Source organism: Rosa rugosa, chromosome 5 (assembly GCF_958449725.1).
Source record: "Rosa rugosa chromosome 5, drRosRugo1.1, whole genome shotgun sequence".
NCBI classification, from domain to species: Eukaryota; Viridiplantae; Streptophyta; class Magnoliopsida; order Rosales; family Rosaceae; genus Rosa; species Rosa rugosa.
In genome coordinates this window covers 52,073,176-52,145,264 of record NC_084824.1, presented here as the reverse complement: position 1 = coordinate 52,145,264, position 72,089 = coordinate 52,073,176, and the positions used below count along the sequence as shown (strand labels likewise).

Below are 72,089 nucleotides of genomic sequence, written 5' to 3'. Positions count from 1 at the left end.
TTTCAATTTTGAAATTGAAATACATAAAAATTAGAGTCACATAGAGTTCTTGAGCTAACATATCAACGCTGCTGCGTACGATTTATTAATTACCGATAAAAGGTAGAGAGATCCATCATTTATGAGGATAATAGTACTGCTTAATGGTAAATGTGGTTTGCAGTATGGTGGGAATTACCTGCAGAAGGATAATGGCTACAAACACATAAAGTAGTTTAGGAAAGTAAAAATTGCAGGCCATTATCCACGTGTACCGCCTCAGTTTGTAACGATCATTCACTTGCTTGCACATTCTAACATAGTAGAATTTGTTGTGCGGGATGTCCTTGTAAAGGTTGCTGAAGAACTTACAACCATCTTCATCACTCAGCCAGTTATCTACACTTTTTTCTTGCAAAGTAATCCATATCTTCCTTTGAAGAGATGAGGTTATCCATAAAGATGACATAGGATGTAATTTTGTCATTTGAATAACCATGGTAAACATTGCTCCATTGCAATGAGGTACGGTTCCTGAATAATGTTTATGACGACATTCCAACATGGTGGGTTTCGATGCCTCTCACATGGTTGAATCGAAGATGAAAGTCGAGCTAAAGGATTGGGTTTTGGGGTTACTTGAGCAGGGGTCCCTGATGGAGGTGGCACCGTTGGCGGCGGTGGGGTGGTCTACGGCGACGGCTGGTGAACGGAAAATGATGCTAGGGTTTCCTTGTGTTAGGCTTATGGGCTTAGGCTATACTGAGTCGTGCTTTGCTGGAGTTGGGCTGCCCATCTTTTGTGGGTTTGTCATATTTGGGTCTCTATGGCCCATATTAGTGTTTAAATATTATAGGTCACAAAATCTAGTGCTAACTTCTATTTAAACAACTTCTGAGTATTTATGTTTTGTTAGAATAAGGGTGTGTGAATTTCCTAAAAGGTTAGTGTAGTTTGGAATGTGAAGTTTCTATTGTCTAGAATAGGTTCTTTGTAAGTCCAAACGTAAGGCTCTTTACTGTCGACCCCATAGGCAGGGGCGGAGCCACATATTTACGTGGAATATATATATATATATATATATATATATATATATATATATATATATATATATATATATATATATATATATGGATGGTGTGACATTGTGATGTGCGTATGAACTATGAATTATTCAGAATGTGGTTTTGTGCGTTTACTCTTTGTGGAAAATTCGTTATATAAGGGGCTTGTTGATTTGTTGTGTTGAAAGAGTAATTGAGTTGGGGTAACATTTTGAGTCATGTGGGATTCTTTGTAAATGTTTGCTGATTTTCGGATCTGGAGTCACTGTGGGTGACCGTTTGCTGATCTTCGGATCTGGAGTCACTGTGGGTGACCGTTTTCTGATCTTCGGATCTGGTGTTTATTTGGAGTTGATGGGTGATCATCTACTTAATCCAAGTCGATGGGTGAACATCGACTATCGACTTTAGTTTGGAGTTTATGGGTGATTATTGACTTTAGTGTGAGTTGTTTGACTTCTTCATTTATTTTCCTTTTCCTTTTGAATTGTTTGTTTTATTGTAATCTCCTGAACTAAGTTATATGCAAGGATTACTACCTTTTGTATTGTTTGCTTTATTGTAATCTCCTGAACTAAGTTATATGCAGGGATTACTGTTTTATGTATTGTTTGTTTTAATGTAAATTCCTGAACTAAACTCTATGCAGGGATTTATATGATTTCTTTTGTTTGTTTTCTTGTGATCTCCTGAACTAAGTTTCTATGCAAGGATTATTGATTTTGCTTAATTCTTATTGTGGGTACAGCTGTGGGTTGTGATCTGTAGTGATTAATAAATGAGTTGGGGTGGCATGATTTTGGCAACCGCGTTATGTTGGGGGAAATGAGTATGATTTCTTGATTGTGCCGTTGAGGCAAAGGAATAGTGATCTAATAGATTGTGGGGACGTAAAATGAATTGAGAGACAGAGCATGTGGGTTTTTAGTTGGGTTGAAATTGTTGAGCATGTTATTGATTAATTTGAACTTGACGTTTTGTTGTGATAATTGCATATTGTTTTGTTAAGCTAAGATGGTGAAAGCATGTATTTTGTGGAATTAAATATTGTTGCTTTAATTATCTCATGAGCTGAGAAATTATAAGCATGAGTGACGTGAGTCACTTTATTTGAGTTTACTCATACGGGCTGAAAAGCTTACCGGGTTTGTTGTTTACATTCCCGGTGCACTATTCTATGGTGTAGGGGTTATTGTGCAGGTTAGAATATCGGGTGATCGTTATCGAAGCTGAGGTGGACTTTCCGTCACGTGGGTGTAGAAGGGCGCTCATACTTGTAGTCTTTCGCTGTGTAGTGAGTTGGTGAGAGTGGTTACAGGTTGAATTGATATTCAGTTTAATTTGTAAACTATCTGTAATGTAATATGTGACTCTAAAGAACGAGTCGATATTGACATTGTGAGCTCAGTTTGTTTTGTTGCTTAATTTAAATGAAAATTTTTCTTTGTGTTTTTCTTGTGCTTGTTAAGTTATCGGTTTTCGGATTTGAATTTAATTATTCAAAATTCGGGGCGTGACAAGTATGCCGAGCGCTTTCATGATGAGAATAGGAAGGGAAGCTTTATCAGGGTATATATCATGGGTAAGGTCGGAAAATTCTATAGTACATACCAGTATCTCATACACACATTTACAAATGTGACAACAAATTTGTTGTCAGAGTGGTAATGTTGAGTCATATTTTGTGTAATCTTAGTTCTAATAATGGTAATTACACCTCTTACGACATTGTTACAAGCTTTTGAACAAATTCATTGTCAATGTTGTAATTTTTGTTTAACTATATGTAAATAGTGTAAATGAATATGGTAACTTTTGTTCTCAATGTTGTAATTTTGATTCAAATAATTGTAATTTTTTGTTCAAATAGATGTAAAATGAGTGTATGAGATACTGGTATGTACCATAGCTTGTCTCGGTTAAGGTCATACAAAATGTGGATAACAAACCAAGGTAGTTGATTCTCTAGGAGCAAAATGTCATGGCATAGGAAATGAAACATGCAATCCATGTCGAATATTAGGCCATCAAAGGCCCTGAGTTTCAGATCATTATACTTCCGAGTTCCGAAACAGTTGAATTAGGAAGCAACCGTCAACTATCATCATCTCAATGAAGTCTTCAACGGAAATATGATCAAGTGGTTATGCATAAAAATAGCGCGCACGTTGCTGAAAACCCCGCGCGCGTGCCTCAAGGCCACCTTCATTTTTCTGATCTGAGAGCTCAGTAACTTTTGCGGTCAACTCTTCCAAAGTTATGTCCTTCATACGTGCGAGAATTTCATTCAAATAGTTATTTTTCACTCGTTCCATGAGTTGGAAATATTTTTCGCCATTGACTTTCTTGCCTCCTTGACCTTCCTTCTTCCCTCGCTTTTCTAGATAATGATGAAAAGGTTTGATTGAAACAACATCAGGTGTATATGCTTTTGGATTTTGTCTCCAGAGCACGTCAGGAACTCTGAAGATGCATTTCTTCCTTTTCTCGTGGTCATCGGGAATATCGATAACTGTATGATCTCTACCACTTCTATGATTTGCGGACATGATTGCTATATATGATCAATCCCCAACTAATCAGTTCAATCTCCTGAAATGGTTGAACAAGTTGCAATTAATGGAGCATGTAATCAAAATACCTAGAAATGAAAACGAAATGAATAAAATACAAACTGCATGTAATGAGTATATATACAGCCCATACTTAGAGCAAGTTCACCCGTTGGGTCATCAGGTTACCAGGGCAGGAAACTATTCATTGCCACTGGGCCTTTGTTCTTCCACCCGTTGGGGTCAGGGTCACCAGTCAATTACTGTTCATCAAATATTTTAATAATTTTTTTAGTGTAAATGAGAAATGTATGATGTAAATAAATACTATTGATGAACATTTTATAAATGCAACCAAAGACTTTTGTTTTTTGGGTAGACAAATTTTGTATGTGTGAGAGTTAAAAAAGAGAATAGGTATTTATAGGAAATTTTTACAATTTTTTAAGAATTTTTTGTTACCGTTTCTATACCATTATACCATATACATTAATTTAGTACCATTGGATCTAATCCTTAATTGAAGCAACGGTCCAGATTTCATGGCCATTGGTTTCAAAACTCAAAAAGGCCCAACAGCTAGCTCTTACGTGGAACAAGTGGAATTCTGCAACTGTACCACAGTCCGACACCACATATGATGGCGCTACAAGACAAAAAAATGGGGTATACGCGCCATGCAAAACTCTTCTGTTCCTCTCCCTTGTTTGGGCCACTGTGGAGGCCTAGGTCACGAGCTCGGGCAACATGGTGACCGAACTGCTGTCCTGGGTCTTCCACTGTTCTCTTGCCCCAAGCCCGGTGGAAGGAACAATTTCACAATTTTGGTGACTTGGGTCACCGTTTGACGTGGTGCCCGGGCATAAGGGCCCCCGGTGAACTTGGCCTTAGCTAGCAATGAAAAAGGAAAACATTACTGTATAGCTGAGGGAGGTTGAGAGAGAACTTTGCAGTAGTAGATCAATGGTGAGAAGGGGAATCGATAGAAATTGATTGAGTTTGGTTTGGGTTAGTGTAGTTTTTGCAGCAAACCATTTCCTTTTATAACAGGATGGATGGATCTAGAAATTAATTCTAGACTGATGACTGAAAGTTGTTGGAAGTATTTGTCGTTTAGGAAGGCACTGAATAATTGAATTAAAGCTGATCGATACCTGCAATTGTGAAGACCTCTAAAATCGTGACGAAGCGTCCCTTTAGTAGCCGAATTAATTACTCTTCCATGACTGGTATCTAGCACGCTGCCAAACTATAAAAGGGCTCAGAGCTGGAATAGAACACTTCTACTTTTAGCTTTCTCAGTTTTTTTTCAGGATAATTCAGGTGTTGGTTTCTTTCGTAATTTTAGATTGTAATTTTCTTTTTCTTTTTTTAAAACACGTGTATGACAGGATGAATGTGATCACCGTCGTCAAATTAATGTTACGCTCTATAATATTGTTCAAACTAGTGTGACTTATTAGGTTTAATCAAATTAATTCTAATAAAATTTTGTAAGAAATTAAGTTTTCTTTCTTTAGTGGTCTTGTAGTGTTAGGCATTTCACCTTTATTTGTATCACAGTCGGTCTTCTTGTAATCAATATGAACAATAATAAACTGTTTAATTAGTTTTATATATAAACTGTTTTACGAACAATAATAAAAAACAGTTCTGATGGAGAAATTCAAAATTGATTGTGAGTCTCCCACAATTCCTAATAATTATGTTCCAAGGTAACGTGTGGAGTTAGATATAGTGATTCGAGTATAATTTGGATTTTAAATTGGGTCTCCAAATTTAAAAACTCAACATGGATTACAAAACTACAAAAAAATAGTCCGCAAGATAAAAACCACAATAAGGAGAACAACATTATAACCTAAGGATTTTACAGTTACAAGGAGCCTAAATTATTCTATTTAACATTTTACCTCACAAGAAGGTAAAAATTATATTCTAAGCATATTGTTTGTGTTAAAAATTTTACTGATTTGATCGTGCAAAAATCATTTACCAGTCCGGACACAGCCACCAGCCCACCATCACCATAGAGGTGCAATGCAGTTTCACCCCAAAAAAAAAAAAAAAAAAAAAAAAGCCTTTTTTTTTTTTGAGAAGTTGGTAGGGCCGTAAATAATTAATCGTAGCATGAAAAAGTGATTGCTTCCAAGTGACGTTGGGTTGTGAACTTGTGATGCAATGATCACAAAGGCAAATGCCAACTATTTTCAGATCAAATATTATGTTGGTGGTTCATGACGTGTTGCAATCAGTAAGGACGCCTGGAGTAAATTCGTGGGACAATTGTTTCGTAATGGCCTACTAGGTTACTATGACAGACAAGAGGTCCAAATCGATTACTATGTAGAGTGGTTTCTTCAGCAAGCCAGTTTCTTTTAAAAACTGAAAATTCTGGGATCCACCACAGTAAACCTTTACCCGGGTTTCATTCGGCGCCTGAGTTACATGTGCCTAATTTATCTCCATCTAGAGATGTCCGTGTAATCTAGTTTAAATATAGCCTTAGTTAGCTTTCTTTAACGGTTCGAAACGGAGGAACAGTGTTGTTCTACTCTACACGCTGATTTTAAATGCACAGTTTTGTATGTGCTGAAGTCAGTCATCTCCTTTCATTCTATTAAACCATCAACCAACAAATTCCGAAACAAATTGTGAGAGAGTCAAAGAGAAGGGCATTCTCTTCAACAAGCTTAATAGATGAAGAAGAGTGGATATCGATCAATTGGGAATCAACTCCTCCACACACTTGAAGTCACGTACACTCAATATTACAGGAAGCATCATTTTGAATAAATTGGAATATAAGTTCATTCGCCAAGCATCATGTTTTATACAATTCCGACACAAAATGGACCCAAGAAGCAGCAAAATCGCCGCTACAAACAGTGGCCTCGACGGTGGCCGTGTGAGGGCAGCCATACTTGCGTTAATTAAAAAAAGGGCAGCCATACTTGCGTTAATTAAAAAAAAAAAGATATATATATATATATCTCATTTGAACTCTGATAAAAAAAATCTTTGTCAATTTTTTTATGATCTTTAGGCAAATATCAATTCTTATGTGAAGATTATGAGTCTGTAAAACCTTACTGAAAGCAGCCAAACCCAGATATTTGGATATATAGTATCTGCCTGCAATCATGGTCTTTAGCACAATAGGTAGATCACTTGTTTGCCTTAAATTCAACCCAGCAAATGGCACAATACACGATTACAGTTGATAAATACATAAACTCAAACCCCTATATAAATATTCAAACACATATATAAAAAGACCCTCTCAAGCTAAGTGTTTTTCCTAGTGTATGACTCTTAAGTCGTAAACTTCATAGTCACTTTCATTAGTATTATACCTAAAAACACTCTCATCATCAATAGCAACCTCAATTCCATTCGGCCTAATATCTTTCTCTGCAACCTTACCATGTAAATCAGAAGAACCTTTTACATTTTCCAACTAGCTGTTTGCGGAACTCTCTTTAGGAGAGTTGTTGAAACTCTTTCTTATTCTATGAGGAAGAAAAACCCCTTAAAATATTCAAACGACATTTATCCAAATCAGTTTCTTTCTATAATGCATGGAAACGTCAAATTGCCTCCGTATCCCGTACCGATCCGGGATACGGGTACGAACCGTGTCGGAAACGCTCGGATACGCGTATCCTGATTTGGATACTGTTTGGATACGTCCGTATCCTATTCGGATACGTAAGAATGTAAATAAATCGGATACGTGGGGGTAATCCCGACTGCTTTTTACCCTGAAAAAATAGAAAAAAAAAAAAACAAAAAAAAAAACAAAAGAGTCCTAATCTCAAATCAAGAGAGAGAGACCTAATCACAGATCGAGAGAGAGAGAGTCCTAATCTCAGACCCAGATCGAGAGAGAGACCTAATCTCAGTTGCTTCGGAGTTCCTCTGCTGCTCGTCTGGTCTTCTTCGCAAGTCGGACCTCTTCCGCTTTGGACCTAATCTCAGCCGCTTCAGAGTTCCTCTGCTGCTCGTCTGGTCTTCTAGCTTCGTCGGACCTTTTCTGCTCTTCTGCTCTTCTTCGCAAGTCGGAATCTTTTCTGCTCAAGACTTCTCCTCATCTTCGATTCGCTTAGACGTTGAAGCTTGGAGCTTGGAGCTTCAATTTCTAGCCGCTTCGTTTATGTTTCAACTTTGTTTATGTTTCATTTTTTTTCCGATATATATATATATATATATATATATATATATATATATATATATATATATATATACGGAGCCGTTCGAGAGCGGACATCCGCAACTTAGAAAAAGTGCTGACGTCGCTCCTCCGGCCTCGATCGAGCGGCGACGGGGCGGCTTGGCTTGCCGGAGGGACGCTGGGGGTCGTGCGGAGGGGTCTGCGGTCCGGTGGAGTCGCCGGCGACGGTTTTGAGGTGCTGCACAAAAACCGGCAAGCCCGACCTCGAACGCCGCCCAGAAGAGGTCTGGGATGCCTCCGGCCTCCCTCCGGCCAGCCCCGCCCCGCGCCGCCGTCGCCTGCTGCATCGACGTCTGCACTTTAGCGAAAGTGCCGACATCCGCTCCTGATCGGGCCTATATATATATATATATATATATATATATATATATTTGGCGTATCCTTCACGTACCGTATCCAATTACATTTAAAGTTTGTCGTTTCCACGTATCCGATCGTATCGTATCCGGGTACTCGTACCCGTATCGGTGCTTCTTAGGTTTCTTTCAACTTTTCACCAGTAGGCTCCTTCTCAGAGCCTCCTTCAAGCTGATATTTCGTTTCAAAATGATAGTAATCTGTCACATAAACACCTTTGTCATCCATGGAGGAACTATTAGTAAGACATTTCTTGTCCAAGTAATCAAGGCTTATTTTTGATTGAAATGCTTCACATTTATAATGAACACCCAGTAGGTCCTCGCTTTGCTTATCAGTGTCTGAAGTCATGAAACTTATCCAAACTGAGACAGAGGTCTGCCCCATCAAAGCGCAGAGTCATGAAGTCCGCATCATCTTTCTCATCGTGCCAGAACATGTCATTTTGCATATCGAGATCATGGTAATTGCGTGCTGTGCCAAATTAAGAGAATCTATTATATGAACCTTCGGAACTGCCTATAGATGTAGATCGAATTCCATATGGATTTGTAAATTCTGCAAAAGAGAAAAGCCGAGACTTCACTACCAACCAATAGAAAGAAAGCAATGGCAAGATCATCACCAGAATTCTTTGGACAACTGAAGGTCTAATTAGCCTGAAGTTAATGAACATTACATGTGCTCTATGCTTGGTTTTATAGGGATTGACATGTAAGTGCATATCATCTAAAGATCACCGACAAAAGGAGCAAAAAATAGTCTGCATTCCTATTGCGGGCTAGGGGTTTCAACATAGAATAAGAAGGATGTAAAAACAAACCAATAATAAGAAACAATAGGATGATAGGCACATCATATTATCCATTACAAATCCAAATCAGAACAGATCAAGCTGCTTGGTGAGAGCTAGATACTACTTTAGTTAACCCAAAGTTTGGGATTACGAAGTTGTACAATCTTCTTTATGTCCATACTAGCCCCTTAACATGTGCTTCGCACATGTCAATTGACTTTTTTTTATTTTTATTTTTTAATTAAAAAAATTACAGTAATTTATCTCCTGATTTGAGGAAGCTTCTTCTTTTTTCATGGGAGGTATTGCAATTTTTTCAAATATGACATAGTCTATTGACTATCTTATCATTTTATAGAAATAATTTATTTATTAATATCTATATTATGTGAGGGCATATATGGTAGTTCAAAAATTTAACCATTCTCCCAACAATTGGCTTAATTATATAAGATGAGGGCATATATGGTAGTTCAAAAATTTAACCATTCTCCCAACAATTGGCTTAATTATATAAGATATGGAGCCCGGCACATAACCCACAGTCATGCCCAAGGCCCAGACACCCAGACCCACTTTTCATTCTTCTCTCAGGCATAGGGAGAAGCCCCCGCCCTTTTTAACGATTCCAACTCCGGCAGCTAACGGAACAGTTACTCCCACCCCTCTAATGTGCACCGCCGCCGCCGCCGTCTCCATTAAACCCAACCGCCGTTAGGGCTCTTCTCCACTATCCCCAATTTCCCCAATCAGCAATCCCTTCATTTCGTCTTCGATCCAAACCCCAATCCCAAATCCGCAACCTCCTTCAAATTAGTGGGCTGCTTCTTCTTCTCAGAATAGTTCAACTTTTCGGTTAAAGTTTGAGTCTTTACAAAATTCTGCGTCTTTCAAACTTGGGTTCGGTAATTTCTGCTCTAATTTTTTCAAGGATTTATTTGTGAGCTTAGAGAAGTTTAGAAAGAAGAGACTATGAAATTCTAGGTCTTTTGTTTTAGGAGCCTGCAAATATTGAACACTCAAAGATTTGATTCTCATGTTCAGTACTTATGATGTTTGTTTAGATTTTACAAGTCTTTATGATGTTTTTTGTAGCTAGGTTATTTTTTTTTTCTTCTTCTTTAAAAGCAATGGATGTATGGATCCAACTATAATGCTATATCAATGACAAAAAAGTGTATATTGTTTTAGGGAATCAGAAACTGAGAGAAAATCGTTGTGTATTCTCATTGATAATAGGGGCCTCTTTATATAGAGGATTACAATACATAGAGTCTATCTGAATCATACAAGGAAAGCTAATCTCTAGATTCTTCTAATTAAACCCTATTACCACTAGGTCAAGTAACCTAGAGTTTGGGCCAAACACAAATTAGGGTTTTACTTGAACACTCCCCCTTGTGTTGCCCAAACGCGGTGCTTCTCTCGTTGCCTCGTTAAAAACCTTGCCGAGTAACAAAAATCCAGTGGGACAAAAATAACCTCGGTCGAAGGGGAAAAAGAGCACAACACACCATTCACATTTCGAGGTGAACATGTAGACATCTCCCCCTGATGTCTGCGCCTCCCCCTGATGACTACGATCATGGGAGTTCAGATAATTTCCGCAGGCCAATTCTTGCCACATGTTTCTCGAAAGTGGATTTGGGCAATGACTTAGTAAACAAGTCTGCTACATTGTCCTCAGATCGAACCTGGTTCACTTTGATCTTGAGGAGCTTCTGTTGTTGCTGATTGTAGAAGAATTTGGGCGATATATGCTTGGTGTTGTCGCCTTTGATGTAGCCTTGCTTCATTTGTTCAATGCAAGCAGCATTATCCTCATAAATGCTCGTTGGCTCATATGTGGTAGACTTCAGACCACAGTTGCTTCGAACATGCGTAACTATGGATCGAAGCCATATACATTCACAAATTGCTTCGTGAAGAGCAATAATCTCTGCATGATTCGAAGAGGTAGCGACTAAGGTCTGCTTTGTAGACCTCCAAGATATCGTGGTCTTTCCCATGGTGAAAACATAACGAGTTTGGGAGCGACCTTTGTGGATCAGAGAGGTACCCAGCATCAGCAAAACCTTCCAAAACACTTATATCGTTTTGGGATGGGGAGAGGGAACGCAGTCCACCATATGTGGCCTCCCTGACACTAGATGGGTCCGAATCCATCTTCTCTCTGTAGGGATAGAACAAGCCCATATCAATTGTACCACTTAGGTATCGAAAGATATCTTTAACACCAGTCCAATGGCGTCGTGTTGGCGCAAAGCTATATCTAGCTAGCAAGTTCACAGCGAATGAGATATTCGGTCTTGTGCATTGTGCTAAGTACAATAATGCGCCTATTGCACTTAGGTAGGGCACTTCTGTCTCTAGCACTTCTTCATCGTCATCTTTTGGATGAAATAGATCCTTTTTTGGATCAAGACTACGGACGACCATTAGGGTGCTTGAAGGCTTAATCTTGTCAGTGTTGAAACGCCTAAGCATCTTTTGGGTATAAGCTGATTTAGAGGTCATCATGGGTCGGGCTAGGGCCGGCCCTACCATAAATTTTAGGGCTTAGGGTCGGGCCGGGCCGGGCCTAGTCAAAGTCAACAAAATTTAGGGCCGGGTAGGGTCGGGCCAGGGCTTAAATATGCTAACCCTTACCCGCCCGAAAAGCCCGATCCGTTAGGGCCGAAAGGGTCGGGTCGGGCCGGCCCTCAAATAGGGCCAAATAGGGCCGAAATGGGCCTTATTTTGTTTAACAAAAAAAAAAAACATTATTTTTTTCTTCTCAAAATACTCATTGTTTTTTATTGAACATATTTTATATTCATATAATACCCCCTGTAAATTATAACATTTATTAATATTACTTAAGGTGGTTATATTCAATTAACTATCTATATAAATCTCCCAATATTAATTGTTGTGTAACAAAGAAAATAGAAATTAAAGAAAACAAAACTTATGAAATCAATTACAAAGAAAGAGATAAATTGCATATTATAGAAAAAAGAGAAACGTAATTAAAAAATAGAAAAAATAAAAAAAAATTATGGCTTATTCGGGCGGGCCAAAAATTTCGAAATGGAAATTGATCAATCTAACAATGCTCATGGAGGGTAACAAGCCTAATAAACTAGTTATACTACATTACAAGGCATATAAGGATTATGTGCGATCCAAAAATTTTGAAATGAAAATCGACCAATCTGAAAATTCTCATACGTTTATACAACATTGATAGGTATTGTGTAAAGAAATTAGACCGATCTGCCGTGAATAAGGCGTCCAACGTAGCGGTCAACGCTTTGCACAAGCAAACTTCCCTTAGGGGAGCGGCACCATGCGCGGACAAACGTTGCGGAATTTTGACATCCGTAAGTAGACCCCCTACCCATGAGAGTGTGGGAGCTGAAAGATCGAAAAAAGTGAATTGCCAAGGACCGGTTAAGAGAATATTTGTTTTATGTTCTATTTAGGGTATTGAGTTGACCGGGTAGATCGAGGTCCAACCGAAGGCGGAAATTGCTGAAATTTCTACCACTAACATATATTCATATGAAAACAACATCCAGCGGTTCATTTTAAAAAATTCCATTTCGTCCCCCATTTTGCTCATGGAGGGTAACCTCAATCATTTAAATGCAATGTATAAGTTATACGACTTTAGGAGGCAAATTGGTATAGACCAACATATTTGTAATTAAATTTGAAAATTTTATCTTATATCTACGCACATCCATTGATGAAATATTTAAAAATGTGATGTAAAAAAATTAGCACGTTTTGCGGTTGTCACGCCATCGGTCAACCAAGAAAACATACAAGTGAATATGGTTGACCAATCCGATCGGGTTCGAAACTATGGTGAAATTGACTAAATTTTTAACCACACGCATAATTTATTGTAATAATCACATCCAACGGTTGATTTTCTCATTTTCTTTGAATTGATAGAGGTTGCTATTTGGAGTGTATGATATATAAATATAGATTTATAAAAAAATTAGTGTCCATTCTCTTTGGAGTGTATGATATAAAAATTAGATTTACATAAATTAATTGGGTTCAAATGTTCAATACTTCAATCTAATACCCATTCTCTAAAATAACATATTTCTTATTTCTTTTTATGTAAATATGTAATATAGAAAAATAATAAAAATAAAATATAAATTTTAGGGCCGGGCCGGGCCGGGCTTGGCCCTTTCGGGCTCAATCGGGCCAGGCCGTAGGGTAGGGCCGGGTTTCATTTGCATGACCCTTACCCTACCCTATTTGAGAAAGGGTCGGGTCGGCCCGCCCTAATGGAAGGGCCGGGCCGGGCGGGCTTAGGGCCCAAGGGCCATATGATGAGGCCTAAGCTGATTGATGAATCAGGATACCATCTCTACGGTGCTCAAGTTCCAAACCGAGGCAAAACCGTGTTTTCCCAAGATATTTCATCTCAAACTCGGATTTCAAGTGTTCAGCGGTTTCCCTTACCTCTTTAGGGGTGCCAATTATGTTCATGTCATCGACATAAACCGCTACTATTGCAAATCTGGAACTTGTCCTTTTTATGAACACACATGGACATAGTTCATTGTTGACATATCCCTTTCCAATCAAGTAGTCACTTAGACGGTTATACCACATCCGTCCGGATTGTTTCAATCCATATAGTGAGCATTTCAATCTAATCGCAAACGCGCTCCGTGGTTTAGAGCCACTTGATTTGGGTAACTGAATTCCGTCTGGAATCTTCATGTATATCTCTATATCTAGATCCCCATATAGATACGCAGTAACCACATCCATAAGCTGCATGTTCAGTTTTTCGGAAACTACCAAACTGACAAGGTAGCGGAACGTAATGACGTCCATTACGGGAGAATAGGTCTCCTCGTAGTCGATTCCTGAGCGTTGTAAGAAGCCTTGCGCCACAAGACGAGTTTTGTACCTTACAATCTCGTTTCTCTCATTACGCTTTCTAACGAATACCCATTTGTGACCAACTGGTTTGGTGTTGGGCGGTATTGGTACAACTTTGCCAAATACCTTTCTTTTCGCTAGAGAATCAAGTTCTGCTTGGATCGCATCTTCCATTTTGGCCAATCAGCTCTACGTTGGCATTCATCAATGGATCGTGGTTTGATATCATCGGTCTCAATAATCTCATGCGCCACTGAATACGCGAATACATCATCAATGATGATGGAGTTTCTTTCCCACGTCCCATGTACACTAGTGTAATTTACAGAGATTTCTACGTTCTCAAGGATAGGTTCTGACATTGAGGCGTCCCCCAATGATGTCTCTTGGACATAACCATAATCCAAAACATTCTCATGGGACGGATTTTGAGTATGGATGATCAAAAGATTTGTTTGTGCCTCATTCGCTCTCTTTCTAGGGCGAGTATCCTTCGAACCAATTGGTCTACCGCACTTCCTTGCGGGACCTGCGGCCATAGACGCCACGTCATTGCCATGCTAGGCAATGGTGCCATCTCCTGGTGTCACAGGAGTGGCGTGATGTCCAGTATTCGGGACATCGATCCTTGCAGGCACGTTTGCAGCAGGTATGTGTGATCTCGTCACTTTGGCAACATAAAAAAACGCATCAGGCAGAGTGTCTGCTACGTTCTGGAGCTCGATTATTCGTCGCACTTTAAGTTCTGACTGTACGGTACGGGGATCGAGATGAGACATAGTGGGGACAGACCACTACAATTCCTGTCGTTCCTGTTGAACATCGGTGTTCTTATCTCCCCCTAACGATGGGAAGACTGTCTCATCAAAGTGACAATCTGCAAATCTAGCGGTAAAGAGATCGCCTGTCAAGGGTTTAAGATAGCGGACGATGGCTAGAGATTCATATCCAACATAGATGCTCATTCGTAGTTGCGGACCCATCTTAGTACGCTGTAGCGGCGTAATAGGCACATAGATGGTACACCCAAAAATGCGTAAGTGCGAGATATCAGGCTCGTACCCAGTCACTAGCTGTAACGCAGAGTAAGATTGGGTTGCAGTGGGTCGTAGACGAATTAGCGTCGCTGCATGCAATATTGCATATCCCCAAGCAGAAACAGGGAGACTGGTGCGCATAACCAATGTCCGCGCTATCATCTGTAGTCGTTTGATAGCGGCTTCTGCGAGACCATTTTGGGTATGAACATGAGGAACTGGATGCTCTACATCAATCCCCAGTGACATGCAATTGTCATCGAAAGTTTTCGATGTAAACTCCCCAACATTATCAAGTCGAATTGACTTAATTGGATGGTCAGGGTAGTGAGCCCGTAGATGGATAATCTGGGCAAGGAGTTTAGCATGAGCAGCATTTCGAGTGGACAACAGCGCGACATGTGACAAGCGTGTCGATGCATCAACCAATACCATAAAGTATTTAAAAGGTCCTCATGGTGGTTGAATTGGTCCACAGATATCCCCTTGGATTCTCTGTAAGAACGGGATGAGTATTTTAGGATCTTTTGCATAGGACGGTCTCGGTCCTAATTTTCCGAAGGAACAGGCTTTGTAAAATGAGCGAGGGGCCTTAGAAGCAACCAATGAGGATTTTGGTTGGGCCTGAGCGTCTGTAGCGCTATTAGAAGCAAAGTGTGTGACTACATCTCCCATCATGGCGTTGGAGCCATGGGAATTGGTAATTATTGTGTCATGGCCATTGGGAGGAACAACCATGGCATCATGCTCATGGTTGGCGCCATTAGTGGCGTCATCACATGGGACTTGAGCGGCTCTATGGCGCCTCAAGACGGCTGCAATGTCAGATGCTGCAATTGTTGCGGTCTTGCTCAGTCCAGGAATCAATTTTCGATTCATGCTTCTTCTCACTCTGAAGAATGGATGTCCGTGTGAAGTCTTTAGTATACGGAGCATCATATCAAGACTAGGATGTCCTAGTCGGTCATGCCAAAGCCAATATGTGTCAGAATCTAAGAGATCTTCTCTTATCATATTGTTGGATTCAATTAGTCGAATTGTAGTGACATAAAGTCCACTAAACTGACACATAAGCTTCTCTAAGATGCACTTTCGTCCTCAATCATTAGAGGTAATGCAAAGGAACTCTTTTCTGTTCTCATTATGCGTTTCCGCATGGAATCTGTTGGCTCTTATATCTTTGAAGCTCAATAAGGTTCGATTTGCCTTAGGAGCGTAGAGAGCTTCAGTGACTTTAATCAAGGTGCCATTTGGCAATAGGAATTGGGTCATTCCATGTCCTTGAACTAAACCTGATGGCCCAGCCATCGTAGTCACAGAGGAATATGTAGGCAACATCTCTAAGAATAATTGCCTATGTCGTAGAATAGTGTGCGTAGTCGCACTATCCGCATGACATTGAAGTTCATCCATTCCTAAAAGAAAAGCTCATAATTAAAAATGAGTCATAAAGAAAAGAACTCAACTTTTATTAATAAGCCAAACAGAATTACATCATCCTTTCTTTAACCAAAGAAAATCTAATCCAATAAACTAGCTAATGCAAAACAATGGTAGTCGTCTAACTCCTTTCGGTAATTCCAATGCAAATGTGACCAGGTGAGTAGAGAGATGTCGGTGGAGCAAGACTCACTTAAGTACCACTTATCTCAAAACCTTCCTAGACATCACACTTACATTGAGTACGCCTACTTTGAAGAAAGACTAATACCATTGGCATCTACTACAAAAATAATATGGCAATTGCCTACATCTCTTGGAAAATAAAAAGACTTAATCAAAATCGCCAGCTTCTGGGTCTTGATCCTTGTAGTTTTCCACCCTTAGATCGAGATCGCCATCTTGATCTTCTTGTTCCATGTAGTTTGCCTCCCTTGCTTCACGATACGTCTTGTACGCGTTTGCAACTTGCTGGGATGCTTTACATGCTTTGGCCCAATGTCCAGTTGATCCACATCGAAGACAAACATCATTATTGTCAGGCTCCCTTGATCGAGGCGCCTTTGGGGCGGGATTTGAACGACCAAAGCTCTTGATGGCGTTACCACCAAGGTCGGAGGCTCCGCCTCTCTCTCTCTTCACATGTTGACCTCCACGGTTCCGTGCACGACTCTCTTGGTGATTTCCTTCCTCTTTAGGGCGAACATATGGACCAGAACGTCCAGAATTGTCCCTACTCTTAGGGTTTCGCTCCTTGCGTCCTCCCTTGGGGGCGCGACTATAGTTAGACTCCGGAATAGACTTAGTTCCCACGGGTCTAGCATTATAGTTCTTCACAAGAATATTGTCGTGCTTTTCAGCTACGTTCATGGCGCCAATGAGCTCATGAAACCTTGTGATACGTCTTGAATTTACATCAATCCGATAATTCTTTGAAATCATCAGTGCAGAGACGGGGAAGGTAGAGAGAGTCTTCTCGATCAACATCGTATCAGTTATGGCTTGGCCACAAAACTCCATCAGGGACTTGATACGAAGGGCTTCCGAGTTATAATCAAGCACAGACTTGAAATCACAAAAGCGGAGGCTATGCCATCCCACTTCTAAATCAGGAAGCAGGGAGTCACGAACGTTGCCAAATCGCTGCTCAAGTTCTACCCATAGCTTTCTTGGGTCTTCCTCATTGAAGTATTCACTTTGGAGCGCGTCATTCATGTGCCTTGTCATGAGAATGATGGCTTTAGCTTGATTTGCTTCAAAAGCAGTAGCTTGCTCAATGGAGAGCACGTTCTGACTAGGCTCTTGGATGGCTCCCAGAAGTCAATCAGCCTTAAGATGTTGGTGCACATCTCGGACCCACCTATGGTATCCTGCGCCAGTTGTCTCCAGTGGAACAAAGTTCAACTTGTTCAGGTTACTCATCCTGAAAAACAACACAAGATTGGGGTTAGTTTCGGAGCGAAAAAGGCTACCACGAAAAACTATTAAATTTCTGAGCGTAGTCACTTCCAAGAAATTAGGGATTTTCTGAGCGTAGTCGCTTCCAAGAAAATCCAATTCCAAGAGGGGTTTTGGATTAGATCGAAACAACGATGTATGTGCTCAATCGTTTTCTTCTCAACAAACTCTAAGTTTGGAGGACTCTACAAGCTCCAAGCTTAGAGTGAGCACGAACCCCCACAGTTCAGCTTTTGGTCTCCCCTATGAAGAAGAAAGGGGGGTAGAAGAAGGGATGTTAGAAGTCCCCGAGAAAAGAAGAAGAAATTGAAAAACTTCAAAAACGGGAACTTTTAGAAAAGTTTACCTTGAAAAGATGCCGGAATTCTTGACCGGAAAAGATGACGGAGGTGGCTGGAAAAAGGTTGCCGAAGGTCGCTGGAAAAGTGGCCGGAAACTGGTGGCCGTTAGTTGGTGGCCGGAGCTAGGCAGGGTTGCTGCAGGGGCTGTGCAGGGATGTGCGGAGGCTGTGCAGGGCTGGCAGGCAGATGCTCGGCAAGTGCTAGGCAGCTGTCGGCAGATGAAGGCACGGGGGTGCGCAGGTCTCGACAGGTGTCGTCAGGGGCTATGCAAAGCTTTCGGCAGATGTCGATAGGGGTAGGCACAGGGGTGTGCAGGGCTCGGCAGGTGTCTAGGCAGGTCTCGACAGGAGGCTTGCAGGGGCTGTCGGCAGGTCTCGACAGATGCATGCACATGGCTTGGCAGCTGCTCGGCAAGGCTTGCAGGGGCAGGCACAATGCAGGGGCCGGTCCGATTTTTCTGACAGCCGGTTCCGGTGGTTCCGCCGCCGGTTCTGGGCTCCTTGGGACTAGGGCTTCGATATGTGAGGCGGTGGTTGCAGGATTTTGAAGGTTACGAAATTAGGGTTTTCAGGGTTAGGGCTTCGTGCTGATAACGTGTTTTAGGGAATCATAAACTGAGAGAAAATCGCTGTGTATTCTCATTGATAATAGGGGCCTCTTTATATAGAGGATTACAATACATAGAGTCTGAATCATACAAGGAAAGCTAATCTTTAGATTCTTCTAATTAAACCATATTATCACTAGGTCAAGTAACCTAGAGTTTGGGCCAAACACAAATTAGGGTTTTACTTGAATATATATATATATATATATATATATATATATATATATATATATAAGTTTGCTCAGGTGCGGATATCCGCACCGAAGAAAAAGGTGCGGATTTCCAGTTTTGACCCACTTTCCGATCACATTTTTACATCTTAGCCGTTCAGTTTTTAGATCCTAATGTATAGATCATCTCTGCAAAATTTCAGCCAATTTGATGATCGTTAAGGCATCCAAAATTGCAATTTACACGAACGGACAGAATCTGTCGAACCGGAACCGTTCGTATTTATAATGGTAAATTGTAGTTTTTGATGCCTTAACGATCACCAAATTGGCTGAAATTTTGTAGAGGTGATCTATACATTATGACCTAAAAACTGAACGGCTAAGATGTGAAAATGTGATCGGAAAGTGGGTCAAAACCGGAAATCCGCACCTAAGCAAAAAGTGCGGACGTCCGCACCGGAGAAGCGCTATATATATATATATATATATATATATATATATATATATATATATATATATATGGCAATCTACCATTCTTTATGTTGTGTATAATGATATATGAATAATAAGTTAAAACTAATCGGCCAAAATGTTACACAAAAAATAAAGTAGTAAACTAATGATATAATTTATTTCATATCTAATTTGCAAAAGAAACATGTGTGTATGTACAGTTCTAGCTAGGGGTCGTCAATGGGCAGGGCAGGGCCGGCCCTGCCCAAAATTAATGGGCTCGGGCCGGGCCGGGCAGGGCCAAAACATATTTTTTTTATTTTTCGGGCCGGGCAGGGCCGGGCTTCTCTTAAAAATCAAGGCCCAGGGCCGCCCATGGGCCCAGGGCCTTACGGGCTTTTTAGGGCCGGGCCGGGCCGGGCCGAGCCCATTATATTTATATGTCATAATATTTTGTTAAAAAAAATACAAAAAGCTATGAAAAAATTATGATATGTTAATGATTGAGCAAAATAAAATACAAAATTAAAAAAACATATGACCTAATGCAATAATTAGTTCAATATAACTACATAAAAAGATATTAATACAAGAATTGAATGGGCTTTCGGGTGGGCTTGTAAGGCCGGGCCGGGCGGGCTTTAATGGGCATATAACGGGCCGGGCCGCGGGCCGGGCCTGGGCTTTGAACCCTCCGCCCTAGCCCTGCCTCGTGCCCAATGGGCAGGGCCGAGATGGGCTTTGCTGCGGGCCGGGCCGGGCTTTTGCCCACTGGGCCGGGCGGGCGCCCATGGGCTTTTAGGCCCGCGGGCCAAATGATGACCCCTAGTTCTAGCTTTAGATGAATATATGATATATATCGGCACCCGGCTTCGGGTTTGATTCAAAAAAAAGAAACATGTGTGTATGTATCATCTTAACAATACCATTGAAAGTGAGCTTAATTAGCTAGAAGGATTAAGGCTTCTAGAGCTATAGTGATGAAAATAAAAATAAAATTATTAGATGAGAGCAGAGGTAGAGGCAGAGGAGGATAGTGGGAAGATAGGTCTAAGACAAAATGGATGAGTGTCACCTATTGAGAGCTGCTTCTTTTTTTCTTTTCTTTTTTTGGTGAAGAGCTTTTTCATTTTTTGAGTGAGAAAGAATCCATCAAAATCTCTTGGGAAGTGGTTGGATTGTTTTTGAGTTTTGATATGTATAAAAAGCACTATAAAATCCTCCAAAATCCAGCATTTAATGAAATCCTTAAAAATCTGTATACTTTTAAATATCTGCATATTTGAATAGATAATTTTAAATCTTAATTGAATACATCAAGATTTTAAGGATTGTTTAAAATCTCAATTGAATACCCTTAGATTTTCAAAATACAAAAAAATCTTGTAGACTCTTAAATGAATACACCCCCCTTAGTTTAATCAATGAACAGTTATTGATATCAATTTGGAAGAAAAATGGAGTATATATGAAGATTTGTTGCCTCAGTAGCTGAAACTATAGCCATTTTTTTTTTATTGCTTAGTGTAGTGCAGAGGAGTCTGCTTTAATTGGGTTATCTGTCACTCTGTTATTGTTTTCACTTTGCTGTGAATTTTATGTATGTGTTTTGTTTTTGTTGTCCCATAAAAAGTAGTTTTGTTAAATTTTGTTGTGAGATGACCCCAGAAACAAGTCAGGTATCCTCCTTTCAACAATGATGCAGTTACGCATCCTTTTAGGCATGAAATAGTAGTAGTCTTGTTGATGATTTCTTTGTTATGATTGTAGGTTAATTTGTGCAGGAAAATGATTGATGTGATTGATTGTAGGTTTTAAAGGTTAATACAGATGGTGCTGCTCGTGGGACGCCAGGACTCGCGGGCTATGGAGGTATTTTTCGTGATCACTTGGGTAATTGTATGGGTTATTTTGCTGGTTCCTTGGGTATTGCTACTGCCCTAGAAGCAGAGCTTCAAGCCATTATTCATGCAGTTTCAATAGCATCAGGAAAAGGATGGACTTCTCTCTGGATTGAGTGTGATTCAGCGGTAGCAATTCACTTTCTTGCCAATAAAAATTACTCAGTCCCTTGGCGTCTAAGTGTTGATTGGGTCAATTGTTGTACCATTCTCTCCTCTATGCAGATTCAGTTTTCACATATTTATCGAGAAGGGAATCAAGTGGCTGATTGCTTAGCTAACTATGGGGTGGATCATGAGGGGCATTATTGGTGGGACTCTTGCCCTCCTTGTGCATCAGCTGCCTTTGTTCACAATCTGCAAGGGTTACCGAATTTCCGTATTAGCTAATTCTGAAGTGCTTGATTGATTTCATGCAACGGTGGTTTCTGCTGCGTGATTGCTCTATTCATTAGTTCGTAACTATTTTAGCTCAGTGCTCACTTTGAGTACTTTATTTCATTTTGTTTTCCGAGAGGTTTTGGTTCTTGTCCCCCTCTCTCTTCTTGTGTTTTCTTTTCCTTTTTTAATAAAATGAAATAGAGGGATGGGCGGTGGGTTCCCGGTTGCGATGGCCCCCTTTCTTTCGAGATTGTAGGTGGGTGCCAGTCACCCCAAATCGGCTGTCGCAGAGGAACTAATATCGCCTAATCCTCTATTTAATTGATAAAAAAAAAAAAAAAAAAAAAAGTCTTCATTATCCGGTGGTTGATATGGTTACAAATCTTGAAAATAAGTGTTCATTACTAACAGAATGTAATCTAAGATGGAAAACTGAATCAGAGTCTGGGTTTGAGTTTTATTCTGAAGTAAAATTTTTAGAATGACATTATTGATTCTGATCTTACTAATGAAAATACTAGTACACTTTTGAGCAAATACTGATGCTTTTTGGAGTTGTCTGCAGGTCATTTGACTGTACCTACCTTCTCCCAATTGTAGCCTATTCTTACGAATATGCTCTCTGGAGTGAAGTTCATAGCTTCTTTTCTTTTGTTTCTTAATTGTTTTTGGTTTTAAATTTTGTAATAATTAAGAGTAGGTTTATATTTTCCCATTACTGGTAACACAGGATGAGAATTTGAATGCTTCTGCCAAACAGAAACAAAAGACGAGTTCAGGTAATAAGGAGGGCAAAAAGGAGTTCAGGATATAGTAATTTGGATGGCGAAGAGCTTGAAAGAATGAAAAAAGGGATCTAAAAAAAGGTGGTATTCATCAGATAGTACTCATCATCATCATCATCATCATCATTCTTCTAGAAATGAGAGTGAGGAAAGTTCTGACGGAGATAGAAATAAAGAAGTGTCGGAATAAGAAAAAGAAGAGATCGAGCAATAGAAATGATTAAATTTCAGAACATCTGTCACTACTAGAATTATGTTAATAGACATCGCATGTTTTAAATCGATCAGACTTGCCCACGATGTAAAAAAGTAATCTAACATCGTTTTACTAAAATACCGATTTAAATGTATATCATTAACATCGGTTCTTAAAATGACCGGTGTTAAAAGTTTTGTTTGAAAATTTGCGGGAACCTATTTTTGCAAAACGCGCTAAGTCTTTTAAGTGAAATGAAGAAGTAGGTACTAAAACTCAAAACTTTTATACTTAAAAAAAAATTGCGCCCGACCCCAAATCTGAAACAGATCGAAACCCTCGAGCTCAGTAGCTCCTCCCAAACTCGAGCTCTTCCTCCTCCTCCTCACCATCACAATCCTTCCTCCTCCATTTCCGTTGGAGTTGTCTGCAGGTCATTTGACTGTACCTACCTTCTCCCAATTGTAGCCTATTATTACGAATATGCTCTCTGGAGTGAAGTTCATAACTTCTTTTCTTTTGTTTCTTAATTGTTTAAGATTAGGTTTATATTTTCCCATTACTGGTAACAAAGGATGAGAATTTGAATGCTTCTGCCAAACAGAAACAAAAGACGAGTTCAGGTAGTAAGGAGGGCAAAAGGGAGTTCAGGATATAGTTATTTGGTGGCGAAGAACTTGAAAGAATGAAGAAAGGGATCTGATTAAAAAAAAGGTGGTATTCATCAGATGTACTAGTACTCATCATCGTCATCATCATCACATTCTTCTGGAAATGAGAGTGGGGAAAGTTCTGACAGATAGAAAGAAAGAAGTATCAGAATAAGAAAAAGAAGAGATCAAGCAGTAGAAATGGTTATATTTCAGAAGATCTTTCATCCGCTTCCGATAGTTATTCTGATAGGAAAGACAAGCACAAGAAGAGAAACAGAAAAGATGGAAAGACGGAGTAGAGAAAGTAGTTGTATTCTTGGTTATTCTTTTTTCTTTTGATGCAATGGTGTCAGCCCTTTATTAAAAGAAAAGTGATTACAAGGAGGAGAGTTCAGCTGCTACTGCAGCCATAGGAAAACTAGGAGCTGCTTCATTCACACCGGACGAGTCAATGACCAGTGTTCGCTCTGTCTCAGGCAGACTTATCGTGCTTCCATTCTCCTCAAGGCTGTAGCTTCTTAAAGGTACCCATGATCTTCATATTTGCACTCGTCTCTTACTTGATTGTTTGATTTGGTCATTTGGGTACATATAACTTCAGCAATTAGATTTGGGTTTCTGAAATTTCGTCTCTTTTTTACTTGAGTTAGCGCAATGTGCCTCACATTCAACTTTTAGTGCTGCTTCAGTTATGGGGTTTTTGTGGTTCGGTAAAATGGGCCTGTGTAAGTAACCAAAGATTGATTTTGTTTCTGGAAATGGAAGGTTTTGAATAAACTCCATGCCTTCGACATAAAGATGGTAACTTTGCAAGACTATGTAGGAATGGGAAACTGGGAATTAAACAAGTAAAAACAGCAATTAAGGGGATTGTTTTGAATAAATAGTTGGTGATAGATTTTGTGAGGTCTTGCTTTACTGTGTTTAATGATCACTTTTAGTTCTTGCTGGCCAACGTGTAGTAGTGCATTTGTTTTATTGCTCTTTATGTGTTTTCTTATGCTTTTTTTTTGGACACCGAATCGTTCTGATACTTTTGGTAATGTATGCCCTTGAGCCTTGTTTTAGAGCCTTGTCTTAAACAGAAGTAGAAAGATTTGTATGCCAGATCCATGTATGCCAACTAAAAATTCAAGAGAAAATTTTGGGAACATTGTAAAGTGAGCTGGTCTCCTGCCTAACTTTTGCTTGTAGAACGGGATGAGTAGATTAGGCAGTGGGTTAGCTCATGACATTGTCACCATTTAGCTGGATGTTGCTTGAAGTTTTATCCTTTTAGCACAACATTGTTTCGGGTCATGATCAAGCATGCTGAGAACACAGACTTCCATATAAAAGATTTGTAACACTAGACTTAGAAACTACTGTTTGAAAAGAATCAGGGGGTCAAAAGTAATGTACATTTAGTTTCTGTTTTATTCTTTGGTTTATGACAGGTTGAACTTGAACCACACCACAAGAAAATGTATTCTTTAGTTTCAGTGGTTCATATTCTTGAAATTTTGCTTCTGTAGTGTTTAAAATAGGTCCTATCAAGTATGGTTAAACTCATATGTAGGGGTTTTGCGTAAAATGACTCTAATTCTTGAATAATGGTTTATTTTGACATATTTGTCAATGGAGTCATAGCAAGTTGTGACTGATGCAGTTTTATGTATTACTGATTAGTGTATTTTCATTGCTCCATGCTACATTGACACATGTTATATATAAGAAATGATGATTTCCAGGAGATATTGGGGCTTAAAAATTGATATTATAAAGATCACATAAGTTAAATGGTTTTCTGGATGTTAAGGATTAATTGGACCAAAGGATTTTGATTTCCATATCCTACTTATGATTTATGAATAATAGAAATTGAAGACTTTTACCATCCTTTCCAGTACCTACTATAATTATAACTGCTATTATTTAACAACTATGTATCTAACGGAAGGAGGTTGAAGTACTGATAGCAAACAAACTGAGTCATTTCTTGTTTGACTATAGGCTAGCAGTGCCAAAGAGGAAGAGATGCATCTCTTCAGGGTCAGATTAGAGCGCGCGCACACACACACACACAGAGGGCTTTTGCTTCCTTGTGAATTGATATGTTGCAAGCAAGGAAGTAGCATTCAAATATATGGTAATGCAGTATGATAAGAGACTGGATGAATTAGAGCCAAAATTGAGGAAGAATCAGTATATGGATCTAGAAGGCCTGATGGAGTTGTGGGGTATTGTCATTGCTCCGTACTACATACTACATAGACACATTTTAGATATAACAAATGATGATTTCCAGGAGATATGGAGACTTAGAAATTGGTGATAATATAAAGATCACATAAGTTAAATGGTTGTCTAGATGTTAAGAATTAATTGGACGAGAGGAATTTGCATTCCATGTCCTACTTATGAAGAATAGAAATTCAAGAATTTTACTATTCTTTCAAGTTTCCAGTACCTAATATAATTATAACTGCTATTATTTAACTACTACTTATCTAATAGAAGGAGATTGAAGTACTGACAGCAAACAAACTGAATCATTTCTTGTTCGACTAGCAGTACCAAAGAGGAAGAGATTAGAGCATACAAAGGCCTTGTGCTTCGTTGTGAACTGATATGTTGCAAGCAAAGGAGCAGCATTCATCAAATGATATTACAGTATGATCACTGGATGAATTAGACCAAAATTGGGGAAGAATCAGTATATGGATCTAGAAGCACAACACATTCTAGTGTATAATATGTATCATGTTTTGTGAGTTGACTTTTGAGCATTGAGCTCAATTTTGCTTGGAGTATTTTATTTGTAAGACTTATTTCAGTTGATTTGAGAATTTTTAGTTCTAAATGAATTTTGCGTTGTTTGCTATTTGATTCTAGTGGTGGCACCTTCATGGTTGGTTTTAGAGAGAGGGGGAGGGAAGCTCTGTTGTTGCTTATATAAATTGAAAAGTCTTCTACTTTGTGCTTGTCTATACTTTCATCTACCAAGTTAAGCGTACACTTGGTGTTAGTGAGAGTGTTTATTATATTTTCTATTAGTTAAAAACACACATGAGGGATTTTTATTTATTTATTTATTTGGTTTATTGAATAGTTAGTATTAGACTTTGTGAGGTGTTGCTTTTTTACACGTACTGATGGCTGTTAGTTCTTGCTGATGTTCAGCAAGTGTGTACCAGTGCATTTGTTTATTTGCTGTTTATGTGTTTTCTTATGCTTTAATGATTTTGTGCACCCAATCGTTTGGATACTTGTGCTTATATATGTCCTTGAGCCGTTGCTTAATTCAAAGCAGAAGATTCATATCCCAGACTAATTTGTCTAGAGAGTCACCTTTTAGCTGTATTTTGCTTGCAGTTTTGTCCTTTTTGAACAATCTTATTTTGGTTCATGATCAAGCACGCAGAGAACATTGATTTCCTTATGAAAAATATATAAAACTAGACTGGGAAGAGCACTGTTTGAGAAGTATCTGGGGATCAAAACTAATGTACAGTTGGTTTCTGTTTCATTCTTTGCTTCACGACAGGTAGTAAAATAGAAAGATGTATCTCATACAAGAGTTAAACTGGAATGTTGTGATTCCTGCTGAAAGCCTGGGCACGAAAGGATTGATGCTCCAAAAGGAAATCATTGTCCGCCTGCTGGATGATTTTGCTGCAAAACAAAGGCAACCAAAGATCTCACCTACCTTCTTGCTCTCACAACTCTGGAGAATATAGGAGAGGGAAAAGTCACATACTGGGGATGTGCTGTTTAAAGTTGCTTCAAGCTTTTCACTTGGAGAGATCTTAGAGGAAGTTGTGCACATGATGCTGAAGCAGGGAGTTATCTTGAGATGTGGCCCAATCAACAATGTTTATCTCTCTACTTTGAAAATGCCAGATTACAGTTATGTGCCAGGGGAGAATCTTGTGTTTTCGAATGACAAGATGTCTAAGATTGAGAAAGGTGTCACAGTTCGCTTCATTATCATCGGGTCCAAGTGGCTTGAAGCAGAAATGGATTTTCAGGCTTTGGTTGGTTTACATGCTGATTATCTTGGACCAGTTTCAAGATCAAGTATCTAACTTCATAGTCCTTGTTTTTGCCAGCATTTGGTGTGGTAACTACTAGTTTAAGTGTTAATGTTGACCCTATAGTCTGTATTTATCAGGTCAAACAGATTCCAGTAACTACAACTGTTAAGACTCGTAGAGATGTTGAATACCACTCTCTAAAGAAAACATACTAGCTGTTCATTTCAGTGATTTATCAAGCTTTGCTGGGTGGCTCATTGATACCTTTGTGGAGGAAAGCCCAAACTCTGGTGCCGTGTATATATAATTCTGTAAAGGTAATAGGTTGTTGCACTTGCAACCATCAGATACGTAGCTAGAACCAAAACATCAAAAAACATAGGACCATCACACAAATGCAAACGAACTCTTATTAATTTCTGTAATTCTAGGGATGTTTAAGATACCTAGAACCAGCACATCAAAATACATTGTAATTGAAGCACATCCCACTCAAACAACAAATCACATTATGAAAAATCCACAACTTCATTGCTAAGGACTAGGATTATATTGTTGCTTAATGGTAAATGCGGTCTGCAGTATGGTGGGAACTATCTGCAGAAGTAAAAAGCCAACAATCACATAAAACACTTTCCAGGGATCATAAAGATATTTCAACTTGTGTCTTGTATCCTCTCCTATCAGCCTGACTTTCCCCCGGTAAAATTTATTGACTTGTTTGCACAGCTCAACATAGTAGAACTTGTTGTGCGGGATGTCCTTGTAGAGGTTGTTGAAGAACTTACATCCATCTTCGTCACTCATCAAGTTACCAATTATTTTTTGCTTGCAAAGTAATTCCATATCTTCCTTTGAGCAGATGAGGTTATCCATAAAGATGGCATAAGATGTTATCTCGTTTGAATAACCATGGTAGCATTGCTCAATTGCGATGAGGTTTCTGAATAATGTTTCCGATGACATTCCAACGTTTAGCGGTGGAATCTCAAGAATCCCTTTCCTTAAAGGATTGAATCTGATGTCCATTATGCTCTCCTTTTTGACGCTTTTGAATTTAATGCCTACGTTTGAGAGAGCTGTTGCAGTCCTAATTTGATATAGATCTGGGTCAAGCACAGCTTCTTCTTTTTCAGAGTTTTCAGTTGCTTTATGCGGTCTCTCTTCTATGGTCCTTAATGGAATGACTATGGAACTTCTTATCAGATCAAGTATGTGCAGATAATCAGCATCAAAATAACAATTGTTTCGGCGGAGATGCTTACTATAAGATGAGCAACTTTGCTTCAGTGATGGTAGTATGCTGAGCGCTTTCATGATGAGAATAGAGAGGGAAGCTTCATCACGGTATATATCATGGGTAAGGTCACACAAAATGTGGATAACAAACCAAGGTAGTTGATTTTCTAGGAGCAAAATGTCATGGCATAGGAAATGAAACATACAGTCCATGTTGAACACCGGGTCATATAAGGCCCTGAGTTTCGGATCGTCACACTTCCGAAACAGTTGAATTAGGAAGCAACCGTCAACTATCATCATCTTGATGAACTCTTCAGAGGAAATATGATCAAGTGGTTCTGCATAAAAATCGCGCGCGCGTTGCTCAAATTCGCCTTCATTCTTTTGATCTGAGAGCTTAATGACTTCTGCAGTCAACTCTTCCAAATTTTTAATCTTCGTACCTGCGAGAATTTCATTCAAATAGCGAGTTTTCACTCGTTCCATGAGTTGGAAATATTTTTCGCCATTGCCTTTCTTGCCTCCTTGACCTTCCTTCTTCCATCGCTTTTCTACATAATGATGAAAAGGTCCGATTGAAACAACATCAGGTGTATATGCTTTTGGATTTTGTCTCCAGAGCACGTTAGGAACTCTGAAGATGCAATTCGTGCTTTTCTCGCTGCCATCGAGAATATCGATAACTGTATGATCTCTACCACTTCTATGATTTGCGGACATGAGTGCTATATATGATCAATCCCCAACTGATCAGTTCGATCTCCTGAAAAGGCTGAAACAAGTTGCAATTAATGGAGCATATAATCAAATCACCTAGAAATGAAAACGAAATGAACAACTACAAACTGCATCTAATGAGTGTATATATACACCCCATACTTAGCTATATATACACCCCATACTTAGCTAGCTAGCAATGAAAAAGGAAAACATTACTATATATTGTACCTAGCTGAGCTGCTGAGGGAGGGTTGAGAGAGAACTTTGCAGTAGATCAATGGTGAGAAGGGGAATCGATAGAAATTGATTGAGTTTGGTTTGGGTTAATTAGTGTGGTTTTTGCAGCGAACCAACAGGATGGATGGATCTAGAAATTATAGTCTAGACTGATGAGGGAAAGTTATTGCAAGTATCTGTCACTCTGTCTTTGTGTGGTATGTTTTAACTTTTTGGTAGGCATTGAATAATTGAAGTAAAGTTGATCAATAATGTTTGCTGGGCCTTGGTTCTTTTGGGTCTACTCTGTTTCTTTGTCCTCTGGGCCTTAGTGAAAGTCTTTTTCGCGTCCCAAGAAAAAAAAAAAAAAAGTTGATCAATAATTGCACTTGCGAAGACCCCGAAAATCGTGTCCGCTCTTACGTAACCCTTTAATAGTCGAGTCATAATTGACTGGCAGCTACCCCAACTGGCTAATGTGATCACCGTCGTCAAATTAATGTCATGCAATATAATCCAGTTGTTAGGTTTAGTCAAATTAATAAGAATTTAAGTTTTCTTATTTTAGTGGTATTGTAGTTTACTTTTACGCTTTTCACATTTATTTGTACCAAAATTAGTCTTCCTTCAATCAATATGATTGTTATGCCGGTATAGTTTAATTAGTCTTGTAAGCCTTTTTACGAACAGTAATAAAAATAGTTCTGATCTAGAAACTCGAAATTGATAATGAGTCTCCTACAATGTCTGAGAATTATGTTCTAAGCTCAAAGTGTGGAGTTAGATATAGCGATTCCAACACAATTTGAATTTTAAATTGAGTTTCAAGAAGTTAAGAGAAGATAAAAATTCAACATGAATTACGAAACTATATATGAATGGTCCGAAGGACAAAAACCAATAGGGAAAAATAATAACCTAAGGATTTTAAAGTTAAAAAGGAGCCTAAATTATTCTATACAATATTTTATCTCTACGGCATAAGAAGGTAGAAACTACAAACTATATTCTAAGCCTATTGTTTGTGTTAAAAGATTTTGATTGGGAAAAAATTATTGACCAGCACGGACACTGGGCACTGGCAGTTTGGCACTGTCACCGTGCCCGTGGAGGTGTCATAAATAATTTAGAGATTGTTTTTATTATTGCAACTCATCTTTGTGTAAAAACTAAAAAATATGCAGTTTCACAAAAAAAAAAATTAATTGGTAGGGCAATCAAATTTTTTTTTTTTTTTGAAAAGTTGGTATGGCCATCAATAATTAATCATAGCATGGGAAAATGATTGCTTCCAAGTGACGTTGGGTTGTGATGCACGAGAGAACAAAAATGATAACAAAGGCAGTTGCTTTTGAAAATAGATAGAATTCTAGGGTCTAATTCTCTAGACTGATAGAGAATTGATAAGATTACATAAAGTTGTTGTAAGGACATGTCGTTTAGGTTTAGGTAGGTTCTTTAATAATTGAAGTATAGTTTTCCGATTGAAATAATTGAAGTATAAGTTAATCGAAGTTGATCGATTAACTTTTACTTGGAATTGCGAAGACAGAAGATCTCAAAATCCGCTTAAATAGGTCACCCTTAATAGTCGAGTTAATCATCAAATAGCAAGAATTCTACTATTGACCGCGGTCCATATGGACAAGAATCAGATTAGGCGTGTGAGCATCACGCGCGAGCGAGTGAGATGGGTTAATTTGATGAAATATGAGTTGGTAGGTCTCATTGCCTCCGTTAACTTGTCGAAACCCATAAACAGTGGTCTACGACTATACGCACTCATTTGGGCAATTTTTGTACTCTCCAATTTCATCTCATTCCTTCCATCCTCGAGGGTTCCTTCCATCCTCTCGTTGCCTCTCCTTCAGACATCGGTGAAAAGGAAGAAGCAAACAAGAAGTCAATGGAAATTGAAAACGAAATTGACTAATGAAAATCCACAGCCAAATTGAAGCAACCCATTAAAATCGAGAAGAAGCAGGGGAGGGGATGGACTTTGTTTCATGCTAGAGAGAGAAATCCATGTGAGATTCAATTACAAACACACAAATAATTGAATTTGTAGATCAAGACAAGAATCTTGGCCTTGACTCGACTAAATTGAATTTATTTATCAATAGCTACAAAACCCACTTTCTTATTCTTCCAGAAAAAGGTAGATCTAGATGATCGAGTGATGATAGTTTTGTATTCACTACTTAGGAGATGGAGTTGACTCGAGCATATGTAAATTCTTCATGAGTTCAGAGCTGCTACGTACCCAGTTGGTATGCCGACATGTCCTTACTAACGATGTTGGCACTATGTCGGATTATGAGTCTCCTTGGTCTGTGTGGCCATTGTTCTGGTCTCATGGTGTACCAGAGATTTAGTAGCTCCATTAGGAAGTTTTATTCAAGCATGTTGGTTTGACGCTATATGTGGGTCATTAATGGCTCCTTGATTGTATCATCCACACCACTTGTAACACTTCCCTATGAATGAACTTATTTAATTAAAAAAATTACACTAGTGGTCTAATTGACTAACTAATTAGGTTATAGAGAGAGTATTTCGTGCACCAACGTGCACTCATACTAACAAGAATAGACTGCTGGATAACATTTATTAAACTTTTTTGTTATTAAAAAAAGATTGCCTATAAATATCAACCGCTCAGATCTGCTGGAATTGCTGGTTCATTTGTACTATCGCTGCATAGAAGAATTTTTCCAGATTGTAAGGACAAAGTGACAATTTGCTCGACCAATTGGTGGTCCCCATCAAAGTCGACTAATTGGGAGACTGAATAATATTGTTTAAGTTTCAACCTCGAAGTCGATTTAGAGAATGTAGGATGCTTGGTGAAACACCCCGGTCCAGAAATTGGACCAAAGCATTATTACTAGCTGAATTAGAATTGGAAACCAAATAAAAGATAACAAGAATACCAACTATAACACGTAAAGTACTCCAAATACTGCTTACAACCTTTTCATAAACAAAAGACCTTGAAAAAGAAAATTCTACTCTCCAATACTTGCTCCCAAATTCTTTGAACAGAAAACTAAAGTGACCTGCAAACACAATTAAATAAAGAATGAGCAAAAACAGCAGGCTCAGTGAGTGAGTCAAGTTTTAATTTAGTCACAAAGTATCATTCCCGAATATCACAGGCTAAAACTGTTAATTAAATACTTTCCTGGTACACTTTGATCAAAAGTGGTCTCACACCAAGTCACTGAGATATCAATGGTTTAATAACCAAGAACCAGCTCAAAGTACAATCAACACAAGATCATAAACTTTTACCCAAAAGTAACAAGTTGCCATAGTAAACCAATAAGTCAAGTTAGGATGCAACTGCAACCCACTCACGTAATAACATTGGGTTGCTCCACACGCCCGTTAGCTATGTTTTGGCTATTTTAGCTCGAGTTATCTAAGCTCAATGATCATGCCACTAATATGGCCACATCATAAGTAATGTGCACATTGCCAACACCACCACTCTCTTGTTGGCTAGAGGATTGAATCTGTATATATATATATATATATATATATATATATATATATATATATATATATAGTGTTCTCACAACATAAAGATCCAGTCTCTAAACAACACAAAGTTAATGCCATAATCTGGTACACATCGTACAAACAACATTGAGTTTCTTTTTCATCACAAACAGAACGAAACATAATTCCAGCTCAAGTGATTGTCCTCGACACCTAATAGAAACAAAGCATCTAAAATACAATTCTATTATCAGTCTAACAAAGCAAAAGCTCAGGAAGAAAGATATTAGAAATCTAACTAATTCTAAACTCATCATATTAAACACCGAACTTAACCAATTAGTTAACCACTCAAAAGCTTTTCCAGACTCCAAAGATCCCAAAGTAAAATCAACAATGATAAAAGATACAATATTTTCATATACAAAGTCACTCACCTTAAATTTTAAGCAGAACCAAAACCCAAAAGAGTTTCCAAACAAAAGTCTGAAATAAAGCTCAACCTCTGCTAAAACTCGCATAACACCCAACTCTAGAAATCTCAAAGGTGAAACCCATGAACATGAGATCATAAATCTCACATCTTCCTCAAACTTGCAGTACAGTACGCCAGTACCCAAAACTCTCTTCCCCTCTCACAGTTAGTCATCTCTTCGACTCCATTTTCCTTCCCTCTTTTCTTTTCTTCTCTTCTCCTGTCTCTCCCTCTCTTTTTTCCGTCCCCCTCTCCCCTTTCTTTTTCCTTTTCTTTCCTTAGTCGGGTACCCCACTCTTATCCCAACAACTCAATGAGAATTTTTTCAGTGCTACAGTATAACCACGTGGCAATCTGATGTGGTATGACGTCCCTATAATAATATGACAGTTGGTTTCCAATAAATATAATACAAAATCAATTATGTCTATTTTTTTCTGAAAAGACCTTTTTGGGTAGTTCTGTGGCCTCTGAGCTCTGAAGCATGTTCATCTTCTTGTCTTTTATTCATCAAGGGAAAATCGTCCAAACAGTGTCTGAACTTTTTCAGACTATTAATTTTCATACCTATATTTTGAAAGACATCAAAATGGTACATGACGATTTAAGCCCAACCTAACTTCTGTACCTAGCAACAGTAAAGTCGTTAACCCCGTTAACTTTGGAGGGGTAAATTTGGTAGTTCATGTATTCTGGAAAAGAAATAAAAATAGAAGAAAAAATAATAATAAAATAAAAAAATTAGCTGACCATGGCTCGAGCTGTGCAGCCACCGTACTGCCCGCGATGGCTCCTCCTCCGTCTCCTCCTTGTTATTCTCATAGTAATTCTTTGACCAAGAATTCCTCAAGTAAAGGGATTGTCTTTGTTGTTGCGGAGGCAAACCAGACTCCAGATCTATTGAAAACTAATTCTTTCTTTCTTCTTCTTCTTCGAATTGCTGCTTCATCAAACCAAGGACAAAGCGCTCTTTCTATCTCTCTCGACTTCGTGCCCCATTTTCGAGCCACTGGTGAACCTGAACTCGAACCACAACCCGCTCTAGAACCGCACGCCCACGGAGGTCCAATTCGCACAATGGAACAACGCCAACGCCGAGAAATTCAACCAGCACCGTCGCGCTCAGCAAGAAATCGAGGATGACGTCCGCCACGAGCGCCCCTTCGACTCCGCCACCAAAATCTCCACTGTCGCCACCGACGACTCCTCCTCCGACACCGAAGCAACATTCAAATCCATAGGCACACCTTCGTCTCCCTCAAGCCCTTCAATTCCAGGCATAAAATCCAAGTATTCCTGCGACGAGGGGCTCTCTTTGTGAAATGGGCATCATTAGTTCACTTTTCTTGGTTGATCTGATTTGGGTTTTCTTTTTTGACTTGTTTCTATGGTTGTTCTTCTCAAGAGCCATTAGGTTCTTGTTGACTTTGCATCTCGAACCAGACCTTCTCCTAGCAGACACCCATTTCAGGGTTTAGGCTGCTACATCAAGATGTTGAGGAACAGGGTCTTCCCTACCAGTTGTACGTTTCTATCTTTGATCAAGGCTTGTGCCTCGATTTTTGTCCATTTCAATGGGTTTGATTCACATGTGTTTGTTCAGACTGCTTTGATCGATTTGTATTCAAAGCTGGGACAAATTGGTGAAGCCCATAAGGTGTTTGATCAAATGCCTGAGAGAGATGATTTTGCATGGACTACAATGTTTTCTTCTCTTACTCGTGTAGGGAATATGATTTTGGCGTGGACATTGTTCGATGAGATGATAGAAAGGTGTACAACTACTTCAGCTACTTGGAATACTATGATCGATGGCGTGAAAGGTGTGTTGACACCCAAAAATCCAGCTAACAAGCCCAATTCATGCTTTAAGCCCAATTCATATTTCGAGGCAAATTACACCCGCAAACATCACGCCACGCACGTGGACCCAAGCCACATTCACGCACTTGGGGCTTACAAGAATGGGTGTGGTGTGGAAGGTAACGGAATTGCATGAGGCCCGTTATTAGTTTTAGGCTTGTTGATAATTTTGGACCTGGGACCAAAATTCATGCCCAACGGCCTAACTCTTAATATGGGTAAGTGAAGAAGAGAGAGAGCCCAAAAACCCAAGCCCAAATCCTTTAGAAACAAACAAAATAGTAAATGCTAAACATAGGATTCTTGATCCTAGCCGCATAACATAATCCCATAATCCTAGCAGCACATAATCCCAGCAACACAGCAGAAATCTTGGGATTGCAATCCTAGCAGCAAATCCTGCCTAAATTATGGCAGAAAATCTGCCCAAAATCTCATAGCCCTAGACATAACTTGACAAACCAAAACACATTGCAAAATCCAGTACATGCATTTAACCCAAGCCATCTCTTTACCCAGCAGTAAAGGCCTTCCACCGAGATTCCTTTGGCTGCTGGAATTGTATATAAATAACTATGTTACTAACCAAGCAGAGGCAGGACGGAGTGTGCTAGCAAGTTCCCTAGCACTCTTCTTCTCTCATGCTTGCTCTCTCCCACATCCATACATAGTTTTCCATCCTTTCAAACTCACCTTCTATCCAAACCCCCTTATCTCACAAACCTCAACCAGTACACAACACTGCTGGAACCTCTTCTTCTCAAACTCATGCTTTTCTAGCTCCCACGCCACACGCATCTTGCCAAGCCTCTTTTGAAATGATCGATTCACTGCCATGCATATATATAGGAACTGCCGGGAAGAACACAACAACAACCTTCCTAGGATTTTTAATCCTTCGAAGTTTGCTGGCCTAGTCTTCGCTAACTCAGACAAAGGGGCAAAGTTTTGGGTCCTTACCCATGAATATCCACTGCCGTACAACTCCGATCAAAGTGCCCCCTACATTTTTGGCGACTTCACTGGGGACTAGGCTGTGTTTCCACCTCAGCTTCCTTAACAGCAGCATTTTTCTCCAGAAATTTTCCATGCTCACTTCAACCAGTCATGCTTTATCACTGACAATATGTATCAGATGCAATCAAGGGGAGCTCTCTTGATGAACATGCAAATACTCAATGCCACACAAGCTTGTTGCTTATTGCATTGACTATGAGTCTTTAATCCATGAGTTTCTGTAACAGGAATCATGAAATCTGTCAAAATCAAATTTATTCACTCATTATTCAAGCTTCAATATTGAGTGAACAAATTAAGAGTCCTATTACTCAATCTATAAAAGCTATCTCACCTTGAGGCTTCAACAAAACCAAACAAGCCACCACAAATAACCTCATCACCAGTTGATGCATTTCTTCTAGATCTGGTAAGGTCTGAACCTTCTGCCTGGAAATTAGGCCATAATTCCAGCAGCTAACCTCTTCCTTGCTGAACATATGTCACGCTGAATCTTGACTACCACTGCTGGGAGCAATATATAAACATCCTGCAAGCATCACAACCATCAGTGCCACAAAACTACCTTACCTTTGTTTAGCCATTTTTCAAGCATTTCGAGCCTATTTACCAGATTTTTCATAAACCTTCCCAACAACATGAAAAAAAAAATATATATATATATATATCAGTCCTTATTTGTGTCAATACCATCAACTCAGTATACTCAAACTCAAAGTTATCCTTTTTCTTTCAAGCATCATGCAAGAATACTTGGGGGCTTTGCTTAATGAATTTCAAAAACATGCTGTGATTTAACCATGGCTCCCTTCATTTCATAGCAGTGCTCTATGCTTCGAAAAAAAAAATCATGCTCTTATTCCATGGTAGGATGATAATTTTCTTGAAACTATCCATGCTTTTGTTGTCACAACACCGCCAGATACAGTCAAGCAAAACAGCAGCAAAAGGTCAAAGTGATGCAAACAAGCTTAGTAAGAAGAGACTTTTTTTTGTTCTTCACTTTTGAAAAAACCTAGATTCAATTTCATAGTTACTTAACCTCTGATTTACATCAGAAAATGATATAAGTGAAAGTAAGTTTTGTTTTTCTCCTCAAAAGGCCAAATCTAGCTATTGAAAATTAAAGAAATCACATTTTTTCCCTCTTCCTCTCATACTCTGACACTACCTCTTTCCTGAAAATATTTATCTTTTTATCTCAAATCATCATGTCCTTACAAGGTTGAACCGTTTATGTTACGTCCCGAACCCAAATTCACCCGTTTACTAGTCATTTGGACGGTAAACGACCTTTACTTTCACTTTTACTTTCGGTTTAGTACTTTTAGTGGCCCTAAATGATGACTTTTTGTTCGGGTCAGAATTTGAGAAAAGTTTCTTCACGAAAGTCGTAGAGGACGTTAAACCGAGCGCGTGCATATGTGGTTCGTAAAAATCGGAGCTCGTATGCGAAAGTTATAAGCGAAATTGTGAAGTTACTGTTCACGGTAAGTTTCTATAAATATAGGAAGTTACTATGGTAAGTTTCCAAATTTGGAAACTTACCCGGCTCTTTCTCTCTCCTCTCCCCCGACCTCTCTCTCTCTTCCGGTTCGGCCATTTTCGTCCTCCCTTCGATTCTTCACTTTCCGGCCACCAGCCGGCGTGCAACCGGTCACCAGAGGAGCGCCTCCTCCCTCCCAACACGCTAGTAACCTTGGTTTTCGAAGATTTGGCCGGAAAAGCTCGGAATTGAACCAAGAAGATCACTGTAGCAGTTTTGGATTTCCGGCGATTTCCGGCAATTCCGGCCGTTTCCGGCCACGAAATTGGCATCGAAGGTTCGGTTTTCATCACTGATCATTTCCCCTATGGCCTTGTGTCACGATTTGTTGTGTAGATGTCGAATTGATGAATTGAAATTTTAGGGTTCTTGAGGAATTTCTGGGCTTGTGTTCACCGGCCGAATTGGAGCTGTTTCAGGTAAAATTGGCACTTGTTGTAGTTGAATGAATGGTTGAGTGTGTTGAGTAGATGCTACTGTCCAAGTTTGGTGGCCATCGGAGGTGGTGGCCGCCGGCGCGTGGGGCCCACGCGCCGCCACTGTTGGTGGCGCGTGGAGGTGTGTTGAGCAGTGATTTAATTCCAGTTTTTAGTCCATTAAATTGTATATATGTTGTAGGGCTTGTATATGAAGTTTGGTGAATTTTGGAGGAGTTTGGAATTGTTTGTGATTTTTCGAAGTTCGGTGTTTTGTGATGGAATTGTTGGAAATCCGGCCGTCGGATTTTCCTCGTGTTCGTTGTGGAATATATAGATTGAGGAATTGGTGTTGTGGAAGAGAATTGGATTGAATTTGAGAAGTAGTGGAGATAGGGATTTTCGGGTCTCGTTTAGGTTCGTAATTATTTATTCGAATTGTCGTTTATGGAAATGTACTTGTGTACAGGACGATGTTGCGAGCTACGGCTAGATGAAGGAACTCGTTTACATGGTCGCCCAATAGTACTGTGAGTGGACTTTTGTTTTTAAGAATTGATGCATGCATTTATTTCGCAATTATTAATTGGTTTAATTATCGTTTTATTTATCGAGCATTGAATTTGGTTTTGCTTATAAATGGTTATTTTTGAAATTGTATTTATGATTTGCATTCGGAAATATGATTTCGATTATGGAGATTGTGATTTAAGTGATTTTCGACGAATTATTTTTCCGATGTGATTTCCGGAATTTATTAATATATTTTATTCGTCGATCTTGAGATTTCTGGAATAATTTTTTTCGAAATGGGATTTCAATGGAATTTGGCATTTGGAATGCCTTGATGATGATTTCGGATTGGTTTATGATTTCGAGATTATTTTGGCGTGCGGGGCCACGTCATTGGATTTGTATTTTCTCGTGAGACGATGGGGAAGCCTTATTGGTTTTCAGTTTTCATATGGATTTTTACCCGCCATACCTGGGTCGTTATATTTATTGCTAGCTAGCCTATTAGTACTCCTCCCTGCTTACTATGTGTTTGTGGGTGAGTAAGAGCAGAGCATGGGATGCTCCAGAGTGTGGGACACTCCGACCCGAGCCTGGGAGGCTCCCTTCTTGTATGGTGATAACTTCTTCCCCATACTTTTTCGTGACTTGACTAGCGGGGCTAGTCCGTTATTTTCGTAACCAGCGGGGCTGGTATGTTTTCACGAGAATTTTGGATTTCGATGTTATCGTAACCAGCGGGGCTGGTCTTATTTTCTTGAGAAACGAGATTTTGGTTTTACGATACATGATTTTCGAATGTTTTGACTAGCGAGGCTAGTCGGTTTATCGTTTTAAAATCCTTGGATTTAAAGCTAAATGTGTTTTACCATTTGTGCATGCATCGAGGTTTTTAATGAAATAAATGTGGGAAAGTATAAAATACATTTGGTTTTAAATTGTTATTTTTGTCCACTCACGCTAACGTTTTTATGTACTTTCCCCTGGGCCCTTCGGTTTCTAATGCCCAGTTTGCAGGCGCTATTAGTTGAGGTCGGGCGTACATGGTTCGAGGCATAGTTGGTGAATTGCTTCCGCATTTCTTTGTTTGGCTCTGATCTATCGTGGGTTACTGTTTTGGGTAGTCCACTTTAGTGGTGACTCGACCAGTTCTCGGTAGAGTTATCTCTAAGGTGGGCCCCGCAGGGCCACCTCGGATTTCAGGGCGAAATTCGGGGCGGGTCCTGTCAGTTTACCTGAGGACTAGGCTATGATTCCAGCAGCTAGCTTCCCCCTTGTTGCAACATATATTAAGCTAATCTCTGTTCTTGATCTTTACAATCACTGCTGGGAGCAGTTTATTAACGCCCCTGCAAGCATTACAACCATTAAAGCTACATGCATAACAATCTTACTATTGTTTAGCCACTTCTTGAGCATTTCAAGCCTATTTGAACATACCCTTTCACTGAACCTTACCAGGAAGCATAGAAGATAACCTCTTCATTGTTGATGCTTATACCAGGCAATAATGATATTCTAGATATCTTATACCTATATCAATCTATATGTCTAGCTAACATAAATGTGAAGCTACAATTTGACTTGACTCATAAACCCTCGCAAGCGTACGAATCGTTGTCAAGTAAGGGAAGTATTAAAACCTTGATTATCGTACCTCGAGGATTAGGTGTTGGACCTAACCGAGGTAATTGACGCTAGAATAACTTAAAAGCATACAATGAAAAAGTAAAAATAAAAATAAAATAAAGTAAAATATTCACAAGGCACCAAGCCTTGGCAATGCTCGGCTTAGCTCACACTAAGCCTAATCAAAGCCACTAACTTGTAGCCCAAATGAGTTATGCACAATGGAAGGTAGAATTTTGTTTGGGAGTTTTGAATTGAGAATTAACTAGATTAAATGCAAACTAAAATAAAAGCAAATAACTAATTATCAAGCAAGAAATTAAATTCGGATTTCAAAGTAAAGGGAACATGGGAGTGTCGGGTGATTCACACTAACTCTCTTGTAAATATCGATGCCAATTTCACAAATGCATGCATTTCCTATATGTGTTAAGTCCCGTATTTAGTACCGGTTAAGGCTACTAAACCAATTATCCTTTCGGTGTATCGATTATGCCGGTTAGGGCCACAATCAACTCTCTAACTTAGGCATTACGCCGGTTAAGGCCGCAATATCTAAAATTAGAGGCCTAGAGTGCAAGATAATAGAGACCCAAGCAAGCTTAGCTACAATTAAGCTAGCTAATGGTTACCACACTTAAATCCGAGATGCCACAAGATTAATAAGTTGTCAATTTATCAATCTATTCATCATAATTGCCCACAACATAATTTCAAAGGGTGATAAAGCCTAGAAACATGCTTCTAAGGACCAATAAATTCGGATTTAAAGCATACACAATGAAAATTGCATTTATTAAAATTAAAGCATCAATATTTATACAAGATGAGTTAGGGCTTCACAACCCTAACTCCCAAAATTAAACTACTCACAACCCATTATCAAATACATCATCAAATACATAAGAAATTAAGAGAAATGATAGAAGAGAGAGGGAGCACAAATTAAGCTCACAATTTGCTATAGGCAAACATGAACCCAACTTGATATTAAGCCCCTACTCTTTACCAAAAGTGAAATCTCTTTGTGTTGATGAGCAATTAATGGTGTGAGTGGTAAAAGCCCCTTGATTTTCCTTCCAATTTTTGAGAGAAAATGATGAGAGAAAGAGAGAGTGGGGAGGTGGGTTTCGGCTGTAGAGAAGAAGGAAGAAGATTGGGGATGTAGTGTGTCTGTGTGCGGCTGTTGAGAAGAGAATATATATATGGGTCCGCGGCTACAGTAGGGTTGGTTGCAATATATGGAGGGGATGAGGAGAAGTACACGTTCTGCACTTGATGGATGATATTGAATGCCACGTGTTAGTGGTTGATTGGCTTGAGAGAAAGGAAGGCAATGGATGATGGCATGCACGTGGGTGTGCTGGTGTTTGCTACATTGCATGATTAATTAAGTTAATTAATCATTTGATTAATTAATTTAATTAATTAAACACCATTTCTTTTCCTTTTTTTCTTTTGTTCTTCTTTTCTTCCGTTTTTTTACTCTCTTCTTCTTTTGCTTTTCCCAAGCTCAACTCAATGATTTTCACATAGTTGCTTGCATTGACCCATTGACCATCGTTGACTTTTCGTCTTTTTGTCGATAATTTCAATTAGCTCCAATTTCGCCTCATTTTCTCACAATTGTCAACTCCGCTTATTTGCTACAAAATAAATAAAAATAGATTAGCTACATTATAATTGACTTGAGGATTAACTAATTTCTAGTGTTTTAGATACAATTACATGCATATAAATGCGTGTAATCACACCCCCACACTTGAACTTTGCTTGTCCCCAAGCAAACTAAATGAAATCTAATCCGAAAATCTACTAACTCACAAACATAAGTAAAATGCGGTATTAGCCTTTCCAACCATAACCCTCGGAGAACTAATTATGTAAATGATCATGAGGTCGACAAAGCATGACATAGAAACTATAAATTTGTAAGGCAATTAAGAAGCACATGTGAAAAATGCTCAAGTATATGCATGTGTTGACCATGTGTCAAATCAATCCACCACAATCAAATAGGCACATAGAAGACCCGATATAACCCGCTAAACTCACATAGGTTCACTAAATATTACCGCTCAAGTGTTTAGGGGCTATATGTGTTTCACTCAAAAGCAATTTCATAACATGCGCCGCTATATGCTTGCTCTTCGATCTCATCTCCGCTAGGTAACCCGCAACATTCAATATTAAGAGGTCTTTTATTTGGTTGTAATGGGGCTAAGGGCAAGTGGCTATAAAAAATGAAGGATAGGGAAAGACAAAGTCCATGAAAATCGGTGAAGCAACTCTCTCTTGTAGAGATTTAAGACTTTTGCTTTCGAATGCTAAGTCACTCACTCTAATCCCGATGTACAACTCACACTACACTATACTATAAACAAAAATAATACTAGTTTTTTTTTTTTTCTTTTTTTCAACACTTTTTTTTTTTTCGTTCACCTTTTTCTTTTTCTATTTTTCTCTTCTTTTTTTTTTTTTTTTTTTTTTTGAGAACTTTTTTTTTTTTTTTTCTATACAAATCACTCACCCCCACACTTATTCTTTTGTAACCTCACACTTTTGACTTTTTCTTTCTTTTGAAGCACTCAATCATAAAGTCATTCTCTCGAATCGCTTCACCAACTACCATGGAAGGGTAGGATAAAAGTGTATAGGCTAGGTAGGAATTTGTGGTGCAAATGAACAAAAAGGCTAAATATATAAATAGGCTCAAAGTGGCAATCTAATGGTAAATATTTTTGGGCACATGCTTCTTTGGCCATGGTGGTATATAGTCCTAATGCCTCCATCCTTTCTATTATGTCGCAAGCTAAAAGTAGCCTCAAGAGGTCTCAAGCAAGTTCTAGATACGCAATGTCATGAATTGTACACACATGAAAGAATAAGTGAATGAATAATGCATACACTATAGACATTAGGCTCAAAAGCTCACAAATAAGGCATGCAAGTTAATCGAATAATCTATATGTTTCTCTAACTATGATGGACCAACCTAACCATAGGCTATGTGCACACATATAATCAAGCATAGATCACATATACACTTAATCACAAAACAAATTCAAAGTCCTAGATCATGCTCAATCTATCCACAATCATAACAAGTTAAGTTCATGGCTCGTCATTGGGGTTGGAAAAAGGCATTAACCACTAAAATATAATTACATACAGCTAATCTAATTTTTTTTTTTTTTTTTTTTATGGTGTCCGAGCCCTCACCCCCACACTTAAAACCAACATTGTCCTCAATGTTGTAAAGTGAGCTCGAAAGCTAAAATCCATGTCGGATTTAGGCATGAGAGTGAAGTCCGGGCGAAGGCACACAAATTAACTATGAAAATGAAAATCTAAATGCGGAGAAAAGATACGGAAAACCCCCTTTGTCGACCCTCCATTGCTCACGACCCTTGGAGAAGACTAATATGAGACACCAACCTCAAGGCACAAGGCCTTGACTTCCTTAACATATGCTCCATAATAGCTCAAGGTGCTTAAGAAAGATCGACTCCATTGAGAAATATATAGTGTCCAAAGAGCAATGCGTCACACAATAGGCAAGGATTAAGGACAAGGGTCCTCCATTAAGCTCATGGTCTTGACCACATCCAACACACCTCACAACAGCCCAATAATGGCCTCCATTGAAGAATTGAAGTGCAAGAAGTCCAATCAACTCGAGTGAAAAAAAAAACTAGTGAGTGCAGAAAACTTCCAGCAATGACCTTTCTGTCTTCAAATACCCATATCTCATACTCAGAAAGGGGAAAAGAAGTGAGACCACCTGGAATGGAAAGTAGACTCAGAGAGCTTTCTATCCATATAAGGGAAGCCACCTATCTCCAATTGAGATGAAAACTATAGCTGGTCAAACTTGCCAATCTGTCAAGAAGTTTTCTGCTGACCCTCAGTCACCAAAACTGCAATATCTGAAGCTCCAGAGGTGCAAAGAGGGTGAGACCAACGAGATATGAAACTAGACTCATAACGCTACCTTAAGGTAAAATTTCAATGAAATATAATTTCTGAGTCAAAAATCGTTGGCCTCCAAACTCACTGTTGTGTTCTGCAGTTTCTGCTGTGCCCTGTTTCTGGCCCCTGTCACTTGGAACACTAAATATGAAGTTAGGAAGGTTTAAATCAAAAACTGTTTCTCCTGCATACAGAGGACTTGTGAAGACACATCTATGAAAAATTTGAGCTCCAAATTGCTTGGGATGTAGAAGGTGTAGCTTCCCAAAGTCACTCTACAGTAGCTGTCTCTGTTCTGACCCTCATGCATTGACCACTAAATAACTTGAGTTCCAGTGACTAAAAGAGGCTGAAATTTTCTCACAAGATAGTAGACATATAGGAGAATAGTCCCAAAAAATTTCAGCTCAAAATAGAATGTATCATGGAAGCTATAGTCACCCAAAGTCAACCAAATATTCTGGACAGAAACTGCTCACTACCAAAATAATTCTCCTTCACATTTTCAACTCCGGACACCTCCCATCCTCCCAAAAAGATGGCTGAATAGCCTTATTGATGCAAAATAAACCAGGAAATTTCAAAACCACCTAGGGTTGCCTCCCTAGAAGCGCTTGTTTTTAAAGACCCCAAGCCGGTCTATAGAACTTGGTCTCTTCAAGGTGGCTCCTTCTTTCCACCACCACCCACACAAGCTTTAGTAGAACTAGAACCTCCACAAGATGGTGCAAGGAACTTGATATTCACTGGAGTGTTCCACTCAAGATACCCTTTCTTCTTCTTCTTGTCAAACCCACAAATCTCCCTTATTGTCTTGATTTGATTCTTTTGCTCCTCACTCAATGGGGGATCCGCATTCACATTTAGCTCATCAAGAGTAGAAATTGCAAACACTTGGCAAGGAGAGGAAGAACTATATACCAATGACTCTTGGTTGTGGTGTGGAACTTGGTTCAATGGGCCAAAAATTCTATCTCTCTTTGCTTCATTGCCTTTGACCAAGTTAATAGAAAGCACATTTTTTACCACCTCCGGAGGGTAAATAGGTTCAAGCCTCTTGAGTAATACTTTTTCGCCCAATACCTTCATTTTGATAGTGCCCTTTTGAACATTAATTTTTATCCCCGCGGTCGCCATGAAAGGTCTACCAAGAATGATAGGTATGTCCTTGTCACAATGAGGCTCATCATCCATATCTAATACCACCAAATCCGCCGGTAAGTAGAACTTGTCAACTTTGATTAACACATCTTCAATAACGCCCATAGCTCTAATAATACTCTGATCCGCAAGTTGTAAGTAGATAGGAGTAGCTTTAATAGGCCCAAGGTCAAGTTTCCGAAAAGTCTCAAAAGAAATAATGTTAACACTTGAACCAAGGTCCATCAAAGCTCTATCAAAGATTTTCTCACCAATAGTGCAAGAGATATTAAAACTCCCCGGATCCTTGAGTTTTGGAGGGATCCGTCCTTGCAAGATAGCACTAACCTCCTCACAAATTTCAAACCGCTCATCATTCTTTATCTTCCTCTTATGGGTGCACAAGTCCTTTAGAAATTTTGCATAAACCGGCATTTGTCGAATGAGCTCAATGATAGGAGCATAAATGCGACAAATATAATGTGCAATCCTCTACACTTTTCTTGGCTATTTCCTTTAAAAAGTCAGTTTTAACTTTGTTTTCTTTTTAGGTAGTTCGTGGAGTGATTCAAGAGAAATAAGAACTTAAAGAGAGCAAAGAAGCCATGGAACATGAAGTACTGATGCAGAGGACTAAGTTTGATTAACCATTTGGCCAGAAATCACAAGGGAAGTCCACGGAAATCATTGTGCAAAACAGTTGCTGCAAAGCAGAAAACTGCAGTTTCAGAATCAGCTTTCTGGGAACGGTTTTGAGGAGAAATTCTTGCATTCTTCCAGCTGCACCTATGCAGAAAGGGCCAGAGAACCTTGAAGACATGATGTTATAATTGAACTAGAGCTAAATAACTGGTCAGAAACGTCAACGAGGCAGCAGGAAATCAAATGCAAAGTAGGCTTCCCGATAAGGCAGAAACTGTCAGCTTTTCACGAAGGTTTTTGGGAGATCTTTTCCGGCGATTTTCTTGAGGTTTTTCCAGAAGGTTGTTGATCAATATAGAAGATATGATGTCATAGAACACGTAGGAGTCAAGAACCATCCAGAAACTTGTCAAGAAGAAGTCGTTTCTTGTCCAAGAAGGAAGCTTCAGAGTCAGAAATCGAATCCTAGTCAAAACAGGACTGTTTGGCAGAAATCTTCTATGGACGAATTTTGGGTGCATTTTTGGAAGTTTATTGATGCTGAAAATTACAAGGAGAGTCCTTGAATGATTCCTCAAGATTTTCGGAAGATTACTAGGGCTTGAAAATCATTTAATTGTGCACCAATCAGAGTAATCCTCAAGCAACTAGGAGAGGCTTTCAAAGCAGAATTGGAAAAGGAAACTTGGGCTGTGTATTCTATATATATAGAGGCTCTGAAAACGTTAAAAAGCACCACCCTACAGCGCCATCTTCTGCCATAAACCCTAGCACACAAAGTCTTGAAATTTCCAAGTCCTCCAAGAGCAAAAACCGTGCACACCATCATCCATCTTCATCAAGCCTTGCCGTGTACTATCTTGAAGGAAGTTCTTGCGTTCAAGGCTGCCTAAAAGTGAATTCGTGGCTCTCATCTTCTGCCCTTTACGGTTTTTATTTTCTTGTAAATCAAACTCATATATTTTTAGTTGTGAATTTTAAGACAATGTGTGGCTAATCTACTTTTGTTAGGGGCGAGGTTTGAAGCCCCTAAGATATGTTTTTGACAATATTTTGATCCCTAGTTTCGTGATTGCTTTGTTGTGAAATTGTTTATTTGGTTTTGGTTTACAGATAACTCTTGCATGTTTATGTTTTATGAATGCGCACATAAAATATTATGATCATGTGAGTGGGGCTAGAAATAGGTATTTTAATCTCCTAAACGGTTAATAATGCTTATTTCAATGGTAGTAAAACCTATAGGACAATAGGTGAAACCAAATAAAAAGGATTGCATGCTAGGTAGGCGTTCCACACTAGTTTTGCATACTTGTTTCGATCAAACTTCCACATGTGATTAATGCTTAGAATGAATTGTTGATAGGATAGCGTTCTATACCTTGATTGTTTATTCTAAAGGCTTAGTAATGGTGCGTTCATCTTGCTTAAGTAATCTAGGGAAGTAATAAGAACTTATGCATGCATTCATGGTTTGTTCTTGATTGAAACCTTTTTCACGACTTAGTAATTGAACTAGGATGATAAATTTGTCTCAAGCATATTTTGGTGGTGGATTTCCGAGTTCCTAACATCTTCATCATTATCTTTCAAAACCCTAAATTCAAATCGTGTTTCTTTTCTTTATTTTCTGTTTATTTTCGTTAAAAATCCAAAAACCCCAAATCAGTTTCGTTTTTAGGATTGCAGTGCCCTCTTCTATCCCCTATCTGTCCCTCCATCTTTCTCTCTTTTCTTTTTGTGTGTGACGTTTTCTTTAGTAATAGTTTTGTTTTCTTTTGTTTTCTTTTGTGTGATTAATATAGTTACCCTCAATCTCTGGCATCGAACGATCCTTGCTTATTCTTTACTACTGACGACTACATCATTGCAGGGTTAAATTGAGCGTCTATTTTTAGCGTATCACTCAATCAAAGGTATATTGACATTAACCTTCTTCAAAATATCATGCACTTCAGACATCAAGCCAACTTTCTTCTTCTTCCCACCCTTCTTCACATTTTCCTTTCTTGGCACATTAGGGTAAGGAAGTTGAGGTTCCGGTATGCTCAAGTCAAGAGGTGGATCAAAGGTGAGACTCCCGGTGGTGCCCCTAAGGGTAGTCACGGTCCCACTAGGGTTCTTAGCCCTCAAGGCCTCGCCTAGTGATGAATAGACCGGACCACTTCTATCACTAGAGCTACCATGAACATGTAGGTCTTCCTCCTTATTCCTCCCCCCTGTTTGGGTAGAAGTAGATGGCTCAAACTCATGAGTGGTGGGTCTAATGTCATCAAGAACCTTCCTAGAGGTGTCATCGGCCTTAGATGGGTCCCTAGCCTTCATGGCCTCACCATCTAATCTTGAGGCCGAGATATCCTCATCCCTAGAAGTGTTCTTTCTCAATAGAGCTCTTTCCTTGCCACTATCAATCAAACCATATTTTCTCGCATCATTCTCAAAGGACAAGAAACCATAACCACTATCAAGAATAGCTCCTCCGGAAGGTACATTTTCTTCCCCTCCGGCTACCTTATCCACCCCCTTATTTCTTCCTTTGGTATTCAAAGTCACATCACCCACTCCATATTTACCGGAAGGTACATTTTCTTCCCTTCCGGTCCCATCCTCCTTGTAATAAACAGAATCATGATGTGTATGCAATTGGTCATCAACAACATGGCCAAGAGGTACATTTTCTTCCCTCTTGGCCCCATATGAATGCAAACCAACATCATCATCAAATAAAGGATTTGTATGGAGACTAGAAGATGTAGGCATGTAAACATGATTATCATATACCTTTCCCGAACGTAGAGTGGTGACGGCATTACATTCATGGAGTTTGCCTCTTGGATTTGGCTCCGGTTGTGAAGGTAGGGCTCCTTGTTGACGTGTGCTAAGCTCTTTTGCCATTTGACCCAATTGAATCTCTAACTTCCCCACACATTGTGCAAGTGAACTTTGACCTTGTGTAAGAACCGAAATATTTTGCTCCGTCTTCATTTGAGATTTGGTTAATGCGGTTAGTAACTCTTCCATATGGTTCTTTGTTGGCTCTTGAGTGGTATTAGGCACCCCTTGAAGAACTTGCCTATTTTGGAATCCGGGAGGTGCATTTTGTGCATGAGAACCATAAGAACCTCCATGAGAAGTACCAAATGAAGACCCTTGGCCATGAGAACCAAGAAATGAAGAATTTGGTCCTTGTTGCCCTCCATAAGAATAAACACCACCTTGTTGTGCACTAGAAGATCCTCCACTATCTCTCCATGAAAAGTTTGGGTGATTTCTCCACCCCGGATTATAAGTACTTGAATAGGGATCATTCCTTGGTCGGTTTGGAAAACTACCAACCGCTTTAGCATGCTCATCAACAAAATCCGGATAGCTAGAGGCAAAATGACACTCACTAGTAGCATGTGTAGGCGACTCACAAAGTAGACATAATGATGAAGGCATAGAGGCGGCCTTTACATGATGTGTAGGTGCACCATGCTCTTGAGCTTGAAGAAGTAGATCAAGCTTCCTCTCAAGCTTTCTATAATCCGCACTAGAGCTCTCTTGAGCAACCCGTGTCTCATGAGTGCTTTTGGTGTCATAATATGGATCTTTCCTCAATCTCTCCCTTCTAGAGTCATGATCATCCCATTGTCTCGATTGTCGACCCAAGTGCTCAAGTATATCCCATGCCTCGGTTTGACCATGGCTATGAAGTGAACCTTGTGCGGCAACATCAACCCTCCTCCTCTCATGTGGTAACAAACCACCATAGAAGCCGTCAATCATCATCGACTTAGTCAAACCATGATGTGGACATGCATTGCAAATATCCTTGTACCTATCCCATGCCTCCCAAAATGTCTCATGATCTCGTTGAGCGAAGAGTAAGAGCTCATGCCTCATGCTAGTGGTCTTGTGTGGTGGGTAGTAAGCATCCAAGAAAGTATCCGTCAACTCATCCCATGATCGTATACTCCTTGGTTGTAGCTTCAAAAACCATCCCTTTGCATCATCTCTAAGTGAGAAAGGAAACAACCGCATCTTGAACTCACCTTCCGGAAGTCCACCCTTTGACATAGTGCTCACAATCGCCTCAAAGTCTTGCATATGGTTGATGGCCTTCTCGGATGGCATCCCACGGAAAATAGGCAAGATGCTCAATTGTTGTGGCTTGATCTCAAAGTCCACATCTCTTTCCGGAAGTACTAAGCATGATGCCGTATTGGTCATGGAAGGTCTAGAGAACTCCCGAATAGGTCTCTCCGCCATCTCTCTAACCGGTGATCTAATCGGACTCGGTGAGGGATCTCTTGGAGGTACTCTTGGCCTTGGAGGTGTTCGTGAACGATTCCTTGGCCTTTGTCTAGGAAGTCTTTGCAAAGTGCGACCACTTCTCAAATTGATAGGTAGTAACGTGTTGCTCATGCACCTATAAAGAACCACTAGAAAATTAAGCACCTCAATAACCAAATAAACACAAAATATTCACTAAGTTTACCAACCACAAAATTTGACAACTAATTAGAGGGTGTGAAAAGAAGGAGACTTAACAAATAGTGAAAAATAAAATTAGATACTAAACAACTAAACAAGGAAACAAGAAATAAAAATAAAAATGAAAATAAAAGTATGCTAAAAGTGACCCTAAATGCCAATTACCAAGGGATTAAGATCCGAAGACCCTAATCCCCGGCAACGGCGCCATTGACTTGACTCATAAACCCTCGCAAGCGTACGAATCGTTGTCAAGTAAGGGAAGTATTAAAACCTTGATTATCGTACCTCGAGGATTAGGTGTTGGACCTAACCGAGGTAATTGACGCTAGAATAACTTAAAAGCATACAATGAAAAAGTAAAAATAAAAATAAAATAAAGTAAAATATTCACAAGGCACCAAGCCTTGGCAATGCTCGGCTTAGCTCACACTAAGCCTAATCAAAGCCACTAACTTGTAGCCCAAATGAGTTATGCACAATGGAAGGTAGAATTTTGTTTGGGAGTTTTGAATTGAGAATTAACTAGATTAAATGCAAACTAAAATAAAAGCAAATAACTAATTATCAAGCAAGAAATTAAATTCGGATTTCAAAGTAAAGGGAACATGGGAGTGTCGGGTGATTCACACTAACTCTCTTGCAAATATCGATGCCAATTTCACAAATGCATGCATTTCCTATATGTGTTAAGTCCCGTATTTAGTACCGGTTAAGGCTACTAAACCAATTATCCTTTCGGTGTATCGATTATGCCGGTTAGGGCCACAATCAACTCTCTAACTTAGACATTACGCCGGTTAAGGCCACAATATCTAAAATTAGAGGCCTAGAGTGCAAGATAATAGAGACCCAAGCAAGCTTAGCTACAATTAAGCTAGCTAATGGTTACCACACTTAAATCCTAGATGCCACAAGATTAATAAGTTGTCAATTTATCAATCTATTCATCATAATTGCCCACAACATAATTTCAAAGGGTGATAAAGCCTAGAAACATGCTTCTAAGGACCAATAAATTCGGATTTAAAGCATACACAATGAAAATTGCATTTATTAAAATTAAAGCATCAATATTTATACAAGATGAGTTAGGGCTTCACAACCCTAACTCCCAAAATTAAACTACTCACAACCCATTATCAAATACATCATCAAATACATAAGAAATTAAGAGAAATGATAGAAGAGAGAGGGAGCACAAATTAAGCTCACAATTTGCTATAGGCAAACATGAACCCAACTTGATATTAAGCCCCTACTCTTTACCAAAAGTGAAATCTCTTTGTGTTGATGAGCAATTAATGGTGTGAGTGGTAAAAGCCCCTTGATTTTCCTTCCAATTTTTGAGAGAAAATGATGAGAGAAAGAGAGAGTGGGGAGGTGGGTTTCGGCTGTAGAGAAGAAGGAAGAAGATTGGGATGTAGTGTGTCTGTGTGCGGCTGTTGAGAAGAGAATATATATATGGGTCCGCGGCTACACTTGGGTTGGTTGCAATATATGGAGGGGATGAGGAGAAGTACACGTTCTGCACTTGATGGATGATATTGAATGCCACGTGTTAGTGGTTGATTGGCTTGAGAGAAAGGAAGGCAATGGATGATGGCATGCACGTGGGTGTGCTGGTGTTTGCTACATTGCATGATTAATTAAGTTAATTAATCATTTGATTAATTAATTTAATTAATTAAACACCATTTCTTTTCCTTTTTTTCTTTTGTTCTTCTTTTCTTCCGTTTTTTTCCTCTCTTCTTCTTTTGCTTTTCCCAAGCTCAACTCAATGATTTTCACATAGTTGCTTGCATTGACCCATTGACCATCGTTGACTTTTCGTCTTTTTGTCGATAATTTCAATTAGCTCCAATTTCGCCTCATTTTCTCACAATTGTCAACTCCGCTTATTTGCTATAAAATAAATAAAAATAGATTAGCTACATTATAATTGACTTGAGGATTAACTAATTTCTAGTGTTTTAGATACAATTACATGCATATAAATGCGTGTAATCACAATTCTAGAGAGAAATACTCTCACAAAAGCAACATGCATATGTTTTCTAATCTAAAACCCAGACACACAGCAGTGATCATAAGCACAAGCCCCTCACACTTCTCAAGCGATATTCATTGCCAGAGAACATGCAAGCAAAAGTTAAATCTTGTACTTTTAATCAGGCTACTGCACTTGGGGGTTGATGAGTTGGTTTATGTTGATTACCTTAACAGCAGCTCATCCATCCTAAACTTTTTAGCCTCATATTCATGCATCAAGCTGATCCATCTGAAAGCAAAAAATATTCAAATCAGGCAAAATCATTCCCTTTACATACCACAACCAGCATCAAATTACATTGATATCCAAATCTTGACAACACCTCAAGCAAATCCACTCTCCATAATCAATCATACCATACCATTTCTATCTATTGCAAGCGTATTGATTTAAACCAGAATCAATACATCAAGCATAGGCACTCTTATAATCAGGCTTTTACCATATCTATTGCATCACTCAAGAGCACCTTTCCAGATCCATACGCCAAACCAACCAGCAACAAGCAAGTTTGAAGAAAAGAAGAACTACTGTATTACTGACAGATCTCGTGCATATTCATATCAGGCACACACATGCAAAATTTACAATTTTAGTTTGAGAATAAGTCTTTCAAGCAAATAGAAGAAGTGAAAAGAAACTTCAAGCACAACATTCACTCTGTTGAAAAAAAAAAAAAAATCATGTATGAAGACAGGAGCTCACAAGAAAAATGGGCTAAACATCATGCTACTCAAGCAACGCCTAAAGCAATTTAAGCATTCCAAACTGCTTAGGTGCTTTAACAAAGAGAAAAGTAAAAAATTCACTGCCGGAACCAAGCCAAGACTACATACATTGCCTATTCATGATCAAGTTGTTGCTGAACAATGCAAGTCACCACTCGCCGCCATGCTAAAATGAGCTCAGAAAAACAAGGCTTCATATCCAAGGGATTCAAATGTTCCAAGCTATTTCGTTGCCTTAACAATATGCAAAAAGAAAAGAGAGGGGAGATCCATTATGTTGTCATTAATAACAAAGCATTCAATGATTCTAGGCATTGCAACATGCTTGATAAGATGCTATAAATTCCATGAAGCATTTTCATATGTCATATATCCACTAAAATACCAAGCCTCAAGCTCTGCCATGAACAAGTAGCAGACCCATTTTGCTGCTGGGAATAAAGCCAACGTTTAAATACATCCATGAAGAAACTGTACTTTTAGCATGCCAATCCTATCTGACCATGGAAGAAAAACAATTCAATTCAAAGAATTTGAGCAAGCAAAGTATTATGCAAACCCAAAGATCAACAAGCACTTATTCAAGATTCAAGCATCCATGCACTACTGATTTCAGACGATCAAAGTCCCTATGATGTTCGAACTATTAAAAGTTCATCTACACATTGCCAAACTCATGCTTATGCCAAGCTCATTTTCAAGCCAAGCGGATCCATGGCCAAGAGTAACAAGTCAATAATTAAAGAAGCTTACGCCAAGCAAAAAATATTCTTAAGCATATAAGCATAGAAACACCAATCATGTCAAGCTTCTCTCTAAGGTCATGCATCCAACAACGAACTAACAAGCATACAAAGGCAAGTCATTCCAAGCTCGAATCTTGCAAGATCCTATATGCATCGAAAACCAAGTGAGAATGACGCCAAGCCATTACATCCAAGCACATGCTTTCCAACACTAATGCACTCTCATTTGACCATTAAAGAAACTTGAGGAAGTCACAAGCTTATACCATCAAGCACATGCCTACGACGTGCCCAAGCATAATGGTCACTAATTGAATCTATTCAAACCGAAACACGCAAGGCGGACATCATACAAGCTCATGCTCTTACCAAGCCAAATTCCTTACATGACAACAAATTAATCAAGACATGTATACCTGGAGAATCAAGCAAGACAATGCGAAAAACCAAATTGCCAAACGCTGCTGTAAAAGCAACACGAACCACTGCCATGCCATATAATTCAAATCAATAGTCTTTTCCAAACCATTTTGTGATAATCTTACTTCGTTAAACCAACATGCTAACCTATTTTTAATCTCTTGCTGTTGTGACAACCTCTTATCATGCTAGCTAGACCAAATCTCGATTCTTCTTAAAATGACCAGACCTAGTTTCAATAACCAAAAGCACCTTTCTATCAAGCAACAGATGCTTCTAACCCTTTAAACAACCATCATGCCAAGCTAATACCTAGAACACCTCATGCATATGTCAATCGGATCATAACCAAGATAGCCATGCCAAGCATACAAACTTCTCTCTTTCAAACGAGTGCGTCCACCAAGTAACCATCTGCTAGCTCAAGCCATCAAAAGCTCATGCCTAGAATATGCCCAAGCATGACTATCTCAATCGAAACAAAAGCCAAGCCAAGCAAAGATATTTTTTGTTTTACAATATCAAAGCTAATCAAGCAAGACCATGCCTTGCAAACCAACGCAAATTCAAGCCAAGCAAATTACTGATGTAAGTATCAGTAACATGTTCAGGCCAAGCTAAGAAACTAAAATTTAAATATACCAAGCCAAGCAATGCCATGCTATATCATTCATTTTCACGACTATAGCAGTAAAATAGAAAAGGCTCACAAACGACTTGCAAAAAAAAAGGGCTCACAAAGGCAGGTTACATCACAATCCCAGCAATAAAGCAAAGTATGTGATGACTGCAAGAATTAAAACAAGCCACAGCAAAACATGCCATGAAAATTCATGTTATATCATTGTCAAATTCAACTCCTGACAAGCAATATCCATATTCATATATTGTCAATCAACCCTTGTGATTATTGATGAGCAAATTCAAATCCCAACAGCAAGCATAAAGAGTTCACCACCAGAGAAAAGATCGACCGATGTTTCAATTGTATTCAAGAATACAACTTTGAATAATCAAAAGCAAGCGTATCTCACAAAAAGATTCTTATATTGATGCTCACCTGGATATCATGAAGAACCACAATGCAGCGATTTAGCCCAGTATGCTAATTCCCAGCAGCCAATCAAAGCAACGACAAAGCTAGCACCACTGCAATAAAGTCAAGGTTGAGTGTGGTCAGTGCGTTATCACAGCTACCATAAGTCATACAAATTCACAAAGAGCATGCTCAAATAAGTAAGCAAGCCAAAGCCAAGCCACAAAGAAATCCTATACAAATGAAAATTCTACATGAAAGCATTCATTGATATGGAAGATAATACCAAGCAATATACAGCAAAAAAAAAAAAGTATATGACTCAGATATTCTAATCAAGCACATGATCATGCAAATATGTGACAATGAAGGAAAAGCAAGCTAAGCAATTCAAGCAAATAAAATTTCAGTTACCGTGATCAAGCTGTATTCAAAGCTTCCACCATTTACTGACATCTAGTTTATCATTGGAATTGATACTCTCATATCCTGTCATTGGCCTCTACTACTCCACTGCTGAAACAAAAGCTGCCGTAATCAATTTTATCAAGTCAGAGTTCAAGCATAGAGTATCTCATCTGAACCAAAAAAAAAATGTGTGGAGAAGTCATAAGCGCAAGCATTTACGATCCAACAAGCATTATACAAACTTTCACATGCTATGATTTCAACATCAGGCATACTCTTAACTCAAGTTCCAACCTGCCATAGATTTTTGCTCCAACACCAATACAAATACAGATCCAAATATTGTTACCCATACAAACTTCAGCAACCAAAGTCATACTCTAAGCCTTCAGTACTCTACACAAGCATCTATAGCCACACTTTAGCATCAAGCATCTACATATCCAATCTCTCACCAAATTTAGTGCCCATTCTTCACTTTAAGCATTACCATTTAAATGTCCCGTATATATCAAGTTCTAATTAGAAGCCCAAAATCTTGAACCCAAGCTATTAATTTCTCTCTTGAAACATCACAAAGAAAATCATACCTGATTTTCTAGAAGAAAAATCATTACTGAGATGGATCTATAAGGTGTAGAGGCAAACAAGAAATCAATGAAATCTGAGCCCAAATATGTCTAAACCCTATATAAGTTAGCAATCACGAGAAATTTCATGCTTAATAAATGGCACTTAGCCTAACTCTATGAACAAATATATCATGCCAAGTCCATGCTAATGCCAAGCACTTGCTCATGCTAAGCTCATGCTCAAGCCAAGCAGATCCACGACCAAGAGAAACACACCAATACTTAAACAAGCTTACGCCAAGAAAAAGTAATTTAAGCATACAAGCATCCGACATGCATACACAAGCCATGCCAAGCTCCTCTCTTAAGGTCGTGCATCTACCATAGAACATATGAGGGCCATGCCAAGCAACCAAGCTCATTCTTTTTAATACTGACTCCCTCTAAAAATACTTAAGATGGCCTCAAGCTACCAAAGCACACACCCAAGCAAAGCTACTACATGCCGTTCACACTCCAAGCAAGAAACCAAGCAAAATTAAAACCATTGAATTACTATGGTCAAGCTAAGCTAAGAGACGCGATTTACAGGGTAAAGCAAGCCAATTAATATTATGCTGCATCATGTTCCATTGCAATCACAGCAGTAAAAACTCCACGCATAATGCCCAAAAAAAAAGAATCCAAGCTACTCCACACTCAACCAATCCATAATCACACGCCAAGCAAGGGACTAAGCTAAAATTGAAACTATTGAATCCACATAGCCTAGGCAAGCTAATAGAAGCAACTCACATGATGAACCAAACAGACTAACAGCAAGCTCCATCATGTTTAATTGCAATTACAGCAATAAAAAGAAAACTCCACGCATAACACAGAGAAGAAATAGTCCAAGCCACTCATGCCGAATCAATCTATTATCACACATCAAGCAAAGAACTAAGCAAAAAAAATTAAGGCCATTGAGCCCGAGCTGAGAAGACACGGCCAATAATACCCTGCCGTATCAATCCCATTGCTGTCATGGCAGTAAAAACAAAAAATTCGGAATGCGTTATACTTACAGGTTGGGTACCTTCCAAAACACGTGGTAGCAAATCAATGCTGATAGCAAAATTGATCACAGCAGTAGCAGGTCAATCACAGCAAAGAACCAGTATGGCTAAGGCGACAAGCAATTACAGCAGCAGCAGAATTGATAACGCCAAAACAAAGCACGCGACATGCAAAGGATTAATCACGGCAGCAAATCGGCAATGTCGCGTTGGCAAATTGATATTGCGTGAACCAATATAAGGCAAAAATATGAGCAGATACCGAATCAAGAAAAAGAAAGAGAGAAGAAAAGGACACAGATAATAGAGGATGGAGATTATCGCACCGAGCAAAAGAGGATGCAGTCGGCCAAGCTTACCAAGCACAGAAGAAATCGCAAAGAAAGTAAGGGAATGGGAATGGAGCCTCTCAAGCCAAAGAAATTTGAAAGGAGATAAGCCTTCTTTTCTTAGATCGAGGGTCTGACTCTTGAGAAGAAAGGCGTCTTGTGCAAATCAAAATATGGAAGAAAAAGATAGAGATAGCAGAGGAATAAGAAGCCTATACCCAGCAGAAGGAAGTTCGACCCAGCAAGCCTATAGAGCAATCTTCATTCCATTCCTTTCTTCCAGGCGCAAAATCTGATCAAGAAGCCTAAAGATACTCTACCACATGCTTGATGCAATCAATCTATTCTGTAAGAGGCTAAGGAGGTCGTGAACATGATTTCTCATATCAAAAGACTGTGAAGGAAGACAAGCTCCTTTCCCTCAAAATTAAAAAAACTGACTTTTGAGGAGAAAGACGTCTTGTGAAACAAAAAGATGAGAAAAGCCTAATGGATTTCACGGGCCAAGACCACTTTCCTAAAAGAAAGGTGATTGGAGGCTGAACTCTTTCCTTCTAGGAGTTCGATGACGACTAGCATTTGTTTTTCAAGCTGAATAAGTCGTAGCTCATATTTGGAGGATTTGCAAGCCAACATATCTTTCAAGCCAATATATCATGCAATGAGTCTTCGGATTTGATTATGTAGCCCGCAACATGCTTGCACGACCTACATAATCAAGGGGGCTAATGTTGACACCCAAAAATCCAGCTAACAAGCCCAATTCATGCTTTAAGCCCAATTCATATTTCGAGGCAAATTACACCCGCAAACATCACGCCATGCACGTGGACCCAAGCCACATTCACGCACTTGGGGCTTACAAGAATGGGTGTGGTGTGGAAGGTAACGGAATTGCATGAGGCCCGTTATTAGTTTTAGGCTTGTTGATAATTTTGGACTTGGGACCAAAATTCATGCCCAACGACCTAACTCTTAATATAGGTAAGTGAAGAAGAGAGAGAGCCCAAAAACCCAAGCCCAAATCCTTTAGAAACAAACAAAATAGTAAATGCTAAACATAGGATTCTTGATCCTAGCCGCATAACATAATCTCATAATCCTAGTAGCACATAATCCCATAATCCTAGCAGCACATAATCCCAGCAACACAGCAGAAATCTTGGGATTGCAATCCTAGCAGCAAATCCTGCCTAAATTATGGCAGAAAATCTGCCCAAAATCTCATAGCCCTAGACACAACTTGACAAACCAAAACACATTGCAAAATCCAGTACATGCATTTAACCCAAGCCATCTCTTTACCCAGCAGTAAAGGCCTTCCACCGAGATTCCTTTGGCTGCTGGAATTGTATATAAATAGCTATGTTACTAACCAAGCAGAGGCAGGACGGAGTGTGCTAGCAAGTTCCCTAGCACTCTTCTTCTCTCATGCTTCCTCTCTCCCACATCCATCCATAGTTTTCCATCCTTTCAAACTCACCTTCTATCCAAACCCCCTTATCTCACAAACCTCAACCAGTACACAACACTGCTGGAACCTCTTCTTCTCAAACTCATGCTTTTCTAGCTCCCACGCCACACGCATCTTGCCAAGCCTCTTTTGAAATGATCGATTCACTGCCATGCATATATATAGGAACTGCCGGGAAGAACACAACAGCAACCTTCCTAGGATTTTTAATCCTTCGAAGTTTGTTGGGCCTAGTCTTCGCTAACTCAGACAAAGGGGCAAAGTTTTGGGTCCCTACCCATGAATATCCACTGCCGTACAACTCCGATCAAAGTGCCCCCTACAAGGTGCAAAGAAGTGAAACAAGAAGAGAGAACAAAGCATGAAGTTGCAGAGAGAGAGAGGAGGATGAATACTGAAATGATGAATATACCCTTGAAAAGTTAACGATGTTACTGTTGCTAGGTACGGAAGTTGGGTCGGGCATAAATCGTCAGGTACCATTTTGATGTTTTTCAAAATACAGGTATGAAAATTAATAGTCTAGAAAAGTTCAGACACTGTTTGGACGATTTTCCCTATTCATCAATTATACTTTCTGCGAGTGGAACAATTCTTAGGATAATAAGTCTAATTTTATTGTATCTTTGAGTAACTTTTCAAAAGATCCATCAATTTTGAAATTGGAAATTGCCAAGCATAACGTCCAATGCAGTCGCCAGATGACTCGCCGTGAAATCGGCAGCCTCCATTTTCCTCGCCTCGCTCACAGCTTCATTGTTCGTTGTCAGGAGACTGAGCTCATCGTCCAAAGCCTCCAATAAGCAATTGAATCTCACAAATTCAATTTGGGTTCTTTGAAATTGAAAATTATAATCCCATTGATTGATTAGATTCATGAAGTTTTGGAATCAGGAAGTGAAACTTATTAATGAAAACCCAACCCATCGCAGTTGAAGTTGGAAAATGCTTCTCAAATTTATCTTTATTAATTTCTCTTCTCATGGATGCATCTGGATACTCTTAGTCCAGGTTTCGCATCCTTGATCATTACAATGATCAATATTTCTTGTCTACCAATCGTATTCAAGACACGTTGTTTATTTGGATGATTGATTGGAATTGGGATAACATTTTTGGCAAAACGAATTAGGATAACTAGAGTTTTAGTTGTATTAAGGAAGAGTCGCATGGAGGAAGAGTCGATGCATAAGGAAGAAAATAACCCAGAAATCTCTTGCAGCAATACAGCCTTGTGTCACACATGGTATGAATGAGCAACTTTGTGCGTCGTATTCTCAAGAGGAAGTGAAGGATGCATTATTCCAGATGTATCCTACTAAATCTCCGGGACCGGATGACATGCCTCCCATTTTTTCCCAAAGTAAACACTATTGGGAAACTATTGGAGCAGATGTTACAGAGGCAGTTCAGGATTTTCTGCATTCAGGTCAACTACTTCCTCAAATCAATTTTACTCATATTTGCTTGATTCCCAAAGTAAATAATCCGGAACACATGTCGGATTTGAGGCCAATTGCTCTATGTAACGTAATCTACAAAATTTGTTCAAAGGTAATTGCTAACAGGTTGAAGCAGGTTCTACCTTCTCTAATTTCCCCTTATCAGAGTGCTTTTGTACCTGGGAGGTTGATCACTGATAACATCCTGGTAGCTAATGAAACTGCCCACTTTGTTCATAATAAGAGAGAGGGAGGGGAAGGTTTTATGGCATTGAAGCTCGATCTAAGTAAAGCATATGATCAAATGGAATGGAATTTTCTAAGAAAGGTTCTGGACCGGTTTGGTTTTAATCATGGTTGGATTGAGATGGTGATGCAATGCATTAGTTCAGTGAGATACTCTTTTTTGGTGTGTGGAAAACCCCGAGGTTTAGTTATTCCAAGTAGAGGATTGAGACAAGGGGATCCACTATCCCCCTATCTATTTCTGCTTGGCGTTTAAGGTTTTTCTGCTTTGCTAAGACAGAAACAGGAGATGGGTTTACTTCAAGGTATTGAGGTATGTCATGATGCTCCTGCCGTAAATCACCTTTTATTCGCGGATGATAGTATGTTAGATGCTCATGCTTCATTGGAGGACTGTTACCAGATTCAGGATGTTATTGAAACTTATGGGAGAGTTCAGTGGTTTTTAGTAAGAATGTGTCAGACTTTATGCAAGATGAAGTGTCAAGTCTATTAGGTGTTGAGGTGGTTGAATCTCATGAACGATATCTAGGGCTGCCTACTTATGTAGGGAGGAAGAAAACAGCTACCTTTCAGTTTATTAAGGACAATCTAGCTAAGAAGCTTTCTTGTTGGCAAGGGAAGATGTTGAGCAGAGCAGGAAAAGATATATTGATCAGAGTAGTGGCGCAAGTTTTACCTACCTATGCAATGAGTGTGTTTCAGTTAACAAAGAACTTTTGTGTTGATCTTGAGCAGATGTGTGCTCGATTTTGGTGGGGAAGCACTAATGACAAGAGGAAAATACATTGGAAAACATGGAATGCATTGTGTAATCCGAAGGAAGAGGGGGGTCTTGGCTTTCGCAGCCTTTCAATCTTCAATTCAGCAATGCTTGCTAAGCAAGCGTGGAGGGTGATTTCTAACCCCAACTCTCTTATTACCCGTATTTATAAAGCAAAGTACTACCCTACAGAGTCCTTTTGGACAGCAGAATTACACACCTCTCCTTCTTATTCATGGAGAAGTATTTTCTCTACAAGGGAACTCTTACAAGAAAGTGTTTATTAGCAGATTGGTAATGGGTTGCAGGTAAACATTTGGTTGGACTCGTGGGTGCCTAGCTTACCAAGTGGGAAACCCAATGTGAATGCAACGGCCTTGGAGGAGGTGGCCGGGGTAGAGGATCTGATCTCCAATATTGGAAGTTGGAATGTTGAGCTAATTAATAGGCTTTTTTATGTGGAAGAAGCAGGAGCGATATTGAGCATACCACTAAGCTCAAGGAATGTAGAAGATAGATTGGTATGGAAGTTGGCGAGGGACAGTAAGTATTCGGTAAAAACTGCTTATCGATTCTCTTTTTCTCATTCTAATTCTAGAAGTCCATTTGAACTCTTTGTTGGTGTCGATTTTTGGAAGAAATTATGGAAGGTAGTGATGCCTAGTTCAGCGAAGATTCATATTTGGAGGGTTTGTCATAACATTCTCCCTTCAAGGGAAAGATTACTGTCTAGAAGAGTGCCTTTGGAAACACAGGTTTGTGTTCTTTGTGAAAGTGCAACTGAGACATCTTTGCACATTTGTCGTGATTGTCCTTTTACAAAACAGGTTTTACAGGGTAATGGTGTGTTGGTTCAAACTTGTTTCAGTCCACAAGCTTTGAATTGTGACTTGCTAGGGTGGTTGAGCATTTGTGTTCAGGCTTTATCTTTAAAGGACTTGGGGGATCTTTTGTTTCTTTTGTGGAGTGTGTGGAAGGAAAGAAATAGTAGAGTATGGGATGATACGAAAGGTCAACCTTGGGATGTTCTGCTTAAGGCTACTGCAAGATTACAGGATTTTCGTTTTCATAATACTAGGCCGACCTTGAGGGAGACTGGCAGCTCAAGATTGGCTAGGTGGCGGGCTCCATCAGTGGGTATCTATAAAATTAATGTGGATGGCAGTTTTGATCATGTCTCAAGAAAAGGTAGCGCTGGTTTTGTGGTGTGTGATTGCAATGGCACAGTGATAGCAGGAGGAGGGAAACCACTGAGTGGTTTTCTTTCAGCTGAACATGCAGAAGCCTTGGCATGTAAACTAGCTTTTGACTTTGTCTTGGATCAGGTTTTGGTACCAGCCATAGTGGAGGCTGACTCTCAGCTTGTGCAGCAACAATTGTGCAGGTCTGGGGGGAGTAATTTCTCACAGCTTGGGTGGCTTTATGATGATTTGGGCTCCATTTTGAGAGCTCATTCTAATTTGAAGGTAGTTTATACTAGAAGAGGTGCTAATAAAGCAGCGCATCTGATGGCTGCATTTGCTAGTTCGTTATCTCGAGAATGTTTTCATTTTTCTTCTCCTCCCTTTCTGCTTGCTGTTATTGCAGCTGAGAAGACCATATGTAATTCTTATTATTCTTAATAAAAGTTGACCTCTTCTTTTCAAAAAAAAAAAAAAAACAAAGTTGGAAAAACATCAATTAAAAAAAAAAAAAACCCTAAAACTTGCTGCACGCACTATCAACCTAACCCTTTGCTTTTCTCTCTCCATCCAATGGCGCGTTCTCAAGACGTGGTCATCAGACGTGCTAGTTTTTTATGCCATTATTGGCAAGTTAGGGAGAGGCGGCTTCCGTAGGCACAAAGCTCTTAGCGTAGGTGAAGGAAGGAGTTTTCTCTAGTGACTCGCGAGGGTTGTGTGGTGTTGTTGGATCATAATTCATATACATATTTGTGCCTTAAAACATGAAAATTACTTGTTCTAAAATCTAATTTAATGTTGACTAATCCAATTCGATGTTTTGTAGAAAATCTTGACAAGAGGAGAAAAAAGTGAAATTCCAGCAAATTTTCCATGCACCACCACTTTTTGAGGCACAAGTTGCGGTGCACCATCACTCACGGTGGTGCCATGTATTTTCCAGCCATATTCATGGAGGAGCAAGGAGGATGAGTACCATAGCATTTATTTCATTACATCCATTCACCATCATTCTATCTTAACCAAATTTCAAACCTTTTGGTTCCAATTTAACCAAACACTCCTTATTACCCAAAAGTCCACCATCTGTTGAGTAAAAATTGCACATAGTGAGCGTAAATGTCTCCCAACATAATTGGACTCGTATTCATTTAATGAATAGAGTTTTAATTATTTTGGGTTCGACCCATTCAAGACAAAATGTGCCTCATAATTACAATCCCTTGTTACAGGGAAACACCCTTCGAGATTCCATTTATGAAGAAACCAATTGTGGATTTCTGTTTGTTTGTTTTTGCGGCTGCACCCGGATTTGAATGGCCTGCCTATGTACCTTTTGAGAGGGATCAAACCACTCGTAGTTCAAGAATTCCAATGAGTGAATGACCCATTGGAGGGTATTGCTTTTTTTGGAATGAGAATAGTGTTTGGACGAATTTGGTGTGAGTGAACCAGGGATTCGATTTGTGTCTGAGGTCATTTTGGGAATGATTTGACCTTTCTGGTGTTTGGATGAATTTGACTAGTGAGGTTAGGGATTCAGATTGGATGAATTTGACTGATGGAGTCAGGGATTCTGTTTAGACTTGCGGTTGCATCTAGTAGGTCGCTAGATTGCCTACATACCCTTGAAAAGGGATCAAACCGTTGTAGTTCACAAGAATTTGTATTTCTGGTATTGGTAGAATTTGACTGGAGTCAGTGATTCAATTTAGGACTGGCTGAATTTTGACTGGTGGAGTCAGGGATTCTGTTTGGACTTGTGGTTGCATCTAGTGGGTGTTGCTAGATTGCCTACGTACCCATTGTGGGATCAAACCGACCGTAGTTCATATGGATAGGTATTTCTCAATTTATACCAACTTTTGTGTTCGACGGATGTATGTATTTTTTTGAACCCGTTAAATGGATTTCTTTTGTAGACATCCAGATTGTAGAGTGTTTGTTGACTTGATTCGGGGTCCTGACGTACTGAGCTTTGCAGTGGGCCCAAGATTTGGAAATGGACTTTTTGCTACATATGCTCTTGTCGACGAACAAATTAATCGGGCCCGAGCTTCAAAGGTAAATGGGCTCAAGTAAACAAGTGATTTGGACACCCATTGCGAACAGTTGAGCTTTACATCGAGTCATTGTATGTCATTTTGACGAGTCGGGTTTTCAATTCGGAGCTCAAGATTTGAAGTGAACCCCTGTAAACTGGGCTTGCTTCCTTTTCTTTGGTAGGAGGCCCAATGACTCGGAATTTATGGTGCGTTTGGATGAGAAAATTATGAAATCCGTAGGAATTTATAAATGATGGAATCTTTAACTCCATCAATCTAAAATTCCATTAATTGCAATTTCTATTGTTTGGTTGTATCTATTTAGGATTTGAAATATGTAATTAATTAAGAAAGTTTAAAATAAATAAAAAAATAAAATAGAAAAAAACCTTGTTTTGGAAATGAAAATTGAATACTGCAAATGAATTTGTAAATGACACCTATTTTGGTGGAAATTGAAGTGGGGAATTTAAATAATGAATTCCTTCGTTTTTTTCCACAGAGAAATTTAAAATTTCCAATCTGATAATGCAAAACGAGGGAATTAGCTTGTAGGAATTATGAAATCCTCACTTTCAATTAAATTCCATCATTTTTTCCCTCATCCAAACACACTCTTAGAGAATTCTTGAAACTCTTCACTTTCTTCTTAAATTAATTTTAACTTCTATGATATCCCCTGTTCCATGAAACTTTGCCGCTGGACTTGGAAATTAATGGACATATATTTTGTAAATCCATTAACTGTTCTGTCCCATATCAACCTTTGAGAAGTCTTGGATCTTTGTCCCGGAAGCCTTCAAAATGCTGCCACTTTGACTTGAGTTTTTATCAAAGAATGCACCATGTTCGTGTGGTGATATGAATAGGTAGCATTAATATTAATGCTTGTATGATTATCTTTTGGCTCAGCAAGTTTGGTTAGGACAAAATTTGCCTCTCAAACTCATCATCTTGCATGTAGTTGACAATTGACCTTTCTTGTTTTCACTTGTCAATGCTCTCTATCTAAAACCACATACTCATTGATCTTTTGGCTCTTCTTCGAGCATTCGGTGAGAAGCTCCTTTCATTCTGGAGTTCTCTTCCACCAATTAAGTCGGCCTCTACTTTGTCTTCTTCCATTTTTGAGCCACCGCCTCAAGAAACAGAGCAAAAGCAAAAGTTTAATTATAAAGACTTGCAAGCATCTGGACATTGTCTTTGCTAACTAACTTGCAGCCATACATTTTTTAATTGCTTTTATATTGATTTCAAAGCATTTGTCTTTTGTATGCCGGCCTTAGTTACTTCTCCACCGTTTGACTTTTCAAGTTGGTGCCACATGCCAAACAAGAATTAGAGAGCTTGAATTCTTCCCCTGCAGGAGGTGTGATGGCTCTGTTCGATACTTGCAGGAGAAATTTGAAACTATGTCAAGTATTCCGTCTCTTTTACTTTGAATAGAGAAAAGAGTGCTATAGCACTTTATTATTTTCTCTCATTCACAATTGAAGAGTTGCAAGAACTTCCATTCCTCTGCTTGTTTCATTCTCATTTTGGTAGGAGGACCACGGCAATGTCATTTTAGGAGAAGCTTGAGTCGTGCATGAGCAACACCATTTCAAGGGAGATTTGAGCATTGAAACAAGGCTGTTCATGAACAACCGTATTGTTTCGATGCGTTAAGCATTGGAGAGCACCTAAGAGTTGCAAGCAACACCATTTCAGGGGAGCTTCGAGCATTGAAACGAGGCTGTTCGTGAACAACCGTATTTCGATGCGTTAAACATCATCGTAGAGAGGTTGGAAAAAACTCTAATGGTTGTGGTCGTTCATGAACGGCCTATTAGAGTTTGTAAACTCCATACAAGATGGTCATTATCTTCCGGATCAATTGAAGGCAGGGAAGCAGACTTCTTTTCCTGTCATGAGCATCGTTTGGGCAATTTCATAAAAGAAAAATAACCATGGATGCAGCCGTATACCTGCAACTTTTTTTTTCTTTCTCTGGTAGCGGAACTTGGACCTTCCTTCTCTATTTCTCTCCTTTCTGTATTTCTGCTCTGTGCGTCTTTTTTCCTCTGCTGCGTCTTTCTCTTATGCTCTCCTCTATGTTGTATTTTCTGCCCCCTTTCCTTGTTGTTGTAGAGCCTTTTATAGGCAACTGAGGATCACTGTGTGAGCTGAAGATGACAATATCTCTCATTCAAATTCAAATTTGAATATATGATCAAAGCAGCAACTAACTCATATTTTCAGCCTTGAAAGGTGGCTTTTGTTATCCTTGTTAGATAGATAATTTAACATCTCTTTGCTTGCCGTTTGAATCCAGTCAAAGCTTTGAATAGCAATATATCTCATATGCTTGCTGTTTGAATTTGGTCAAAGCCAACCAAACTTTGAATGGCAATTATCTTCATTCAAAGCTAACAAACCGTAAGCTTATCAGTAGAGATATATGAATGTGTTCCCTTTTGTTTTTTTTTTTTTTTTTTTTTTTGGTCTCGCAACAGCTTGTACAAGCGTGTAATTGTGCACCGACATTTGTTGTAATGGGCTCCCACTTTTCCGATTTATTTTGAAAGACCATCACCATGTAATTTTTAGACTCGTGATTTATTTTTTTCCGGTTTCAACACCATCATCATCACTTCAATATCTATCATGTTTTAGGCTTAATCACTATCTCTCACTCATCATTTCCTACTCTAATCTACACTATCACTCCCATACTTTTTTCCCTTGTTTTTGGGATCTATGACTACTCTCATACTCCACCTCTTTGCTCAATTCAAAAACCTAGCTGCTATCTTGACTTCTCAACACCATTTCACACATCTCTCTCCATCTATTTAAGTACACATTCTCACAAGGAAGATGACATCACCCACATTTAGCCATTACATCTTTTTCTCTCTCTATTTTCTACATAATCCACTATCATCTCCTCCACAAAACCTCCATGTCTACCACTTCATTTTCCAACTACATTCCTACTCATAACATCTTACATATACCAAGCTTCATCATAATCTCAAGTCTTGAAGAAAGAGTTCATGGAAGAAGCTAGAGCACAAGAAGAGCCACCACATCATCTTCATGACAAAGTTTCCATGATCAATCACTTCATTATCCTTCATTTGTGATCATCCCTAGTCATTTCTAAACTCTATCCTTTGTTAGCTTAATGTTTTCCATTATGTTGATGCTAGTTTATGTAGATATGTGTGAGTAGTCTATTGTCGGGGCTAGGGTTGAAAGCCTTAACCAAACTTGTAGTGAATTGATGTTTGAATCTTATTTGATGCAATTTCCATGATCATCTTCACATGCTAATTCAAGAAGTGAATGCTTATATTTGAATCTAGCTATTTGAATACTTTGCATTTGTCATTACATGAAGAATGTTTAGAGAGTAGCTAGATTTGAACATTAATAGCATGATAGCACACTAAGTGTGTATGTGAGGGTAGTGAGTTAAAATTACCTAGACCTAGGATTGGTTTTCTTGCTTGATTATCTAAATTCAAACCTTTATGCATCTAGAAGCAAGAAATTTATACTTATTTGGAAATATAACTTGTTCTTGGGTAGTTAATTTCGCACTTATCTTGTGGAAATTGATAAAATGAAAGGAGTTTAGGCCTTAGTAGTCTTATCTGGATGCTAAGAGGTTAATTGGATACTTGGGATTGCGTTACTTACAATTTGAACATCAATGCATGTAAGGGAGGCTATATATGGTGAACAACCTAAAGCTCTAACTTCCATCCATTCTATCACATCTAGTTTAGCATAGCCTAGATTACATTTCAAGTTTTTATCTTGTGTTAATTTGAGTTGAAACCATCTCCAAAGCCAAAATCAAACCACTACACCATCTTGCATATATTCACCATGAACTTGGTTCCCTTGTGAGCCCTTGTTTGTGATTTGTACATTTGCATATTCATCTAGCCCTTTAGGTTTTCCCTAGCTAGAGTGGGTTTTCCAATCCCTTGGGTACGATATCCCCTACTCATAATCCCCTACAGCGGCTTTCTGCGATACACCGATTGGAGCACTTCCGATCGAGTTTTACCTGGCCCCGCACGCGGAAACCAAGGTTCATGAGCCATAACTTGGCCCTTATACTTGAGGCCTTGAGAGTGGCTGTGTGGCTAACAGACGTTTGGATAGTTGGATTGGCGGATCAGATAGCTTTCAGGCCAAATCGGTTTGGTTTCAAACCAGATCAGAGTGGGGTTAAAACATATCACATTGAAAGGGGGCGATTTGTTGTGCTATTAGGTTTTCTTGATTGGACTTTCCCCGAGTCTGTCAAGCGAGTTAATGGTTGTTCATCTAAGGCTGACGATGTTGATGGTTGGCTGAGGTCTAACGACAATGGCTGCCTTGCTTCTATTTTTACAAGATCTGGGCTGGGGGATGGTGTCAGCCTTTGATGGAGGAGCGACGGTGGTGGGGCTATGAGGATGGTCTGATGGTGGTGTTGGTGGTCCGGCTGGAGTGGTGCGATGGGAACAACGGTGGTTTGGTGCTAGATTTGGGTTGGGCCTTGTATGTGAACTGGAGATGTCTCCTTTCTTCCTTGTTGGAATTTTATGTCTAGACCTAGACCTTAGGCCCTTATTGGGCAATATTTTATTTTATTGTATTATTTTATTATTATTTTTACTTTTTAGTTGCTAGTGGCCTTAGGCCGTCAATAAGTCACTCTCACTATTTGATAGGTTGATGATGAAGGGTTTGTCCAGGCCTATACACCTTGTGTGCCTTGTCTACTCTGGTTAGGCGGCATGTTCCTCACTTAGTCAAATGGTCGCAACCTCCCAGTGGCAGGATTAAACTAAGTGTTAGAATTTAGAAATAGGTATTGTAAGTGACAGATCAATTCAAGAAACAAAACGTTGTTTGCAACCAGATATATATATATTTACGACTAGGATTGGAAGTAGTTAGCAATCCTAAAATATTAAAGTAAAATTAAAGGCAGATTGAAATACGACAAAGGATTGCAGTGAAGTTGCAATCCTAAAATTAAAAGGAACGATAACAATACGTAAAGAACAAATGAAAGTATATCAAGAAAGGAGAAATCGAATTCACTGACTTGAATCTTTGAGAGAGGCTTGCTTTGGTGCAATGTCCTAAGACAGAAATACGTCCCTACACACTTGCTGTAGATCTTCGTGGATGTCTGCCCTGCAGGATTCAACTGTCAATCCAAGGTTAGCACTGTTGCCTTGGATTCTATCGCGAACGTCAATTTGTGTTTTCTCTCAGAAGATTTTATGGAAGATATGTGAGTCTCAAAACTGATGGATATTGAGACTTGGCCTTTGTGAGTCTTTTATAGAGTTCAGATTGAACTGGTATGAGAAGTTACAACTGTTCGATTTGAATTCCAAAATCGAACAAATGTGTCCTTTGTATTTGTAACTGCTCTCATGTCTATCTAAAACAAAGAAAGACGTCAAAAGACGTCTGTTCGGGCAAGACGACTGTTCGGGCCTGAGACCCAAGGCCTAGTCTTTGATCACCACAATGTAATTTGCATATTAGGAGTGCTATAGTCGGCGCATCCTAATTTAGGACTGTAACAATGTATCTATACTAATATCTGCAAATGAACAAAGTACCAACACTAAGTGCTACCGAATTGTTTTTCCGGTCGCAACATAGTGGATAAACTAATAGTATTAATAAATTATGGCTCCATGTAAGCAATATATTTCCATTATTTCACCACAATTGTAAAAAGAATGGAGTAGCCAACAGTGCACTCTTTACTAATTGATGCTTGGTAGAATATATATACCTAGTTGAGACTCCGGTTATTATCTCTGTATGTTCTCTTGATGTTTATTGTATTTTAGGGTCTAGGCATAATGTCATCCCATGTATTTTGCGGTTTCATTAATGATTAAGGCTTGAGCGCAGCTATACTTGTGTTATTTCAAAAAAAAAAAAAAAATCTAATCTAAACTCTGATAAAAATAATCTTTGTTATTTTTTAATGATCTTTAGGCAAATATCGATTCTTGTGTGAAGATCATGAGTCTGTACAACTTTACTGAAAGTGTTCGAACCTAGATATTTGGTTATATCGTATCTGCCTACAATCATGGTCTTTAGCACAATAGGTAGATCCTTGTTTGCTTTAAATTCAGTCCAGCAAATGGCACAATACACGATTACAGTTGACAGATACATGAACTCAAACCCCAGTGTAAAGATTCAAACATATATAGATACAAAAAGACCATCTCGCTAAGTGTTTTTCCTAGTGTATGACTCTTAAGTCGAAAACTTCATAGTCATTTTCATCAGTATTATGAATAAAACACTCTCATCAGTAGCAGCCTCAGGATCATGGGTTCTTCATTAATATCACTGTTTCCAACTTCAGAGCTGTCAATTCCATTCGGCCTGATATCTTTCTCTGCAACCTTACCATGTAAATCAAAAGAACCTTCTACATTTTCCAACCAGCTGTTGGTGGAAGTCCTTTTAGGAGAATTGTTGAAACTCTTTCTTATTCTATGAGGAAGAAAAACCCCTTGAAACATTCAAACGACAAACTGAAAGTTATCCTAATCAATTTCTTTCAACTTTTTACCAGCAGGCTCCTTCTCAGAGCCTCCTTCAAGCTGATGTTTCGTTTCAAAATGATAGTAATTTGTCACATAAACACCTCTGTCATCCATGGAAGAAATATTAATTAGCAAGACATTTCTTGTCCAAGTAATCAAGGCTTATTTTTTATCGAAATGCTTCACATATATAATGCAAACCCAGTAGGTCCTCGTTTTGCTTGTTAGAGTGATCCGAATTCATGATGAACTTATCCTAACTGAGACAACCAAAGAAGTCTGCCCCATTAAAGCATGGAGTCATGAAGTTTGCA

The 72,089-nt window shown here is 39.1% G+C and overlaps 1 protein-coding gene, 1 long non-coding RNA gene, 1 other non-coding gene and 1 pseudogene across 3 annotated transcripts; 2 read left to right on the top strand and 2 right to left on the bottom strand.

Annotated features, from left to right (window-relative positions):
* Positions 1-26,391: 26,391 nt before the first annotated feature.
* On the top strand, positions 26,392-27,527 carry LOC133713199 (DNA-directed RNA polymerase V subunit 7-like; annotated as a pseudogene).
* Positions 27,528-27,859: 332 nt separating this feature from the next.
* Positions 27,860-29,597, bottom strand: LOC133711867 (UPF0481 protein At3g47200-like). The gene is made up of 2 exons (XM_062137950.1): positions 29,516-29,597; positions 27,860-29,330 (listed from the first exon to the last, which is right to left on the bottom strand). Exon 2 carries the CDS (start codon positions 29,285-29,287, stop codon positions 27,860-27,862), a length of 1,428 nt encoding a protein of 475 aa, XP_061993934.1. The 5' UTR covers positions 29,288-29,330; positions 29,516-29,597.
* A 6,852-nt stretch (positions 29,598-36,449) lies between these two features.
* LOC133708697 (uncharacterized) lies at positions 36,450-55,764 on the bottom strand. Its single transcript, XR_009845999.1, has 5 exons — positions 55,704-55,764; positions 52,915-52,977; positions 40,073-40,186; positions 36,697-36,891; positions 36,450-36,580 (listed from the first exon to the last, which is right to left on the bottom strand). It is a non-coding gene; the product is annotated as an uncharacterized LOC133708697 (long non-coding RNA).
* On the top strand, positions 50,002-50,108 carry LOC133713256 (small nucleolar RNA R71). Its single transcript, XR_009847922.1, has one exon. It is a non-coding gene; the product is annotated as a small nucleolar RNA R71 (small nucleolar RNA).
* Positions 55,765-72,089: the final 16,325 nt, after the last annotated feature.

Bases quoted from the DNA above. Each gene is read 5' to 3' on its own strand.
- LOC133711867 (XM_062137950.1), bottom strand. From the start codon at position 29,287: ATGTCCGCAAATCATAGAAGTGGTAGAGATCATACAGTTATCGATATT.